Source organism: Bos grunniens, chromosome 10 (genome assembly GCF_055505025.1).
Source record: "Bos grunniens cultivar Pamir isolate PY7600 chromosome 10, Bosgru_T2T1.0, whole genome shotgun sequence".
Taxonomy (NCBI): domain Eukaryota; kingdom Metazoa; phylum Chordata; class Mammalia; order Artiodactyla; family Bovidae; genus Bos; species Bos grunniens.
The window spans coordinates 76,036,307-76,096,702 of NC_141174.1; the positions used below are offsets into that span (position 1 = coordinate 76,036,307).

The 60,396-nt window shown below is 37.7% G+C and overlaps 3 protein-coding genes and 1 pseudogene across 3 annotated transcripts; all 4 read right to left on the bottom strand.

Annotated features, from left to right (window-relative positions):
• Positions 1-23,269: 23,269 nt before the first annotated feature.
• LOC147364899 (olfactory receptor 4K1-like) lies at positions 23,270-24,197 on the bottom strand. Its single transcript, XM_086319050.1, has one exon. It carries the CDS (start codon positions 24,032-24,034, stop codon positions 23,270-23,272), a length of 765 nt encoding a protein of 254 aa, XP_086175176.1. The 5' UTR covers positions 24,035-24,197.
• A 7,621-nt stretch (positions 24,198-31,818) lies between these two features.
• LOC147364900 (olfactory receptor 4K1) lies at positions 31,819-32,754 on the bottom strand. The gene has a single exon (XM_086318862.1). It carries the CDS (start codon positions 32,752-32,754, stop codon positions 31,819-31,821), a length of 936 nt encoding a protein of 311 aa, XP_086174988.1.
• A 9,651-nt stretch (positions 32,755-42,405) lies between these two features.
• On the bottom strand, positions 42,406-43,377 carry LOC147364901 (olfactory receptor 4K5). The gene has a single exon (XM_086318863.1). It carries the CDS (start codon positions 43,375-43,377, stop codon positions 42,406-42,408), a length of 972 nt encoding a protein of 323 aa, XP_086174989.1.
• A 10,145-nt stretch (positions 43,378-53,522) lies between these two features.
• LOC147364902 (olfactory receptor 4K15-like) lies at positions 53,523-54,433 on the bottom strand (annotated as a pseudogene).
• Positions 54,434-60,396: the final 5,963 nt, after the last annotated feature.

Consider the following 60,396-nt stretch of genomic DNA (forward strand, 5'->3'; position numbering starts at 1 on the left):
CAACTAAAACACAAAACCACAGCAAAACTTAAAAATCCAGAGTTTATTGTAAGTCCTCCTAGAGCTGTGATTCATCTCTTCATGCAGTTCTATCATAAGAAAGAATATACTGTTAGTTCCTCCCAGCTATTCCCCAAAGATATTAAGCTTCTTTAAACTCAGCCATTGGTGTTAGTAATGTAGACTTATTATTGAATTATTATTGATACTTTATTTGATTTGGCAAGACTTAAAAATTATATTGCATAAGAGTAGTCAGTAAGAAATTTGTATCATAGGAAAATTCTTTTTTCTTTCCTATTCAGTTATTTTATATTCTATTTTATCAGAACTTTCTCCCTTTTATGCTATTTTAACTTTAAAAAAACTTGGAAAAGTTGTGTGATTAAATGTAATGAAGCATATGATTTTGAAGAACCTTTCTCTGGATCTAAATTAGGTCTTGGGAAAGAGTACATTTTACTGATTTCTACGCATCTGCGATTTTTTAAATTAATGTCTTCTTAGATTATAATTAAAAATTTCCTAGCATTCTTTGAGTTTCACTGGAAGGTTTACACATAAAGACAGGGTATATAATGAATAATTTCAATCCCCAGGAACCAAGTTCAGGGACTCACCTGTATATTTCAAATCTCTAATTCTCTAGAAAATCTACCAAAGAATTAATTCACATTTTATCCCAGATTATATCAAAATATATGATCCCAGGCTGTTCGAAAAGCTAACAAGTAGAGGTTGAAGTCAGAACAGGTGGCCAGTAAAACTACACATGGAAACAACTTTATACTTAAAGAGCCACCACATTCTCTTCAGTGCCATTCTCCCCTCCTTATCATTCCTCGGGAGTTTCGTATTAGCAAGTCAACTCCAGGAACCCACCTTGATGTGTCCTCCCTGGAAAACACCCTGACTCTTACACCCCTGACATGAATCCTGCACTGAACCCCTAGATAGAGGGCAGGACTTAATATCTAACAAAACCAGCAAATAAGGGTTCATATCTGCCCTATTAGAAAAAGCAAAGCACAGGGAGCCTCCAAGGGAGATCTTTTGGTGCTAGAACAGAAAGGGGCAGCAGGAGTCATTGTGAGTAGAGAAGACATTCTGGCATCTTTAGAATAAAATCTATTATGTGAGACAATCATCCTAAGAGTTACCCTCCCATTGAATCTTTTGCATACATGTATTCTTCACTGTCGTTGGCTTCTTGGGGGTTCCCAGAGAAAGAAAGGATACCGCTTTCCAGAGACAATATTGGTAAAACTGATTCAATCAACATCTGACCTTATTACACAAGATCAAAGTGGTGAGCAAAAGAAACTAAATTAATTACTCTAAGAATAAATCCTTTACTTCTAATGAAGTTCTTTCTTTTTTAGTTCATTTATTCTCTAAGCACATACTGTCCATTCTCCCCAAGGCTCTGTGCCATGAGCTGGTGATAGATCACTTAGGTTTATAACTCGCCTCCCTGAAGCTCATTTATTAATATTTATAATCCCTTTTTTCATTTAGAGAAGTTGATGAATCCTCATTTCCCTTCATTCCCTACAATATTCCTTTTTAGAGGAATTGGACTGTCTTTTTACATCAAATAAAACTACTGTACTAGTGGAAATATAAAGCTGTTGGAATAAAAACAGTTGTCGTTGGGCAGCTATATGACACTGAATATTTAGTCTTTCAGGGTTCATTATCCTCAAATATCAAATATTGAAAATGATGTTGCTCTCAAGGAGACACTGCAAATGTTTCTTAACCAATTACATCAGTGACACATCTTTAATCAATTGTAATGATTAAATATATGCAAATGTTCCGAATAATGTATTGTTTCAGACCAGAATAACTAATTATTACTATTTTCAGATTATTTTACTCGTGAAAGATGGTGTTATCTGTCTCGTTTAAGAATGAGTTCCAATTAGTAGATGTGTTCATGTAAACACCAATTTTTCATTTCTTATAATAATTAAAGATAAATTAACATGCATGTAAGATTTACTAGGTGACCCTCAGTCCCCTTCTATATGAAATTCTATCAAATAATTATTTCTCTAATACTTCTATCTCAGAACTTAATACTGGTACATGAAGTGAAATAATTGAGTATAGTTTACAGAGGCCACCAAACTCTACCAGTCAAAGATAAATCTTTTAGAAGCTTTCCAACATTTCTGCCGCCTTTACCTTCTCTGTGTAAATCCAGATCAGAGATTTAACCAACTCTGTGGAGAGAAAGCTTGTGTGTCATCTTTAAAAGGATATTGACAAAATGCTTTCATTTACCTAAGATGAAGTGAAAAGTGTGGAGAAAGCTTATAATCTATAGCCATTAATTCATGGATCAAATTTAGTTGTTACTTATACATCTTCTAAGAAAACAAACCTGGCCTTGAATAAATGAGTTATAAAGAAGTTTACTTTAAAATAAGTAGGAAATAGACTCAAGATGTCTGTAGCCAGGATGAGCTGTTTAAGGGGACATCGACCTGGATGCTGTGTCCTAATGTAGGTCTTAAGTAACTGGGGGAGTACTTGGAGCAGTCAGGAATCTAAAAGACAAAGCAATAGATAAAAAGGAAGAAATGCAAAAAAAAAAAAAAAATGCTATTTTACAATTTTTCAAAGAATTTAGCACAAATGACTTTCAAAGATCTCCAGAAATTAAAACCAATTAAATGTCAATGAGCATACATGAAGAGAAGTAGTTTTTAGTCTCCAATGAAGTTTTAAGTATAGAATTATTTACCCACATATTCTAGGAGAATGCTTTCTTTCAACTTAACCTCATCTGACAGGTCCAGAGAATAGATGAAATTTTTGAAGGATTCAAACACTGTTCTCAAGGAGAAGCTCTTAGTGAACTTAATCTACAATTTCATATAAACTTTGTTTTTAATTAGCAAGAATATTTTTAGGAAGCATCACCAATGAGAGTGATTATTATATAATTTTGGGTCTGTAAAAATATTGAAATGTCAAGAATATAGTGTCATTTATCAGAACCATGTTTAGGGAATATTTAGGCTTTTTCTTCCCCTTATCTTACTTTCCCTTGATTCAAAGTGTAGGTAACTTTTACCCTGCTTCTCAGAGATATATAATTATCAAATATTTGAATCAAACATTTTGTGCCATAATGAATTTACGATGTAATAAATTTATCATAGTAGTAGTAAAATTCTAAAATATAGTACTCATATATGACATATCTTCTTTTTCACAAGTAGGGCATATATTCAGCAGGATATTTTGATTTTCATAATTTATTTATATTGGTATTTCTTTGTCATGAATCAACAAAAGCCATCCTAAATTATAAGCTTTAAAATAACCTGAAACCCAAATCAGCAGGTGATGTCCAACGATATCATGGACTATACAAGAAGTAGCCTGAGTCACTGAAATGTATGTTCTGATTCTACCTCTCACTAAATAACTGCAATTTTAGGCAATTTACCGCTATGAAGGTACACCGTTTCTTTTCAAAAGAGGATAAGAACTCTCCTTCCTAATCTTTATGATTCTATAATTCTCTGCCTTTTGAAAGCATAATCCCCAAATTGTGCTAGTTCCATTATAAAAATTATTACAAAATGTTGTATTAAAATAAAAGCATATTCAATCAAAAAGTAAATCCATCTTGGTTTTAGCAAAGAAATACAGCTGTCTATTACTTTTCAGATATAGATATTTGGACAGCAATAATAAGCAAAATGGACATAGAATAATCCAAGATTGAAAGAGTAGAGTATGATTGCTTCTCTTTGTTTTCTTTTCTTACTGAATTAGAAGGCTGAGGAAAAACAGCACTCTTCTAGTGCCTAGCCTCTAGAGTAACCTCTATTTTGTACCTCTAGGTACAAAAATATTTGTACCTACCAGGAAAAAAACAACATTCTTCAGGATCCACTGGATGGGGGCAAATGCACTGAACCCATGTCTTTATGGACTTCAGTCTTCACCATTTACACTTTCAAGTATCATTGTCCTCAACACAGATATAAGAAAAACCATCACAAGTGTGAGAAGCTAATTAGTGATTTGACGTCACTAGATTGTACTGACCAGGAGACAGAGACTTGTAAATAACAGAAATTACCTTCATTAGGGCTGACTGCATGAGAGCTCGTTTGCTCACAAGGATTACAGTACATCACCTTGAGGATTCACAAATGGACAAAGCAGGAGGACTCATGGAAATGCTTTGTCCTTTGGAGAAAATGCAACAAGGTGGAAAGAAGAGCAATGAATAGTTTTGTTAGCTAGTCCTTTCTGCTTCAGGAGAGTTTTAGAACAGGGCCATTGGGGGTGTCAAAAATTGATGAGGAGCCATTTTTTGCCTCTGTGTACTACACAACAGTGGTATGTTAATAGCTGTAGGAGGCACCATCTTGGTATGTTAACAGCTCTAGAAGAGCCATGTGCTTGGTTTCAAGGAAACCAAGGTAGGGGAAGGTAGGTTAGGTAGGGGAAGATCTTTTGTAATGGAAACACTGTATCATGCTGAATAGATTTTAGTAAAGAAACTTTAAGTAATTTCCAGAAATTTAAACTTTTTAGTTCAAGTTTTTAGGGAAACCAAAGCTAAGTGAAGCTATGATGTTCTCCTCCCCAGGGAAAAAGGACAAAATATAAAATGATGAAGAAAGGAATTCCTTATTATAACATAGAATTTTGAAATTAGTGTGGACACTAAAGTCAACTAGTCCAACATCTTAAATTTATACATTGGTTGAAAGAGCTCTCAAAGTATTATTGTTTGATACAGTTGATACTGACCAATACCACTTTCTAACCCCTGGCCTAATGTCCTTTCTTCTCTACCATGATGTCTATTCCACAGTTTGGAACATGTTGATTTCATGATTAGAGCTAAACTGATTCTTCATCTCTTCCCAGACACATGCATCCAAAGCACGCCTAAACGTTTTGTTGACAAGTACTTCCTAGGACCCTTGATATCTATCCTTTCTACTATCCTTGTCCTGTAGATAATCTCCCAAAGTCTGTCATTTGGAATCATTTTCTCCTTAGGGTCTCCTGCTGGGTGATTAATACATTTAAGTAACCTTACACCTTTATAAGAAAGAGCCTTAAGTACACACCTCTAAAGTTCCAAAAGGTATCACAAGACACCTCTGAACCACAAATTTATCATCTCCAAAATGTCCAACTCTTTGTGACTCCATGGACTATACAGTCCATGGAATTCTCCAGGCCAGAATACTGGAGTGGGTAGCCTTTCCCTTCTCCAGGGGATCTTCCCAACCCAGGAACTGAATCCAGGTCTTCATTATTGCAGGCAGATTCTTTACCAGCTGAGCCACCGGGGAAGCCCAAGAATACTGGAGAGGGTAGCCTATCCCTTCTCCAGCAGACCTTCCCCGCCCAGGAATCAAACCAGAGTCTGCTGCATTGCAGATGGATTCTTTACCATCTGAGCTAAAAGGGAAACCCCCCAAATTAACATGTTTTCCCTAAATATACCTTTACTATAATAACAATACTGCTAATATTATCCTTATCATTCTAGGAAACATTCAGGCTCAAATCATCAATATGGGTGATATCTACTTCTCTAATATTCCAATATTTAATTCCTAAATATCATTTATTTTGATGGATGGGATCACCCTGTTTAAATAGCTTTTTTGGACAGGGAGGCCTGGCGTGCTGCAATTCATGGGGTCGCAAAGAGTCAGACACGACTGAGCGACTGATCTGATCTGATCTGAATGTTCTCTAAACATGACTCATGAACCTTTCCCCTGGTTGTTATATGTAATTTTCAAACTTCATTTTTAGTAGATGCATCCTCCTCCAATTTGTAGATTTAATAAATTAATTATTCCCACATTGTAGAAAATTTAAAGTCTTTTTCTTAACTGAATGTGTGATTTAAAATAAATTTAGAATAAATGGGAGCACTCTCTGTCCCCTCTCTGATGTCTTTGTCAGATCCTTTCTCTGTCCCTTTTCTTACTTTAATAAAACTCTGCTACACAAAAGCTCTTGAGTGAGCAAGCCTGGTCCCTGGGCCCGATGTTAAATCTTCTTTGGAGATCACGAATCTGACATCGTTCACAGTAAGCTAGCATCTTGGCAATTTGTCCGGGATCTTCAGGACAAAGTAAGAACACTCAGAGCTCTAGTCTCTCTGCTTTCTCAGTCTGCACGTTTTCTGCTTTACTTTATTAACTCTATGGTGTGCTTGTGTGAATGAATGTCATACCCTCATCACACGTTAAGCAAGTGATGAGCCCTGTTCTGTGGTTTTGTGGTGCCTTGTAATGACTGAAAGCAGTCCCGAAAAGGGGAACCTTGTCGGGGATTTATACCAACCTATCAGTACCAAGACACAGCCAATGTCCCTGCGAGGGGAGCAGCCAGAAACGGGCAAGGCATGTGTACCGAACTTCCCTTTCTCTGTCAACTTTTCCTGGTCTCTTTGACCATTTCGTAATTGCATGGGGAATTAGAACTACTAACCTAATATGTCAGATCATAGACTTTCAAGGGACTTGTGATCCATGCTGTTACTATGTACTTTTACTTAGACCCCAAGTATGGAAGCGCCTAGCTTCGTTAGGAGCCGAAAGTTACTAGGAGCACGTATGGACTGAGGTGGAAGTCTAGCTCCAGAAACGTCTCTCAGGCTAAAGATTACTCTCTTGGCTGCCTGCCTCAGGGGCCAGCAGCCTGAACGTGAGTCTTTGTGATGGCTGTGCCTCCTATCTATGTGGATAGAAGCACTGCTGGTGACCATGAGGTTTTTGAGGACAGAGATCGGGAATTGCAGGATCTGTTCAGATTGGATCAGATCTGTTCAGAAGTACAGTGGGCTTCTTCCTTTGGTAGTGCTAGCTCTTAGTGGACCAGAGGAGGCTCTCAGGTGGTTTTTGTCTCAACTCCTTAGATATTCTTTTGTGGAATCTGTGGGAATGAACTGGAAGGATTGGCCCTAATAGTTTGAGGACAAAAATCACTTTTTCCTCTCTGGCCAACCCTCCACCACCTCTTTTGCTATCACATACACTGGAATGATGACACTCGGAAGGGACATCTTGGTTGTTGTTCATCCCTTTATGACTCACCATTTCTACTGTGGTTAGGACTGTACTCAGGCACAGGTAAGACAGATGCTTCCCCTAGTAGCCCTAGCTTGGGAAACATTCCAAAAAGCTACTCTGCTCCACCCCTGGTAGCATCAGAGAAAAGGGCAAATCAAACAAAGGTCTTGGTGGCATGGAACTAAATCAATCTGGGATACCATCAGGTCTACCCCTGGTGCATCTCCACCCTACCTCGGTGGTAGAACCAGGTAAGAACTGGTAAGAATAAGATGCCTGCATCGGTAAGGGACAGATTAAGTCTGACCAGGGAAGGGACGCTTTGGTGGAAGGTCTGTCTACACCCCCATCTAGAGCAGGGAGGGAACGTCTTCGGTGGAAAGAAGCCATGGCTGTGGATGCCTCTTTTTTCTCTCTTACAGATGGGAGCTAGCAGTTCCAGAACCATTCCTTTAAAGTGTATTTTAAAAAACAAGCTGGGACAAGTTTGATCCCCAGAATTTAAAAAGACATGTCTGATCTTTTTCTGTGATACTGAATGGCCACAGTATCCTTTGGAAGATGGGGAATGCTGACCTGTTGAAGGATCTCAATTATTACTGTTTTACAACTAGACCCGTTCTGTAGAAAATAAGGGAAATCGGTAGAAGTGACATATGTGTTGCTCTTCATCTCTCTGAGAGACATGTCAGACTTATGTCTTAAGGGTGCAGATCTTAAGGGTGCAGATTTGCATGTGAAACCTTCAGCTTCCTCCTGTTGTCTTACTTATCCCCTTTATCTGGGGCTCCCAACTGAACAGGCTGAGAATCAAGGCACCCTTCTAGGAAAGGATGCCTCAGTCTCAGTAGAATTTCAAACAGTCACAATTGCGGTTGAGACTATTTAGAGGATCCAAAAAGTACATAGAAGTCTTTACAGGACTAACTTTACTTTATGACCTTACTTGGAGAGATGTAATGTATGTCTTGGGATAGACACTGACTCCTGACTCATTGATTTGAAGGATGCTTTCTAGAGTTAAACCTATATTAGATTATCCTCTACCTATGACTTTAAGACAATTGAGAGGATTCTTGGGTATTACAGGCTATGGCCACATGTGGATTCCAGGTTATGGGGAACTTGCCTGGCCTTTATATAAACTTATAACTGAGACTCAGCAGGCTCAAACTGACAAGATGGTTTGGTCTCTAGTTACTTCAAATTGCTGTCTTGCAGGCCCCCACTTTGAGCTTGCCCACAGGATCAGAGTTTAGTTTGTTTGTTACTGAAAATAAAGGCTATGGCCACATTATTTAAGGGTAATTCTTGCTATTGTTTTACTAATTCCTAAAGCTCGTAAGTTTACTAATGGGCAAAATCTTACTGTACTGACTTCTCATGATGTAAATGGGATCTCAAACTCTTAAGTTCAGAGCAACAATGTTAGACCTTTAAAGCTGCTATAATTCAAAGGGTGTCGAAAGCTCTAGAAATAGAATATCACTTACACTGTTCCTAGAGACCCCAATCTTCAGAAAAAGTTGAAAAGGCTAATGACACTATTAAGAGGCATCTGTGTAAGCTAACTCAGGAAACACAAGACAATTGGTTTAAAGTTCTATCCATAGCTTTAATGAGGACTTGAATGGCCACTAAGAAGAAGGTACTATCTCTATGACAGACTGTTTTAATGTACAAATATTGTCATAGATCTTGAGGCATTAAAATTAACTATGTGACTCAGCTTTTAGCTTTTCAATAGACATTACCAGGAGGTTAACTTCTGACCCAGGCTTTGAGTCAAATTAGCCACAATTTGAGGCAGGAACCAAGATGGGCCTGAGAATCTATGTAGTCTTGCTTCTGCTGACTCCAAAAGTCCTGAGTCTGCAGTTTGACCTTCAAGACAATGACTTCCTGTCCTGGGCTCATTCCTACGCTGCATTCCACAATTCACATAATTGCTGGGTCTGCTGAGCACTCCTCTCCTCATCAATTGAAGGCTTCCCATGATGGGTTTCTCCGCTTCAAGGAAAGGACTTTCTTCAACTCTACGATGACATCTAACAATCCTAAGATGGACTGGTATAACATACTGTACCTTAACTATGGGCATAATGCGACTTTCAACTTTGACTATACATTATCTTGGTTTAATGACTATTTTGCTTCACTTAAGAAGGTAAATGGGTCTAGATCTGGTGGTTTTCTATCTGATGTTTATCAAATATGGGATGAGGTCATATAGCTAACTCCTAAAAAGGGATACCTACTATCTAATGCTCCCATATGCTGGGAACAAATAGAGCCATCCCCAGAAGTTAGCTGACAAATTAATTATAATGATTAGAAACAATTGGGATTTTTGCCTCAAGAAATAAGCAATGTAATCATTCCTGTGTTTTCTAATCCCAGCTCAATTCCTCTTTTTGCCTGGCCAGGCACTGATTGGGGCTGGATCCCTCAGTCACACTGGCTTGCATCAAATGGGACCTACTGGATATGCGGCTCTTACCTATGGGCGTGGCTTCCCCCTGGCTGGATAGGCAGATGCACCCTAGGTCTAGCTTTTACCCTTGTCTTCATATTTTCAGAGCTTCCAGAGAAGGCTACTTATCTGCCACAACTTAAAATTCATTGGGCAAGATATGTATTTCACTGGCATGATTATCTGGCTGCAATATTTGTTCCCTCTCTGGAAACTACAGATCAGATGTTATGCCATGAGTTGATGCTCTGACTAACTTTCAGCCCTTAATGCTGAACAAATACAAATTAGAAAGGCAGTTTTACAAAACAGATTGGCCTTAGATATTCTAAGGGCTGCACAAGGAGGAACTTGTGCCATTATTCATATCTAATATGAGTACTAATGTTACTCATTTTACTAAATGCATGAACAAGATGATTCAGGCTATGGATTCTCCTGAAGCCTCAATCACCTCACTTTGGGAAACATTAAGTAGCTCCCTGTAGTGGAAAACTATCTTAATTGTAATAAGTCTAATTGTTCTGTCTTTACTGTTTGCTGCCTGCATCTGTAACTGTGTAACTGGATTTACTTTTAACCATTTGAAAGCTCTTAAGTTACAAATGGTTGGTTGTTCAGACTCCTAGGAGTGCTACAGACTCCTCCAACTTGGGCTCTCTTGATCAGAAACCCTCAATATGAGGGTTAGGAGAATGTATTGCCTCAACAAATTAGGGAAAGCACCCCATCACAGCAGGAAGTAGTTATGGAATGAAAATGATGCTTCTTTCCCTTGACAACATAATTCTCCTAAAAGAAAAGAGGGGAATGAAAGAGTCAATTCCTAGGCAGGTTGATAATAACTCCAGGGTTCCACGAGGAGGAGAAAGGGGTCTGGGTCTCTTGAAGCAGAGATGGTGGTCTGGAATTCTCAAGGAGGAAGAAATGACAAACATCTTTTTTTTTCTCTACATTCCTTAGTCACATAAAACGTTTTTTTCTTTAAGGACTGATGCTTACACAACAAACAACTCAATTTGAACTCTGTCTTAAGGATTATATAACAACAATGTATCCTGCTTGAGGACAGTTTCTCCTTCCTGAAAACCTTCTTGCCCTTAAGTGTCCAGAAGTCTCAGGGTCGGTGATGTCCTGCTGCAGGCTTGGGGGCACTGCATGCAGCAGTGCGTGCATGGGCCTTTTTGAAGGAGGTCACAATTATCTTCATTACCTCCACCATAGTTTGGCCTCAGGTCAAATAACAGGCAAGCCACTCCAGTATTCTTCCTGGAGAATCCCAGGGACAGAGGAGTCTGTTGGGTGCCGTCTATGGGGTCACACAGAGTCGGACACAACTGATCCGACTTAGCAGCAGCAGCAGCAGCAAATAACAGGGAGGGAACACAGCCTAATCTCTTCAAGAAAATTAGAGATACCAAGGGAACATTTCATGCAAAGATGGGCTCAATAAAGGACAGAAATGGTATGGACCTAACAAACACAGAAGATATTAAGAAGAGGTGGCAAGAATACACATAAGAACTATACAAAAAAGATCTTCACAACCCTTATAATCACAATGGTGTGATCATTCACCTAGAGCCAGACATCCTGGAATGCAAACTCAAGTGGGCCTTGGAATTCCAGCTGAGCTATTTTAAGTCCTAAAAGATGATTCTGTGAAAGTGCTGCACTCAATATGCCAGCAAATTTGGAAAACTCAGCAGTGGCCATAGGACTGGAAAAGGTCAGTTTTCATTCCAACCACAAAGAAAGGCAATGCCAAAGAATGCTCAAACTACCATACAATTGCACTCATCTCACATGCTAGCAAAGTAATGCTCAAAATTCTCTAAGCCAGGCTTCTATAGTATGTGAACTGTGAACTTCGGATGTTCGAGCTGAATTTAGAAAAGGCAAAGAATCAGAGGTCAAATTGCCAACATCTTCTGGATTATCAAAAAAGCAAGAGAGTTCCAGAAAAACATCTACTTCTGCTTTATTGACTATGCCAAAATCTTTGACTGTATGGATCACAATAAACTGTGGAAAATTCTTCAAGAGATGGGAATACCAGATCACCTGACCTGTCTCTTGAGAAATATGTATGCAGGACAGGAAGCATCAGTTAGAACTTGACATGGAACAACAGATTGGTTCCAAATTGGGAAAGGAGTATATCAAGACTGTATATTGTCACTCTGCTTATTTCATTTATATGCCAAGTACATCATGACAAATGCTGGACTGGATTAAGCATAAGCTAGAATCAAGATTTCAAGGAAAACTATCAACAGCCTCAGATATGCAGATGATACCACCCTTATAGCAGAAAGTGAAGAGGAACTAAAGAGCTTCTTTATGTGGGTGAAAGAGGAGAGTGAAAAAGTTGGCTTAAAGCTCAACATTCAGAAACCTAAGATCATGGCATCCGGCCCCATCACTTCATGGCAAATAGATGTGGAACACTGGAAACAGTGAGATATTTTATTTTGGGGGCTCCAATATCACTGCTGATGGTGACTGAAGCCATTAAATTAAAAGACGTTTGCTCCTTGGAAGAAAAGCTACGACCAACAAAGACAGCATATTAAAAAGCAGAGACATTACTTTACCAACAAAGGTCCATCTAGTCAAGGCTATGATTTTTCCAGTAGTCATGTATGGATGTGAGAGTTGGACTATAAATAAAGCTGAGCATGGAAGAATTGATGCTTTTGAACTGTGGTGTTGGAGAAGACTCTTGAGAGTCTTTTGGACTGCAAGGAGATCCAACCAGTCCACCCTGAAGGAAATCAGTCCTGTATGTTCATTGGAAAGACTGATGCTGAAGTTGAATCTCCACTACTTTGGCCACCTGACGTGAAGAACTGGCTCATTTGAAAAGACCCTGATGCTGAAATGATTGAAGGCGGGAGGAGAAGGGGACAACAGAGGATGAGATGGTTGGCATCACCGACTCAGTGGATACGAGTTTGAGTAAGCTTCTGGAGTTGGTGATGGACAGGGAGGCCTGGCATGCTGTAGTCTATGGGGTCATAGAGTCAGAAAGGCCTGAGGGACTGAATTGAATGGAAAACCTTCAGGCTAATCCTGTTATCTTAAAATGTAAACTATGGGAGTGAATCTAGTAAGATCTTTGCAACCTTGAGACATTCTTTTGACTTATTGTAATAGCTAATTTTAAAAATATATAACTCCCATGCTAGCACTAGCAAGGGGGCATTCTCTGCCCCCCTCATTATGTATTTGTCAGAAGCTTTCTCTGTCCCTTTTCTTTCTTTGATAAAACTCTGCTACACAAAAACAAACAAATAAATAAATGAATTTAGAAGAAATGTTTGGCTCAGTATATTGATTGAGAGCTCATCAATCAGGTGCAAGCAGATTAGGATCATTACGCCTTCTTGTTGGATTAAGCTCTTTACTATTACAGCATGTCTCTCTTTATTCTCAGTAATATTCCTTGTTCTGAAGTCTTCAGAGTCAGATATTGATGGGATTTCTTTGGTTCCCTTATAATTAGTTTGCATTGTATGTCTTTTCTCCATCCTTTTATTTTAAGCGGTCTATGTCTTTATATTTAAAATTGATTCCTTATACACAGCAAATAGCTGGTTCTTGCTTGTGGTTCATCTTGACAGAATCTGTCTCTTAGTGAAGTCCTTAGACCATTCACATGTAATTACTTTAATGACTCTATATCTACTATCTTTCTATTTATTTTCTATTTATTTTCTCTTTACCACCCCAAGAATTCTCCTGGCCAGAATATTGGAGGGGGTAACCTTTCCCTTCTTCAAGGGATCTTCCCAACCCAGGGATCAAACCCAGGTCTCCCGCATTGCAGGTGGATTCTTTACCAGCTGAGCCACAAGGGAGGTCCTTTATTTTATCTATATCTGCTCATTTTTCCTACTCTTTCTGTCCTCCATTGGATTTTTTTTTTTTTTTTTAGTTTTCTATTTCTTCTGTTGGTTGTATTTTACCTTTTAATTGATCTATAACTTTTATCTTCCACTTTATTAAATGATATTGTAAAATCTTATCATATAAGTATACTTCTTTTTTTATTTTATTTTTTTATAATAAAGCAATTTTACTATGTACTAGATATTAGATGATATTAAGAATATTTTCCTAATTCTATCATCCTATTGTGAAATGATGTCCCTTTTCTTTTTTTTTTAATTTTATTTTATTTTTAAACTTTACATAATTGTATTAGTTTTGCCAAATGTCAAAATGAATCCGTCACAGGTATACATGTGTTCCCCATCCTGAACCCTCCTCCCTCCTCCCTCCCCATACCATCCCTCTGGGTCATCCCAGTGCACTAGCCCCAAGCATCCAGTATCCTGCGTCAAACCTGGACTGGCAACTCGTTTCATACATGATAGTTTACATGTTTCAATGCCATTCTTCCAAATCTTTCCACCCTCTCCCTCTCCCACAGAGTCCATAAGACTGTTCAATACGTCATTGTCTCTTTTTCTGTCTCATACACAGGGTTATTGTTACCATCTTTCTAAATTTCATATATATGCGTTAGTATACTGTATTGGTGTTTTTCTTTCTGGCTTACTTCACTCTGTATAATAGGCTCCAGTTTCATCCACCTCATTAGAACTGATTCAAATGCATTCTTTTTAATGGCTGAGTAATACTCCATTGTGTATATGTACCACAGCTTTCTTATCCATTCATCTGCTGGTGGACATCTAGGTTGCTTCCATGTCCTGGCTATTATAAACAGTGCTGCGATGAACATTGGGGTACACGTGTCTCTTTCCCTTCTGGTTTCCTCAGTGTGTATGCCCAGCAGTGGGATTGCTGGGTCATAAGGCAGTTCTATTTCCAGATTTTTAAGGAATCTCCACACTGTTCTCCATAGTGGCTGTACTAGTTTGCATTCCCACCAACAGTGTAAGAGGGTTCCCTTTTCTCCACACCCTCTCCAGCGTTTGTTATTTGTAGATTTTTGGATCGCAGCCATTCTGACTGGCATGAAATGGTACCTCATAGTGGTTTTGATTTGCATTTCTCTGATAATGAGTGATGTTGAGCATCTTTTCATATGTTTGTTAGCCATCTGTATGTCTTCTTTGGAGACATGTCTATTTAGTTCTTTGGCCCATTTTTTGATTGGGTCATTTATTTTTCTGGAGTTGAGCTGTAGAAGTTGCTTGTATATTTTTGAGATTAGTTGTTTGTCAGTTGCTTCATTTGCTATTATTTTCTCCCATTCTGAAGGCTGTCTTTTCACCTTGCGTATAGTTTCCTTTGATGTGCAGAAGCTTTTAAGGTTAATTAGGTCCCATTTGTTTATTTGTGCTTTTATTTCCAATATTCTGGGAGGTGGGTCATAGAGGATCCTGCTGTGATGTATGTCAGAGAGTGTTTTGCCTATGTTCTCCTCTAGGAGTTTTATAGTTTCTGGTCTTATGTTTAGATCTTTAATCCATTTTGAGTTTATTTTTGTGTATGGTGTTAGAAAGTGTTCTAGTTTCATTCTTTTACAAGTGGTTGACCAGTTTTCCCAGCACCACTTGTTAAAGAGATTGTCTTTAATCCATTGTATATTCTTGCCTCCTTTGTCAAAGATAAGGTGTCCATATGTGTGTGGATTTATCTCTGGGCTTTCTATTTTGTTCCATTGATCTATATTTCTGTCTTTGTGCCAGTACCATACTGTCTTGATAACTGTGGCTTTGTAGTAGAGCCTGAAGTCAGGTAGGTTGATTCCTCCAGTTCCATTCTTCTTTCTCAAGATTGCTTTGGCTATTCGAGGTTTTTTGTATTTCCATACAAATTGTGAAATTATTTGTTCTAGCTCTGTGAAGAATACTGTTGGTAGCTTGATAGGGATTGCATTGAATCTATAAATTGCTTTGGGTAGTATACTCATTTTCACTATATTGATTCTTCCAATCCATGAACATGGTATATTTCTCCATCTATTAGTGTCCTCTTTGATTTCTTTCACCAGTGTTTTATAGTTTTCTATATATAGGTCTTTAGTTTCTTTAAGTAGATATATTCCTAAGTATTTTATTCTTTTCATTGCAATGGTGAATGGAATTATTTCCTTCATTTCTCTTTCTGTTTTCTCATTTTTAGTGTATAGGATTGCAAGGGATTTCTTTTTTTTTTTTTGCAAGGGATTTCTGTGTGTTGATTTTATATCCTGCAACTTTACTATAGCCATTGATTAGTTCTAGTAATTTTCTGGTGGAGTCTTTAGGGTTTTCTATGTAGAGGATCATGTCTTCTGCAAATAGTGAGAGTTTTACTTCTTCTTTTCCAATTTGGATTCCTTTTATTTCTTTTTCTGCTCTGATTGCTGTGGCCAAAACTTCCAAAACTATGTTGAATAGTAATGGTTAAAGTGGGCACCCTTGTCTTGTTCCTGACTTTAGAGGAAATGCTTTCAATTTTTCACCATTGAGGATAATGTTTGCTGTGGGTTTGTCACATATAGCTTTTATTATGTTGAGGTATGTTCCTTCTATTCCTGCTTTCTGGAGAGTTTTTATCATAAATGGATGTTGAATTTTGTTAAAGGTTTTCTCTGCATCTGTTGAGATAATCATATGGTTTTTATTTTTCAGTTTGTTAATATGGTGTATTACATTGGTTGATTTGCGGATATTGAAGAATCCTTGCATCCCTGGGATAAAGCCCACTTGGTCATGGTGTATGATCTTTTTAATGTGTTGTTGGTTTCTGATTGCTAGAATTTTGTTAAGGATTTTTGCATCTATGTTCATCAGTGATATTGGCCTGTAGTTTTCTTTTTTTGTGGGATCTTTGTCAGGTTTTGGTATTAGGGTGATGGTGGCCTCATAGAATGAGTTTGGCAGTTTACCTTCCTCTGCAATTTTCTGGAAGAGTTTGAGCAGGATAGGTGTAAGCTCTTCTCTAAATTTTTGGTAGAATTCAGCTGTGAAGCCGTCTGGACCTGGGCTTTTGTTTGCTGGAAGATTTTTGATTACAGTTTCAATTTCCGTGCTTGTGATGGGTCTGCTTTTTTATATCTAATGTTTTTATTTTAAAAATTCACTACATGTTATATCATTTACTTTGTCATGTTTTAATTTTTTGTTAGATGTGGAGCTTTAATCTTTTAGGAAACATTTTATTGATATATGCTGCTGCTGCTAAGTCGCTTTAGTCGTATCTGACTCTGTGCAACCCCATAGATGGTAGCCCACTAGGCCCCGCCATCCCTGGGGTTCTCCAGGCCAGAACACTGCAGTGGGTATGACTGACATATAAAAATTGTACATTTTTAATTTATACAATTTCCTGAGTCTGAAGATAGCACTCATCTCACACGCTAGCAAAGTAATGCTCAAAATTCTCCAAGCCAGGCTTCAGCAATACATGAACCGTGAACTTCCAGATGGTCAAGTTGGTTTTAGAAAAGGCAGAGGAACCAGAGATCAAATTGCCAACATCTGCTGGATCATCAAAAAAGCAAAAGAGTTCCAGAAAAACATCTATTTCTGCTTTATTGACTATGCCAAAGCCTTTGACTGTGTGGATCACAATAAACTGTGGGAAATTCTAAAAGAGATGGGAATACCAGACCACCTGACCTGCCTCTTGAGAAACCTATATGCAGGTCAGGAAGCAACAGTTAGAACTTGACATGGAACAACAGACTGGTTCCAAATAGGAAAAGGAGTACGTCAGGGCTGTATATTGTCACCCTGATTGTTTAACTTATATGCAGAGTACATCATGAGAAATGCTGGGCTGGAAGAAGCACAAGCTGGAATCAAGATTGCTGGGAGAAATATCAATAACCTCAGATATGCAGATGACACCACCCTTATGGCAGAAAGTGAAGAGGAACTAAAACGCCTCTTGATGAAAGTGAAAGAGGAGAGTGAAAAAGTTGGCTTAAAGCTCAACATTCAGAAAACTAAGATCATGGCATCTGGTCCCATCACTTCTTGGGAAATAGAAGGGGAAACAGTGGAAAGAGTGTCAGACTTTATTTTTGGGGGGCTCCAAAATCACTGCAGATGGTGATTGCAGCCATGAAATTAAAAGACACTTACTCCTTGGAAGGAAAGTTATGACCAACCTATAGAATATTCAAAATGCTAACAAAGGTCCATCTAGTCAAGGCTATGGTTTTTCCTGTGGTCATGTACGGATGTGAGAGTTGGACTGTGAAGAAAACTGAGCGCTGAAGAATTGATGCTTTTGAACTGTGGTGTTAGAGAAGACTCTTGAGTCCCTTGGACTGCAAAGATATCCAACCAGTCCATCCTAAAGGACATCAGTCCTGGGTGTTCTTTGGAAGGACTGATGCTGAAGCTGAAACTTCAATACTTTGGCCACCTCATGTGGGGAGTTGACTCATTGGAAAAGACCGTGATGCTGGGAGGGATTGGGGGCAGGAGGAGAAGGGGACGTCAGAGGATGAGATGGCTGGATGGCATCACTGACTCAATGGACGTGAGTCTGAGTGAAGTCCGGGAGTTGGTGGTGGACAGGGAGGCCTGGAGTGCTGCGATTCATAGGGTCACAAAGAGTCAGACATGACTGAGCGACTGAACTGAACTGAAGATAATTATACGCTTGTGAGATTCTCACCACAATGTGTGTCACAAACATATCTGCTACCTCTAAAAGTTTCTTTTTTATTGTATTGCTTCTTTTGTAATAACATTCAACATAAGATATACTCTCTAAACAAATTTCAAGTGTAAAATACAGTATTGTTTACTATCGTCACCTTGATGAATATTAGAACTCCAGAGCTTTTTATCTTATAATAGAAACTACTTTGTCTAAACTAGTATCTCCTTGCTTTTCTCTGCCTCAGGCAACTGCTACTCTCTGCTTCTATGAGATTTTCTATGATTTTGACTATTTTAGATTTCTTGTATAAGTGATACCACATAATATTTATTCTTCTGTGTCTGGTTTATTGCACATAGTGTAAAGTTCTCCAGGTTGCAGTTTCTAAATGTTTTAGGGTGATTTTTTTGTTAACTACTCACTTAGTTAACCTCTAAAGTTTATCTGAATTCAAATTGCTGTGAATCCCACCTCCTTCTACTTCCTGTTTATAAAATTTTTTTAATTTTGTTGACATTGTTTTGTTTTCTGAACTAGCATTTCAGTTTAGTAGATAACAATGCTATTTATAGGTACTATCATGTTCTTTGTGCCTCATGTTGAAGTTTTCAGCCATAGATATTTTTTCTTAGTTAATGAAAGTTTTGTTTTTCAACAATGACTGTTATTAAAGACTTTTCCCATGTATTGAGATAATCATATGTTTATTTTCTTGTATTTTGTTAGTACAGTGAATTACATTGAATGATAGTCAAATTTCAAACCATATTATATTTCTGGATATCTTAACTAGATCATCACTTTTGCTACCTGTTTTTATATATTCTTGAATTTGTATTGCTATTTTTAAAGGAAATTTTTATACTTGTTTTTAAGTGAAATTGGCTTAAAATATTCCCTTATAATGATGCTTGTCAAATTTTAGAATGAAGTTTATTCTGGTTCCATTGGGTGGAGGAATATTCTTCCAGAAAGAGGAATAAATATCAATCTCTGTCTTCAATGGCATTCTTGCATGAAAGGAGTCAAAATTTGTTTTTTCTTTATGACTAGCTTTCTTAATGGGGACTCTATTTTCTAGAGTCCATAATGTATAATGTTTATAAATATTTAATTTTGTGCTTGAGAATTGGAAGTTTAATTACTCAAGATAGAAGATGCCTAGATAAATTTATTAAGTTATGAATATAGACATATTTTGATAAATATACCAGATTGCTTTCTAAAAATTTATCAGTAATGTTTCACTAAATAGAACTTCCACATTTCCAAATTTTAAGAACATAACACTTCTCTCTTGTTTTAAAATATATTTTTACTACCTAATAGATTGACTGTTTTTCTGTTTGTGTTTATCATTTACATAGCTTTTCATGAAATTTGCTGCCTATGATATATGACTCATGAGTGTTTAGAAATAGGAAAATATGGTTGTCATTTGAGAATTAGGTTTTATAAGCATACATAATGGATATAACATATGTCAATTCTCTTCAATTCAATTACAGTGACTCTTAGGCCAGAAAATTTTGATTTTAATCTGGTGAGAGGTATTAACACACCCTGAAAAAGACTATATGCAGCCCTGAATGTATTGGAAAATAAGAGAGGGAGTCACCAAGGCAAATCAGAACACTGCCCACCCCAACATTGTTCAGGTGGTGTTTCCCTGTCGGGTTATCAGGGTATGATGATCTTATGTCAATCAAGTAACCAATATAGGTTCACCAAAAGTGAAAGCGAAGTCACTCAGTCGTGTCCGACTCTTTGCAACCCCATGGACTTTAGCCTACCAGGCTTCTCTGTCCATGGGTTTCTCCAGGCAAGAGTACTGGAGTGGGTTACCATTTCCTTCTCCGGGGGATCTTCCCGACCCAGGGATCGAACCCGGGTCTCCTGCATTGGAGGCAGACGCTTTAACCTCTGAGCCACCAGGGAAGCCCCAGGTTCACCAAAAGTACTAATAATTTGATATCTATTCTAATCACAATGCTGTGACTATCTGATTTCAGTGGAACTTGACAAATTCCCCCAAGTTTCTTGCAATTATCAACAAATTGGCATTTCTGGGTCTGTAAGTCTGTGGGCCAAAACTTTCACTGCTACTGCTACTGCTAAGTCACTTCAGTCGTGTCCGACTCTGTGTGACCCCATGGACTGCAGCCCACCAGGCTCCCCCGTCCCTGGGACTCTCCAGGCAAGAACACTGGAGTGGGTTGCCATTTCCTCCTCCAATGCGTGAAAAGTGAAAGTGAAGTCGCTCAGTCGTGTCCGACTCTTAGGGACCCCATGGACTGCAGTCCACCAGGCTCCTCCATACATGGGACCCTCCAGGCAAGAGTACTGGAGTGGGGTGCCATTGACTTCTCCGAAAACTTGCACTAGGGCAATTCATTAAATTGGTATCAATTATGAGGTTTTCTGATGGTTGGCCAGCAAAATGTGCTCTGCTGGTCATGAAGTGAAGTCACTCAGTCGTGCTCGACTCTTTGCGACCCCATGGACCTACGGAGCCCTCTGCCCATGGGATTCTCCAGGCAAGAGTACTGGAGTGGATTGCCATTTCCTTCTCCAGGGGATCTTCCCAACCCTGGGATCGAACCCAGATCTCCCACATTGCAGGCAGACGCTTTAACCTCTGAGCCACCAGGGAAGCCCTTCTGTAATTCGAATACAGAGTAAGTTCTGTGAGTCTTTATTTCCTTAATATTCAGTCATTTATATGAGGCCAGAGTTCTTTCTTAGTCTCCTCTGCCCACAACATCTGCATAAATTAAGTTAAAAAATGCTGAAAAGTATTGAGCTGCATTGAATTGAACAAAGCTGAACATTAGCACACTGAGATTATTAACACTGCATATGTTTATAACATACCATTTTAAACATATGTTTATAATGTCTATTATATCCTTTACTTGCCTTTATTATCTAGTAATGAACTTTTTAATAGATATCTTGACTTCATTTGAAATCTTTTACTGACCATGGAACTATGGCTTTGCCTCTTTTGTAAAACCTGTCATCTCTCATTTGAATAATATTCATACAGCATGTTTTTAATAAATTTAAATTTATTAACGTGATATCCAATGAAATAAACTCACACTCTCACATGTGGACAACAAATATGATAAAGAGATCAGATTGCGGCACGGTACAATGTATCAAAGATATGACTGAGGTAAGAACAATCTAGTTTTCCACTACCTTCCAATTTCATCACTCAAATGCCTCATGTGTATCAAACAACAATATAACTTACCTGAAAATCACTGTTTTGAATATTATATCCTTCTTATGGCACTTACTGAATGTGCTTGCATGTTAAACTTTTTGTATACTGATAAATATGGTAATAGACAGAAAAGTAATTGTCTTACAATCTAAGTAATAAAAACAAATACACAATTACATCTTCAGTTAAAAAATGACATTTGGATTTAAAGCTAACACAAACAGAATAGGGCTTCCCTGGTGGCTCAGAGGTTAAAGCGTCTGCCTGCAATGTGGGAGATCTGGGTTCGATCCCAGGGTTGGGAAGATCCCCTGGAGAAGGAAATGGCAATCCACTCCAGTACTCTTGCCTGGAGAGCCCCACGGACAGAGGAAGCCTGGTAGGCTACAAGCCACGGGGTCGCAAAGAGTCGGACACGACTGAGTGACTTCACTTTCACTTTCAAACAGAATAAACACCTCCTGGCATGAATCAGTGGTGTGGCTGGCGTGAATCAGTGATGTGGTGATAACAGTGATAGATCTGTGACTAATAAGGGGCTGAATCAATTGTGCTCACCTTCTTTATCCTAGTCATTCCCTGATCTGGTGAGATGTTTCTGAAATTTCACTTAAATTTTTTTTTAAAGTATGAGATAAATTTCATAATTACTAATATGTGAATGGCACCCCACTCCAGTAATTTTGCCTGGAAAATCCCATGGACAGAGGAGCCTGGTAGGCTGCAGTCCATGGGGTCGCTAAGAGTTGGACGTGACTGAGCGACTTCACTTTCACTTTTCACTTTCATGCATTGGAGAAGGAAGTGGCAACCCACTCCAGTGTTCTTGCCTGGAGAATCCCACGGACGGGAAGCCTGATGGGCTGCCGTCTATGGGGTTGCACAGAGTCAGACACGACTGAAGCGACTTAGCAGCAGCAGCAGCGCTTTCTGTGACCACTTTGAAATTTAAACTCTCACATTAATTAAACATCACTGTCTATTTAGATATCCTATAATCATTTTTAGCTGGTAGGTTTATTATCAATGATATAAATAAAATCTGTAAAGTGCTATGACTGTTGTCCCAGAAAGCATAAGACTACTCTTATAGTTTGAATTATGGCCTTGGTGATGCTCTTGATATGTTATTTGTTTCAAAATCAGAGTGTCAAAACTCAGTCCTATCATTGATACTATAGTATTTGGGGTATTTAAAATTTAACATAAGTAATAAATATAATTTAAAATTTATGAACTGTATTGCCTTATTTATGAATGTCGAATATTTGCAACTACTTATAGGAATCAAGTTATTAGCTGAAATAATTATGAACTATAACTTATGAAAGTAGTTTTCATTTAGCCTGTAATGTCAAAGCAGTTTCTGTTTTTAGCACTAAATTGCTTTCTATGCTACTCCAGTCAAGTTAGATGTGTGCAAGATTTTTTAACAAGACCTATATAAGGGAAATTATAAATTTTAATACATGTAATTACTATTTTGGGACTTCCCTCGTGGCTCAGACAGTAAAGAATCTGCCTGCAATGTGGGAGACCTGAGTTCAATACCTGGGCTGGGAAGATCCCCTGAAGAAGGGCATGACAACCCACTCCAGTATTCTGGCCTGGAGAACCAGAGAAGCCTGGCAGGCTACAGTCTATGGGGTCACAAAGAGTCAGATACGATTGAGCAACTAAGCACAGCACAGCACAGTTACTATTTCAGGGAAGATGAAGTAAGCCACAGAATATTAAAACTGGTAACATAATATGAGGTTCTGCATTGCATTTGCCAACTTTAGAGTGACCAATTCAGGTCCTATAACCGGAAAGACTAATTATGATAGAGACACAATAATAACAACTATACATGGGCATTACAAAGAAAAGAAAGGACTTGTGTTGCTTCATCACAGTTGTCTAACAGGCTTCCTTGGAACCCACATGTTGGTTCCTTAGTTTCTTCATGGCTTCCTTTACATCTTTATTCCTTAGAGTGTAAATCATAGGGTTAAGAAGAGGAGTGAATACAGTAAAAAACACAGAGATAAATTTATCAATTGTGAAGCTTTCAAAGGGCCAAATATAGATGAAGATTAATGGGCCAAAGAACAGAACTACAACAGTAATGTGGGCAGAGAGAGTGGAAAGTGCCCTGGATGTCCCACCAGAGGCTTGGCGATGGACAGTAGCAAGGATGATAGTGTAAGAAATGAGCAAAAGGAGAAAACAGATAAGTGACAACAGGCCACTATTTGTGAGCACCAGGATCTCTAAAACATAGGTGTCCAAGCAGGCAAGTTTAATCACGAGGGGGAGATCACAAAAGAAATTGTCTACCTTGTTGGGTCCACAGAAAGGAAGATCTATTGTGAATACCAGGTGACTGGCTGAATGCAAGATGCCAACGGCCCAGGAGACCCCCACCAGGACAGTGCACGCTCTTCGGCTCATGATGGTCATGTAATGCAGAGGTTTGCATATAGCGATATACCTATCATAGGCCATGGCAACAAGAAGTACCATTTCACTGCCCCCAAAAACATGCAAGAAAAAAATCTGTGACATGCATCCCTTGAAAGTGATGGTCTTGTGTTCACTGAGGAAATCCGAAATCATCTTGGGAGTGGCAAATGTAGCCTGACACACATCAATGAAGGAGAGATTGCTAAGAAGAAAGTACATCGGAGAATGCAATCGAGAGTCTGTAATTACTGTGAGAATGATAAGACTGTTTCCCAACACTGCAGCACCATAAAACACAGAGAAGATAAAGAAAAGGAACAGCTGGAGTTCCCGAGAGCTAGACAGGCCCAACAAAATGAATTCAGTAACCACTGACTTATTGCTCCATCCATTAAATGAATCTGGGCTGCTCAAGTTAGCTAAGGGGAAGAAAAATAATTATTTATTAATTTATTAATTATTTAATAATAAGCATATCATATTATTTCTAGGAATTTATATTTTCCTTGTGTTATGTAACTATACAAATTGTCATTTACTTTTGCATTTATGGATTGGCTAGATAAAAGATGGACAGAGATAATAGATTTATCTAATAGATAAGTCAATATGGAAGGAAGGGAAAATTTGATTTGATATTATATACGAATACACTTTTTATAGAAGTGTGCAAGATCTCAATAGCACTTTGAAAGTCCCATGTACCATACTTACACATTCAGATTACAAATTCAAAAGATTAATCTGATGCCTTTTACAGAATCTTGGAGGGACAAGAAATTTAGGCCAAGTGCAAAGAGATGAAAATCAGACCAGTTACTTTAGCAATGACATTGGAGAAATAAGTGAGATGTGTCCATGCATTTGAGAAAATCTGCAGTGATAATAAGAGAGAGAAGTTAATTTGTAGCAAGTTAAACTACTATGAGTGACAAATTACTTTCACTTTTCTATATTAAAACAATTTGAGTTTTACATGATTTAGTAGTCAAAATATCTTCCTAGAATTCAGAAGCATATGTTCTTTTCAATCACTTTCTCTCCATATGATCTCCTCTTCACAGCAGTTGAATATAATATTATTTAATCAGACCTTCAAAGCACTTCAAAGATGGAACTGAATGTAATTTAATTACTATGATATGTTTGTTATTTAAACATATTTGTACCACTTATCTTTGCTGGTCATTTTTTAATCTCTTCTTTCTCTGATGAGTTTATCACAATAACAAAAGTGTTTTTCCAAAGTCAACTGAAAACATAATTTATATATTAATTAACTCAACAAATAATACAAATTGTCTGCTCTGCAGCATACAACCTTATGGGCTCTGGAGGCAAAGCAATGGGAAAAAAGGAGGGGGGGCGGAATATGCCCCATCTTCATTTGGTTATATCCTAAAGAAATGATGGGACTGACACAGGAAATGGAGATAAAATATATATTATGTCATTTAGTAATAAGTGTTCCAGAGAAAATAAAACAGGGCAAAGGAATATGGACTAACCAAGTGGTCATAAAAGCCTCACTGGGCAGGTTACATTTCAGCAGCAACTAAAGAAAATGAAGAGCAAGCCTTGAGGAAATCTACTTCAGACAAAAGGAACAGCAAACATATGCAACAAATTGTTTATGTGAAATAAGCATTCTCTTGAAAAACATCAGTATAATTTGGGCTGGTTTATTAGAAATTAAATAATGGAAACTTAGCTTTTAACCTTACTATGAAATTGGCATAATCGACTTTTTTGAACAATATTCTGCCTCATAGGCTTAAACAATTTTAGAAAGCTGTAAATTCAGTCTTAAAATATGGACACACACTAAAAACCTAGTCTTTTTTGTTTGATATAAAATTGCATTCCAAATTCTATACATATACTTCTATATACAGAATTTGAAAAGCAATTTATATTTTTATATAAATGCATGGTGATAATTGTGTCATTCAAAATAAAATTGAAATGATCTGTGATTTCTTGTAAGAACCCTTGAAATGAAGCTTCTGGCCAGATCTCAGAATCTGGGAAAATGTTTCTGTGTCTGTCGTCACAGTCAATGACAGCTACATGAGATACACTGTAGTATCTATTCAAGGTAAGACATCCACATATTGAGAGCATTTTAAAATATAAAAATTACTAAGTACTTTTTTGTATTATTCATAGAATCTTATGCTTTTTAAAACATCTTCCTATAGTGTATCAATGTATATACAAGGCTTGACAAGAGTTTTCAAAGTGATAAATGCAAAATCTATTGGGTTATTAAAATGACAACTTTTTGCCCCATTCTATTCTCTATCACCATATCTATTTTTTCAAAATAATTTAGCAATATGCTTACCTTCACCTGGGTGCTTTAGTCCATCAACATGTTAGCAGTGACAATAATCAGATAAGTCTAATGTTTTATTTCAGATTTTAGAATCTCATATACAAACTCCAAGTTATTTTTTTAATTTAACTCTTTTATATTGGAGTATAGTTGACTTACAATATTGTGTTAGTTTCAGGTGTATAGCAAAGTGATTCAATTCTACATATACATATATCCATTCTTTTTCAGATTCTTGTCCAATATAGGCTATTACAGAATCTTGTCATCTCAATTCTATAATTACTTTAGCCCAGAATCCCTTTAACTCTGAATGTTAATATCTATATTTAATTTTTTGCTTCATGTGATTAAATTCTGCGTGCCAGTTTTGAGAGAAATCACAAGGGAGCAATAATAGGTTGAAGAAAAGAAACCTCCAAAACCTATTGGCTTTTTAAAAAAAACATTGAGTCACAAGAGCCCATATACTACATGCCCCCAAATCTCAGATAACCAATCCCATGGACTGCAATAGCCCATTAAAAAAACTTCCTTTATTAAGTGAGGTCATCTTGCTGTGGGAATTAACACACTTTGAGTTGTTTTTCTCAAAAATGAGATGATAAAAACATGTAAGTTATTTGTCTATAATTGAAAGCAAAGTACATATCACAAGAGGGAAATGTAGTGACCTAGGAGTTTGCAACACCGGTTACTCTTGTTTAACAAGCTGTCTCCCTCCATGTGCCTTTTTTCCTTTTGTTTAAAGTGACTAAGGCGGTAAACACTAGCCCAAATGCCCAGAGCAGGAATATGTATTATAAGAAATATAAATCAGGCAATGGGCCTAAGAGAATTAGAATCTTTTCTTTAATCCTTTGCTTTTTTCTTTTTATGGAAATATCTATGATGAAGTTTTTCAAACTCCATACCTTATAATAAGCTACCCCTCAAAATCCAATATTTTAATTGTCTTTGCTCATTACTTAACCATACACTAGAATCAGAAAGTTCATTTGGGCATACAGTGGGTGAAACTGCTTAGATATGCATGTAGTTTGCTTTTGGATTTTGTGGAAAGAGATCTCAGAGCAGTGAAAGGACTGACATCCACAGAGAAGAGCAGGTGACAGCTAGAAAGGGAAACTTGGTGAGCTAATAAAGAAGCCCAGGTTTCTCTGAATTCTCTACTGATAGACCAGCTTCCTTCTTGATATCTTTCTCTTTAATACTTCACAGATATTTCAGTTCTTCTGTTTGCAAACCTATTCCCCCTTCACTCTGCCCCATCCCCAGCTAATGGCATTTCTTTTGTCCCAGCATTTCAGCCAGAAACTTAGTTCCTTCTTTTTCCTTAGTTTTTTTCCTACATACTACTTTGTATTCTTCCAAAATATTCCCAGTTTACTAAATTATATTCATTTTAACTCCCCTGTCTAAACCATTATCATTTTTCTCCTCAAAAGTTTCAAGATCTGATGATGATCTCAACTTTTACCATTTTTTTTAGTTTTCTGTTTTTATTTTATTTTATTTTATTTTTAAACTTTACAATATTGTATTAGTTTCACCAAATATCGAAATGAATCTGCCACAGGTATACATTTGTTCCCCATCCTGACTTTTTCCAATTGATTCCTCCAGTTTAATCTTTTTTTTTTCTTTTTTTTTTAAATTTTATTTTATTTTTAAACTTTATTTTTTTTTTTTTATGGTTTGAAAGTTTATTCCTAACATTCATCAATGTTAACTTATTGCAATTTTCTTCTTCAATACAAAGATGATAGATAGCCACATAAGAAATCAATATAAGCAATATCTCATTTTTAGAATAAACTTTACATAATTGTATTAATTTTGCCAAATATCAAAATGAATCCGCCACAGGTATACCTGTGTTCCCCATCCTGAACCCTCCTCCCTCCTCCCTCCCCATACCATCCCTCTGGGTCATCCCAGTGCACTAGCCCCAAGCATCCAGTATCGTGCATCGAACCTGGACTGGCAACTCGTTTCTTACATGATATTTTACATGTTTCAATGTCATTCTCCCAAATCTTCCCACCCTCTCCCTCTCCCATAGAGTCCATAAGACTGTTCTATACATCAGTGTCTCTTTTGCTGTCTTGTACACAGGGTTATTGTTACCATCTTTCTAAATTCCATATATATGCGTTAGTATACTGTATTGGTGTTTTTCTTTCTGGCTTACTTCACTCTGTAAAATAGGCTCCAGTTTCATCCACCTCATTAGAACTGATTCAAATGTATTCTTTTTAATGGCTGAGTTTAATCTTTAAAAATAAAATAAAACCATAAGTCATGCCAACCTTTAACATAAAGCAGGCAGTTACCTTAACCAGAAAAATGATTTTATTCAGGAATAGCAGACATATTGCAACTGCAAGCTATGGCAAAAATTCATGTCCATTGAGCCAGTGATGCCATGCAAATATCTCATCCTCTGTCATCCCCTTCTCCTCTTGCCTTCGGTCTTTCCCAGCATCAGGGTCTTTTCAAATGAGTCAGTTCTTCGAATCAGGTGGTCAAAGTACTGGAGCTTTAGCTTCAGCCTCAGTCCTTCCAATGAATATTTAAGACTGATTTCCTTTAGGATGGACTCGTTGGATCTCCTTGCAGTCCAAAGGACTCTCAAGAGTCTTCTCCAACACTACAGTTCAAAAGCATCAATTCTTCATCACTCAGCTTTCTTTATAGTCCCACTCTCATATCCATACATGACTACTGGAAAAACCATAGGTTTGACTAGATGGACCTTTGTTGGTAAAGTAATATCTCTGCTTTCTAATATACTGTCTATGTTTGTCATAGCTTTTCTTCCAAGGAGCAAGCGTCTTTAAATTTCATGACTGTAGTCACCATCTGCAGTAATTTTGGAGTCCAAAAAAATGAAGTCTCTCACTGTTTCCATTGTTTCCCCCTTTATTTGCCATGAAGTGATGGGACTGGATGCCATGGGTACTTGCTTACTGACTTATAAAACCTCTTTACAAATTAAAGATATTACCCCTGTGGATAATACTGCTTGTCACCTAATTTTTATTTTGACTTTATTTGTGATAGAATTTTTAAAAAAGAAAAAAAAAGAAACTAAAACTTTTGTGGAAATTAATGTAGTCATATTTGCCAACTTTTTTTTTTTTTAACTTTTTGACTTTTGAGTTTTTTTTATCAAACTCAATGTGATAGGTTGTGCCCAATCACTAAAGTCCCAAGTAGACCCAACAATGATTAGAAAATGGAAGAATGTGTCTCTGGTAGTACAAGGAACTGGCCAAATCAAATGGCCACTCACAAATTCTAATTTCCCTCTTTCTCCTACTGTTCTCCCTCACCTCCATTTTCCCTTGTGTCACCTACCCCTCCTCTACCTCAATATTTGATTACTGAGGATCAGAGCAGCTAAATGAGAGGTTTTCAAGGGTACTATTGTCAACTCTCCATTTTCACTTGCAAGTCAGAGTTAAAAGGCAAAAAAATACTACCAACAATATCATGAATGCATTAATGTTTATTACATATTTTAAATGTTTTGGCACTATATAAAATTTGTTTTAAAAAAAGTCATGTTAAAGGAACATTACCATGTTTGATGTTGTACAAATGAATTTGACCTGAAGTCTAAAGTTCCAAAAATCCTTAGCTAATAATAAGTATCATGGTTCTAAAAGACTATATCTAAGACTCAGCTGGCTCTGATTTATCATGCAGAGTTAATATCTAAATACATAGTCACTAAGTTATGTCTTAAAATTTAATTAAAATACTGAACCCAAGGTGATGACAATTGCAGGCTTTCTATTTTCTGTTAAGTGACTCTTTTTTCTTTGTAGAATACATTTAGTCTTTTTGTTATAAGGCCTTTTTCATAAGGCAAAGGAAGAAGTACATAAGAAATCTTTGGCCAGAGAATGAAACAATAATTTGTTGTTCAGTCGCTAAGTCGCATCTGACTACTTGGGACCACATAGACTACAGCATGCCAAGCTCCCCTGTCCTTCACTATCTCCCAGAGTTAGCTCAAACTCGTGTCCATTGAGTCGGTGATGCCATCCAATCATCTCATCCTCTGTCGTCCTCTTCTCCTCTTGCCCTCAATCTTGCCCAGCAGCAGGGTCTTTTTCAAATGAGGTGGTGCTTCACATCAGGTGGCCAAAGTATTGGAGCTTCAGCTTCAGCATCAGTCCTTCCAATGAATATTCAGGACTGATTTCCTTTAGGATTGACTGGTTTGATCTCCTTGCTGTCCAAGGACTCTCAAGAGTCTTCTCCAGCACAGATTTTAAAACCATTATTACCAAGTGGTGCTAGTGGTAAAGAACCTAATTGCCAGTGCAGGAGATAATAAGAGATCTGGGTTCAATCGCTGGGTCAGAAAGATTCCCTGGAGAAGGGCATGGCAGCCCACTCCAATATTCTTGTCTGGAGAATCCCATGGACAGAGGAGCCTGGCAAGCCACAGTCCAGAGTGTCACAAAAAGTCAGACATGACTGAAGCGGCTTAGGATGCATGCGAAACATTATTACAAGTACAAGAATTTTACTTTCTCTCTTCTGTTTTCCAAGAAATATGAAAGAAGAGATCTCAGACTTGATCCTCAATTTCAAAAAAATTTTGTCATTTTTGTGCATTTGTATGTTTTAGGTACATATGGAATTGACTTTTTCTGCGGATTTAAATATTCTATATCTGATGTATTTGCAGACAATTTCAAAGATATTTGCAATTTTTTATGACTAATGTAGAACTCATTATAACTACTTAAAAATAAATAAGCTAGGGAAATAGATATGTATGCTGCTGATAGCACCAAATATTTAGAAAAGGTTTTGTAATGAATAGAAATGTATATCAATAATCTAGAAAAAACAGAAAATTTTTATTGGGACATAGCAGGAGGAGCCTGGTAGGCTGCAGTCCATGGGGTCACTAGGAGTCGGACACGACTGAGCGACTTCACTTTCACTTTTCACTTTCATGCATTGGAGGAGGAAATGGCAACCCACTCCAGTGTTCTTGCCTGGAGAATCCCAGGGATGGAGGAGCCTGTTGGGCTGCTGTCTCTGGGGTCACACAGAGTCAGACACGACTGAAGCAACTTAGCAGCAGCAGCAGATAGGAAAAACTATAAATAACCAAAAATTTTCAATACATGAGGAAAAGATAAGCTAAAAAACATGAAACAAATGTATACAAGTGAGGTGAAATCTAAGTTTTAAAACAATATTTTTCCACCATGTCAATTTATAGAAAAAAATATTATGAATAAGTTGATAGAGCCTAACAGAAACATAATTTACTTGTATGTTTTGATTGCAAGGCATAAAAATTACACAAGTTCAATTGAAGAGAATCACAAATTTGGTAACATGAATAGCTGTTTTTGTAGATTAGAATCTCTAAATTATTTATAAAATATTTTGAAAGGTTACTAAATATTTTCAAGAGAATTAGTACTTTAGAATTACAAACTATGAAAAACTGGTTAAAATTAAATAGCAAACCAGGAACTGGTTTTATGTAATTCCTTTGCAGTTGGGAAAAAAATCTAATTCTGTAATTCAATAACCCCTGTCATTAGCAAAAATAATTGGCTTGATGCTGTGATCCAGTAGGGGCTCTTCATTTCCATTGCATATTTATGTTCCTTCATGGTGTTCCCTAGTTTTTCGAGAAGCTCACATGACGGTTTCTCAATTTTCTCATGGCTGATTTAACATCTTCATTTCTCAGAGAGTAGATGATGGGATTCAACAGGGGTGTACAAACAGTGTAGAACACAGAAAGGAACTTATCCAGAGAAAGTCTGCTAAAAGGCCATATATAAAAATAAATGCAAGGCCCGAAGAAAAGAATCACCACAGTGATATGGGCAGTTACTGTAGAAAGTGCCTTGGATGATCCACTGGAGGAACGGTGATGGACAGTGATCAGAATGACAGTGTAGGAAATGACTAAAGCCAGAAAACAGCTCAGTGATATCAGGCCACTGTTAGTTAGGGTCATAATTTCCATCTCGTAAGTATCCATGCAAGCCAACTCTATCACCAGGGGAAGGTCACAAAAGAAGCTGTCTACCTCATTGGGGCCACAGAATGGCAGATCCACAGTAAAAGCCAAGTGGCTCACAGAATGAAGAATACCCACAGCCCAGGAAATAAACACAAAAATTATGCATAGTCTTCGATTCAAAATTGTGCTATAGTGTAGAGGCTTACAAATGGCTATAAATCTGTCGTATGCCATAGCTACAAGCAACATCATCTCACTCCCAACGAAACTGTGAAGAAGGAATATTTGGGCCATGCAACCCTCAAAGGAGATAGTTTTGTGTTCCACAAAGAAGTCCACAAGCATCTTGGGGGTGGCAAAGTTAGATTGGCAGATATCAATGAAAGAAAGGTTACTGAGCAAGAAGTACATAGGAGAGTTCAAATGGGAGTCAGAGGAAACAATAACAATAATCATGATATTGCCCAGAACTGATGTCATATACACTACTGAGAAGATGGCAAAAAAGAAAAGCTGAAGTTCCCAAGAATTGGAGAGTCCCAGAAGCACAAACTCAGATACCATTGATTCATTTGTGTGAGCCATGTATCCAATCCACTGTTACCTAAGTAAAAGAAAATCAGGAAAATGTCACAATGATTGACACTGTATCTAGTATATATACAAAAGAAATATGATAAGTTTTCAATTAAAAGTTAATTTAATGAGACTATGTAAATAGTCAGTGAACTAGTATTTAACACCTATGACTGCTGTGGAAAGTAGAAGTGAGAAATAAAGATAATTAGATATGGATCCTATCATAGAGAGATAAGATATTCATATTAAAAATAAGAATATAAAATCAGAAACAAGCAAACAATAACAGATAAAATAATACCATAGATACTAGCAAAATGAAATAAACTATGCCAAAGTGGTAAGGTAACATATCATGGGATATGTATCATTTTAGCTAAAACTATTTAAAAGCTTGTGATTTGCTAGCCAAAACTGAAGGAACCGGCTATTTTAAGCATGGGAAATAGCAGGACTAAAGCTAAAAAGGTGAAAACATTAAAGGCATACTCAGAGAGTCATGAGTTCAGTGGCTTGGCTGGAGAAGGGTGTGCTAAGGAACAGTCAAAATGAAGTTGGGAATGGTAGGTTAGGAGCAAATCATGGATGCAAGTAGCCTTGAATATAATGCCAGTGGATTACACTAATGTTCTCAAAACTGAGAATCACAAAGTGTTTGACAGTGCTTTAGGAAGCTTAATGGAAGCAATTTGTGACAATGTGGAAAGAAGAGGCAATGGTAATACTCTGAAAGTTTCTGTGAAAATCAAGAACATTCCTTTCATCCTTTGAACAATAATCAGAGTTCACCTTCTGTTACATAAAGACCAAAGGTGAATGAGTCACCTATGTGTCTTCAATCTCTTCCAACTCCGCCTTTTGTCTCTTCCCAAACATGCCTGACACACCTGGATTTGTCAAAATCTGTCTGTCCTTTTGGAAATATTTTATATGACTATATGTGGTGCATTTTGAACACATAATAGATTTTCAAAAGAGAAAATTTAAGTAATGTGTAAATTGCCTCTAAATTTTTTGACATTTTGCTTTAATACATTGGGCACCATGTGGCCACTTGATCCCAGAAGAAAACCCTGCACAACTTCTTGTGGATCAGGAGACATTTTTGGCTTTAGCCCTGTGTACCCAGCGCAACACAATAGGTATTAATTTGTCACTATACTGATTGAAGTTCTACACCCTGTATTCTTCAGTGAAAGATATAACTAATACAACAGATATTTAAAAGCTTAAAAGCAAGTCTGAACAGTAACCATAAATTAACCAATTAAAAATACTTAAACTGTTAGAAGCTTTAATTTATGTGATGATAACCTGATTTTTGAGGCACTAAATTCTACCCTTTCAAGGACTTTACTTGGTGCATTTAAGTTACAATCTCGAGTTTTCAGGGGAATCAGAAACTTAAGTTACTCAACAATAGAAATGGATTAAAAAGGCATGAACTGACCTCATTACAAACTTCCATTATGTGATTCTCATCTCCGTGTGGAAGATTTGTGCCAGTGTTGGCTTTTCTGATCACGTATTTACATGAAAAATACAGAGAAGGAGACAAACATACATGGGAAAGGAAAGAAATTCCATTTCTAAAACTAAAAATGATCCTACAAAGCTATAGTTATTAATTTTAAACATATAAAATTTGTGGCCATGAGGGACTTCATATAACTTTCAGTCTCCTAGATAAAACCTGACAAATATCATGATAATTTAGTGGAATAACATTAAAGAGAGAGGGAGGGAGAAAGGGAGAGAGAGAGGTGAAGATAAGAAGAAAATAATTCGGAGTAAGAGGAGAAAAGGGGGGCAGAAGAGGAGAAGGAGGAAAGTAGAAGGAAGAGGAGGAAGGGAAAGCAGAATGGTTAATAACCTGTAGTTAGTGGTATTTATTCAATTTTTAAAGATCGTCTCATCTTTTAAAAAAGTTTTTCTGAAAATATCCAAATTTTCTACAAAGTATCTAATAGATGATAAGATTTGTCATTTCATTTTTCAAACTACAGGAAACAACTACAAAATCTTCTCCACCCTAGTTTCCTATGATTTCTTAATCCAAGTAGAACAGACTAGGGTCAATGTTATATCTCATTTTCTTCTTAATATTTAAGGTAGAACCCATTAGTAAAAAAGGAACAACTAACTTTTGTCACTTTCCAGCTGCGTGGTTGACAGCAAAGCAAAACCAGTAAAGGTTACCCTTACTGGCCATTATATAGTTACCCCTTCTTCATTCTAGGCAAATTGTGATAGTAAATAATTGTTTTAACAAATGGCCTATTATCTTCTGAATAGAAAGCATAAAAAATGGCATATAAGGGACAGATAATGGTTATATCATACTTCCTTTTATTTATCAAATATTAATCCTATTATTATCAACTTGGCTGCCCATCATATTAAAAATATTTGCAATATACTCTTGACTTGATGCATTTAAACTTGTCCCTGAACTAAGCTGTGCAAAAGCATACCCCTCAGTTCTTGTCCTGAAGTAGTGAAGGCTCTGCTCCTCTTGTCCTGGACTATACAATTATAATATCTAAGGTAATGCAATATAAAGCTTTCCATCCTCAATCCAGGAAACTGATTTCTTTGGGGAAGTGAGAAATCACCCTTTAGAGATCTGATGTCATCCAACAGTGGGAGTAATTATGTTTTCCAAAATAATTTTTCCAGGAATGGAAAAGAAAGGGAAAAAGTTTATTACCAACTAGTTGGTATGAAAGCAAAAGATTATTTATCACTGATTCCTAGTCAGCAAAGTAATTTTTCAATTCCTAACTTTCTGTCAGTAAAACAGTCAAGTTCAGTTCAGTCACTCAGTCATGTCTGACTCTTTGTGACCCCGTGGACTGCAGCACGCCTGGCTTCCCTGTCCATCACAAACTCCTGGAGCCTGTTCAAACTCAGGTCCATCAAGTCGGTGATGCCATCCAACCATCTCATCCTCTCTTGTCCCCTTCTCTTCCTGCCCTCAGTCTTTCCCAGCATCAGGGATCATGATCTTTTTCCAGTGAGTCAGTTCTTCACATCAGGTGGCCAAAGTATTGGAGTTTCAGCTTCAGCATCAGCACGGATTTCCTTTAGCATTGACTGGTTTGATCTCTTTGCTGTCCAAGAAACTCTAAAGAGTCTTCTCCAACATCACAGTTCAAAAGCATCAATTCTTTGGCACTCAGCTTTCTTTATAGTGCAACTATCACATCTATACATGACTACTGGGAAAACCATAGCTTTGGCTATACGGACCTTTGTCAGCAAAGTAATGTCTCTGCTTCTTAATATGTTGTCTAGGTTGGTCATAACTTTTCTTCCAAGGAGCAAGTGTCTTTTAATTTCATGGCTGCAGTCACCATCTGCACTGATTTTGGAGCCCAAGAAAACAATCATACTGTCCTATAAATGATCACCCAGCCTCTGAGTAGTTTCCTCCAATCACAAGGAGCCTACTATTTCACAGGACAGCTTAGTCTATTGTTAGAGTGCTTAACTGGTTCTACCATCTGTAGTTTAATAAAGAAAACCTGCTCCCACTTAAACATAATGTCTCTTCAAATATTTTAAGGCACCCTCATATCTTCTACATGAAAATCTATTTCTCCCCCAAAATATTTCAACTGTCTGTGAAATGAAAATACCTCCTGCCATATCAATAAACAAGAAATGTTGAGTCATCGGCGATTTCTGGCCTCCAAATGTGGATGAGGTCCCCCAAAACAGAGCAGAATGCCTGTGATCCAGCAGATGCCACCAGCCTACCCCCCATGGCAATTGCTGAAGACCTGGGGGGATGCAAGAAATAGGCATCTGCCACACCTGCCACTCCATATGGTGAACAAGGAATTAAGGATGTAAACAATCTAGAAACAGGATTTGGCCCTAGATAGCTGAGATGCATATGAAAGGAATGAATTCAGTGAGCCTGAGCCTTGAATCTCCCCATGATGGTTTTCCTTACTACTTAACAATAGTCTTTGATGTTCAGACTGCTTACCCACTTTGTCCCAAACTTGTATATAGCCTGATTCCCTCTCCTGCCTCTTTGGAGAAGTTATCTCAGAGCTACTGAGATGCTGTCTCCCAGGCTTGGAGTTCTAAACATTCCCACCAAATAAAATAATTCTCTACTTTCAATTTGTGACTATATTTTTTAGTGGACAAGTCTTTTCAACTATATTTCATATAATATTTCATATTCAGTTCAGTTCAGTTCAATCGCTCAGTCATGTCTGACTCTTTGCGACCCTATGAATCGCAGCATGCCAGGCCTCCCTGTCCATCACCAACTCCCGGAGTTCACCCAGACTAACGTCCATCGAGTCAGTGACGCCATCCAGCCATCTTATCCTCTGTCGTCCCCTTCTCCTCCTGCCCCCAATCCCTCCCAGCATCAGAGTCTTTTCCAATGAGTCAACTCGTCTCATGAGGTGGCCAAAGTACTGGAGTTTCAGCTTTAGCATCTTTCCTTCCAAAGAAATCCCAGGATTGATCTCCTTCAGAATGGACTGGTTGGGTCTTCTTGCAGTCCAAGGGACTCTCAAGAGTCTCCTCCAACACCACAGTTCAAAGGCATCAATTCTTCAGCGCTCAGCCTTCTTCACAGTCCAACTCTCACATCCATACATGACCACAGGGAAAATCTGTAGCATTGACTAGACAAACCTTTGTTGGCAAAGTAATGTCTCTGCTTTTCAATATGCTATCTAGGTTGGCCATAACTTTCCTTCCAAGGAGTAAGCGTCTTTTAATTTCATGGCTGCAGTCACCATCTGCAGTGATTTTGGAGCCCCAAAAAATGAAGTCTGACACTGTTTCCACTGTTTCCCCATCTATTTCCCATGAAGTGATGGGACCAGATGCCATGATCTTCGTTTTCTTAATGTTGAGGTTTAAGCCAACTTTTTCACTCTCCACTTCACTTTCATCAAGAGGCTTTTGAGTTCCTCTTCACTTTCTGCCATAAGGGTGGTGTCATCTGCATATCTGAGGTTATTGATATTTCTTCTGGCAATCTTGATTCCAGCTTGTGCTTCTTCCAGTCCAGCATTTCTCATGATGTACTCTGCATATAAGTTAAATAAGCAGGGTGACAGTATACAGCCTTGACATACTCCTTTTCTTATTTGGAACCAGTCTGTTGTTCCATGTCCAGTTCTAACTGTTGCTTCCTGACCTGCATACAAATTTCTCAAGAGGCAGATCAGGTGGTCTGGTATTCCCATCTCTTTCATATTTCCAAAGGTTGTGATGTAGATGTAAGTTTTAAATGGCCATCTTTAAAGAACGAGATTGAAATAGATTTCTCCTATCACTTTGCATGTGTATATGCTAAGTGTGTGTGTGTAATCACACTCGAGTAAAATGTGCACATACCTAAGGACACAAGAACAATGGCATGTATTGCAGCATAGATTCAAAGAGATCGATACTGGAAACAACCCAAAAATCCATAAATTTGAGAGTAAAGAAATATAATATTTTAGTGTGGTGGAATATATTCAATGATTAAATTATTATGTTATTTTTATAGATGAATAAGTATAAGATTAAAAACCTGACAGGAAAAATATAAGATTGGTAAAATTATCATGTGCACATTTCTACAAACCAAACATATATATGGCCACACATTGACTAATAGTAAAATGCACAACATAGATACTGTGAGTTAAATTTTATTCAGAGACATAACTGAAGACTATAGCCCAGGAGTGCTTTGCTTAGTTGCTCAGTAATGTCCAGCTCTTTGCAACTCCATGGACTGTAGTCCACCAGGCTCCTCTGTCCATGGGGATTCTCCAGGGAAGAATACTGGAGTGGGTTGCATGCACTGCTCCAGGGGATCTTCCCAACCCAGGAATCGAACCACAAGCTCCGGCATTGCAGGCTGATTCTTTACCATCAGAGCCACCAGAAAAGCCTGGAGAACAGCCCAGGAGACAGTCTCTCAAAAGAACTCTGAAGAACTGTTTGAAGAGGTGAGGGAGGAGCCAGAATACAAATTTTTTGCTGAGAAAAACATGTAGTCAAACAAAATAGCAGATTACTGCTAATTCCAAAGGAACAGACAGTTGATCAAATTAATGCTTTTCTATGTATGGAAATTAGTGCTTTTCTATGTATGGAAAAATACAAGAATCTGAGGTCATTGAAAAATTGTCCTTCAAACGGCATATGAACTATCTAGAGGCAGGCATCCAAAGCATAGAGTGCTACCAGTTTTTCTCCATTCTGAGTTCCTCTTGGGTGCACTGTCAGTAGGTGACTGCAGTGGTTAAGGGTTTGATCCTTTTAGAGCTGATACAAAAAGCAACATTTTTTTTCCTTTATACTAATTTCTTATGATAGTAACTTTGTGCTTTGAATGGTCAGAAATAGTTTCTTTTGCTTGCAGGAAAAGAAAAAGAGATTATCATTAAAATAGCTGTAGGGAAGCACAATTTGCTACCCCAAAATATTTCTTTGGCATGAGAATTATTTTGAAATGAAGACAAGTAAGATGCAAAGACTCAGGAAGAAACTTTGACTTTCCCTTTAACTGCCTAAAGAATGTAGACAGGATCTGTTTTAGGAAGGGAGGTATTACCTTGATGGGCTTCCCTGCTGCTGCTGCTGCTGCTAAGTCGCCTCAGTCGTGTCTGACTCTGTGTGACCCCATAGAAGGCAGCCCACCAGGCTTCCCTGTCCCTGGGATTCTCCAGGCATGAACACTGGAGTGGGTTTCCATTTCCTTCTCCAATGCATGAAAGTGAAAAGTGAAAGTGAAGTCGCTCAGTTGTGTCTGACTCTTAGTGACCCCATGGACTTCAGCCCACCAGGCTCCTCCGTCAATGGGATTTTCCAGGCACGAGTACTGGAGTGGGGTGCCATTGCCTTCTCCGTGATGGGCTTTCCAGCTGGTGGTAAATAACCCGCCTGCCAATGCAGGAGACAAGTTTCCATCCCTGGGTTGGGAAGAATGGGTTCCATTCCTGGGTTGGGAAGATCCCCTGGAGAAGGGCACAGCAACCCTCTCCAGTGTTCTTGCCTGGAAAATCTCATGGACAGAGGAGCCTGGTGGGCTAGAGTCCATAGGGTTGCAAAGTCAGACACGACTGAAGTGGTGTCTCCTTAATAACTATAATATGAACTAGGTGTATAGCAGGGAGGAATACAGCAAAGCCTGTTAAGATTCTTCTCAGTGTCCCATTGTCTCTGCACAGCTCCGCAAATATTCATTTACCAAACATTTGCTTTTGTATTTCCATGTAAGTTGCCTTCCTCTCACCATACCTCTATCCCCAACATCCTCTTTTTTCTTTAGCTGCAGGCAGTATATAGGTGAAGGTTGTAGCCATTTTGGTGAGTTACCCAGTTTTCCTGGTCTCTCACATGTATGTATGTTACTAAATTTTGTTTGATTTTCTCCTGCTAAACTGTTAACTGATATAGTTTCCTTGTCAAGAAATGGACAAAGGAGGGACTTCCTGGCATTTTTAAAAACTTTAAAAATGGTTCACATCAAAAATACATATTTTTTTTAAAAAAAAAGGAAATGCACTAAGGAAAAAATATGTATGCTAAGTCATTCCAGTAGTGTCCAACTCTCTGCAACCCTATGGACTGTAGCCCACCAAGCTCCTCTGTCCATGGGATTCTCCAGGAAAGAATACTGGAGTGGGTTTCCATGCCCTCCTTCAGGGAGGAAAAATATACTTTTTATTAAAGGAATACTTGTAATTTTCTTCTAACCTTTCTTATTACCTTTTTTGATGAAAGGAAACACCAGACATAATTGTGACCATTGCTCTTTTTCTTGGCACACATTGGCTGGAAATCCTTCTAACTTATCTGAAATTGTATCTACTGCTAAGAAAGTTGTCAACTTCATCAACATTTAAAGGTAGGACCTTGAATATGCAGCTCGTAAAGAGATTACATAAAGAATTAAGAACAAAATGTGTTTTTCTCTACTACAAGAAAAATTGCTGGCTTTCCAGACATTCTTTGCAAAAACTTAGTTGAGATATAGGTAGCACTTTATATCTCCTTGAGAGAGACCTTGTAAAGATACTTTGTTCATTTGTATACAATGTAAGTGAGGCCATGTGGAAAAATTCAAAATTTGGAGTCCTCTGACACGAACATTTCTTCTTCTGTGAAATTAACTCTGGGAATTCAGGCTGTTTCTTAATATTTAGCATTTTATTTCAAGAAGTCCATTAAAATACAAATTTAAGATTAATTCAATATTATATATGGCATATAGATTTCAATGTCAAAAATTACCTACCAAATCAACTTACCCAAACTAAAAACCAACTGCCTTCACATTACAGTGTATAACTGAACAATAAAGTGCAACAATAAATAAAAAAGGCAAACAATAAAGTGCAAAATTAGAGTTTTCATTCTTAGAATAAAAGAGAGACTAATATTTACATAATCTATTTGCCTTGTATGAATTGAGAGATTTTGGAAAGTAAACTTAGAACGTCTAATCAACAGTAATAATTTCCCTAACTGTCCCCAGAGTCCAGGGTAGAGATCCGTTTGTGGGGTCCTGATTGCTAACCAGGATGTATGTTTAACATTGATCATTATAACAAAGAACTCTGTATTTGGCCCACATACAAAGAGTGCTGCACAGCTCTTTATAGAACAGACTGAAAAGTCAGTGTTGAATTGGTCAGCTTTAAAGATTCTCCTCTACAACTCGTAATTTCAGAGGAAACTGGCATTTCCTTAACTGATCAGAGAAAGCCCACTATATATTTGAAAAGTAAACTTCCAATTATATTTATTTCCATATTTTAAAGCACTGTTAATTATTGGAAAATAATATGGGATAGGCATAATTGATATTGGAGGAGAAATTTCATAACTGAAGAATCTTCACTTAATTTTATGCACTTATCTTAAATCAGTGAAGCTGCTATCCTGGGATACTGGGAAAATAGTATACCCTGCTATTATGGGAAAATTCAGTTTCAAATTCTTGAATACTATTTGCCTATATTGATTCTTAGGCATGTAAATTAGGAAACATAAGATTTTTTTAAGTGTCTAAAGTTATCCCCGCCAAAGAATCAGCTACTCATTCTTTTTTCCCATCCTACTTATATTTACCTATAACTAAAACATCTATATTGGAGAAGGAAATGGCAACCCACTCCAGTGTTCTTGCCTGGAGAATCCCAAGGACGGGGGAGCCTGGTGCTCTGCCGTCTATGGGGTCGCACAGAGTCAGACACGACTGAAGCTACTCAGCAGCAGCAGCAGCAAAGCATCTATGCTATCTATACACAGCCATCCCGTAACTTATCTCCAGAACCAGTAGTCATGATATTTTTTTTCACATTCTTGGATATGTAACTTTTGCTAAGATGATATCTGCGAAAAAACTTAATATCCACTAAATATTCTCTAAATCATCTTCTTCATTACTTTCACCAGAGTTAAGATGTACCACGCAGCATGTTGAAAATATTTATAAACAGACTATTGATTTGTGGAATTTGAATGAATTTAGTCTTAATAATGGAGAAGGAAATGACAGCCCACTCCAGTTTTCTTGCCTGGAGAGTCCCAGGGACAGGGGAGCCTGGTGGGCTGCCGTCTTTGGGATTGCACAGAGTCGTACACGACTGAAGCGACTTAGCAGCAGCAGCAGTCTTAATAAAGGGAATTCCTCACTATTATTGGCCTTTCAGAAATTTTCTTGGCCCTTGAATAATGGATCATAATTTTCCTGAAGGCAATCTTTATATCTCTGTTCCTTAATGTATAAATAATGGGGTTTAGAATGGGAGTGAAAATGGTATAAAATATGGCAAGAACTTTATCCACAGGGTAGCTGGTAAAGGGCCACACGTAGATGAATATGCAAGGTCCAAAAAATAATATTACTACAGTAATATGGGCAGCCAGAGTAGAAAATGCTTTGGCCATTGCAGCAGAAGACTTAAACCAGACAGTGATGAGAATAATGATATAAGAGCTGACCAAGAGTGAGAAAGTGCTTAAGGAAAGGATTCCGCTATTGACTACAATTAGTATTTCAGTGATGTAAGAGTCCAGGCAGGCAAGTTTGGTCACTCGAGGGAGGTCACAGAAAAAGCTGTCTACTACATTGGGCCCACAAAAAGGCAGATTCACAGTAAATGACAACTGGCTTAGTGTGTGCACCAAGCCCACAGCCCAGGAGATCATTACCAGAACAGTGCACGTCCTTCGTCTCATGATGATGACATAGTGCAGGGGTTTGCATATGGCTACGTATCTGTCATAGGCCATGGAGACAAGTAGCATCATCTCCCCTCCAGTGAAAAGGTGAATGAAGAAAATCTGAGCTATGCAGCCACTGAAGGAGATGGTCTTGTGTTCACTCAGAAAATCAGCAATCATCTTAGGAGTAGCAAAGGAAGCCTGACAGATGTCCACAAAGGAAAGGTTTCCCAAGAGAAAGTACATGGGAGAGTGCAGGCTGCTGTCAGAAGTCACTGTGAGGATAATGAGAAGATTTCCCAGCACAATGACCATATACAACACAGAGAAGAACACGAAAAAGAAGAGCTGGAGCTCCTGAGAACTAGAGAGTCCCAGTAATACAAACTCAGACACCACTGATGAATTGACCTTATCCATGGATCCAGGCTGCAGACTTGCTCTGAAACAATCCTGAAGAAGGGGAATCGGAGGAATCAGAATTACAAACTATAACACTTTTAATGTAAAGGATTCTGAGATACCAGATATAATGCATATTTGCTGAATGAAAAATTTTGAAGAGACCATGATAATGTATCTGAAGAGTCAGAAGGATCTTATGAGAATGTCCAGATAATTTTACCAGTCTCATTAGAACCTCTTGAGTTTTGGGATAGTCTTAATAATCTTTCACACAGTAGTAAACAAGCTCATTCATGACCTGACTTATCGTGATCACAATGTATACAAAACTTTACTACTATTGCAGGAATAATAACAATTTAAACAGTTCCTACAAGGAGATACTGTTGACTATATGTTTTCCAGGTCTATAGTTGCAACCCAGACTGTCAATTACTCTTCTGTATAATTTCTTAAAATGCATATTATAACTTTATTTTAATTATCTAAAACTCATCTTTGCTTAATAATTTAAAAACAGAACCTAAATTTTTTCATTATGTTTGCCTATCAAAATTAGATTTAGAATAATTTATGATCCTCTTGCTTAGTGTTCTCCATGAGATTATTAAGACATCTTCATAATTAAACACTAGTTGTTTCAGCATAGAGAAATAAAAATAATTGAGTTATAAATGTCCCATGTTCCTTTAAATATATTTTATTTGGAATCAGAATAATCCTGAGAATTATTTCAAACTTGCATCTCATTTCTTCCCTGTAATAATATAGCCCTGCTATATAAATCCAATCCCATTGAACTGGGAAAAAAAAAAAAAACTTTCAGGAAGCTGTATTTATAGCTCTATTTGTTCTTACAATTAACCATTGAACACAGTTATAGTAATGAACCTTAGAGTGAGAAGTGATCTTACCCCCATGTAAGAACATATATGTGTTCAACTGCCTATTTCATACAAGAAGCTAAAGTCTCACTCTGTCCCTGGAATACCGTCCTAGACTCTCAACCCCACCCTCTCTAGCTTTATTGAGTAATAACTGATGAGTAAAAAATATTTAAGGTATACAGTGTGATATTTTGGTATGTGTATACACTGAAATTATTACCACAATCAAGCTAATATTAACATATCCATTATCCCACATAGTTATCTTTTCATTTGTGAAACAATTAAAATCTAGTCTCAGCAAATTTTAAATATATAATACATTACTACTAACTATAGTCACCATGCTGTACGTTAGATCTCCAGAATTTATTCATCCTACATATCTGAAACTCTATACTTTTTTATCAATGCTCATTTAGATCCAGATATAATCACAATCCACACAGGGAAGCCCTCAAGTAGAAAATCATTTCCTATATTTTTATTGGAAGAATGTTCAAAGAAATGTTTCAACTTATCCACGTTTTATATATACATTATTGTAGACTTCTGGAGTCGAACTATTAAGAGAATCCATCTTAAAAAAATTAAAAATTAAATGAATGTATTAGTAACAATACATAACTGACAGTATTCTGAAATACACCATACATTATTTTATTACCTTTTCCATGTGGACTCACTTTCTTTCTGTTTCCCCATCTCTAAAGTTGTTCTTGCTCAAGTTTATAAACTTATTACATAAAATGATGAACTGTACCTAGTGAAAATGTTTATTGTGTGAATACAATGCGTATAAAGTGGTTCCCAGGTGGTGCTAGTGGTAAAGAACCTGCCTGCCAATGCATGAGACATGAGACAGGGGTTTGATTCTGGGTCAGGAAGATCTCCTGGAGGACTAAGTAATATTCCATTATATGGGCGTCCCTGGTGGCTACTGGTAAAGAACCCGCCTGCCAGAGCAGGAGATGTAGGCTCAGTCCCTGGGTTGGGAAGATACCCTGGAGAAGGAAATCACAACCCAGTCCAATATTCTTGCCTGGGAAATCCCATGGACAGAGGAGCGTGGCGGCCTATGATCCATAGGGTCACAAAGAGTTGGACTTGACTGAGCAACTGAGCACACAGCACAATGGGTATAAATTAAGAGAATGAGGTACATTTCTGGCTCACAACTTTTCTCCTCAATTCAACTGTTTTTCCCTTTCAGGATTTTTCATTGTGTAACTGGCACTATTATTCTTCCAGGTTGTAAACCTTACTTTTTCCTCACTCTTCCACTTGTAACATCTCATTACTCCTTAAAGTCAAAAAATAAATAAATTTTAAATTCTTTACCTTGACAACCAAGTATACATGGTCTGATCTGGTTTTATCCACACTGTTCTCCAGCAAAGACACACTCAGTCATTTATTAAGCTGGTAAACACTACCTATTCATTTTTTCCTATCTTTCTCAAATAGATGGTCTATTCCAATGCAAGTGTCATCTCCTCAATAAGTCTTCACAGAGCTTAAGCTGAAATTTCTCACCTCCTAATTTTGTTGAGGTGCTTTACTTACATGTATATTATGTTCTCTTTTAAGGTAAGAGTCTGTGGGTAGCTAACGTTTCCCTACCACATGGAGAGATGCTTGAATACTTGTGCATCTTATATACAACTCACAGGATATAGTACAGATATTTTGCATGGAATAGATTTTCCATAAATGCACTTAGTGCTGCTGCTGCTGCTGCTAAGTCGATTCAGTCATGTCCGACTCTGTGCTACCCGATAGACAGCAGCCCACCAGGCTCCCCTGTCCCTGGGATTCTCCAGGCAAGAACACTGGAGTGGGTTGCCATTTCCTTCTCCAATGCATGAAAGTGAAGAGTGAAAGTAAAGTCGCTCAGTCGTGTCCAACTCTTTGTGACCCCATGGACTGCAGCCCACCAGGCTCCTCCGTCCATGGGACTTTCCAGGCAAGAGTACTGGAGTGGGGCGCCATCGCCTTGCTAACTGAAATATATTTCACCTCATATCTATCATTTTACTTAGTATTTCTATCTTCTAATCTCCCTGTGCACAGAGGCCTTCCCAGTAAATTGTCTACAAACCATAAACTGCCTACATAAACTTCATCTCCACATGGAACAAAAATATTTCATCTCATTAATAATACAAGCTCATACTTGAGTCATTAAAACCAGTGCCCATAATCAAACCAACAAATTCAAAGAGAATAAGATAATCCCTTTGAATTGCAGCATAGAGAAAATACTTATTTTTTTGTATTGAAAATAAACAACAGTCTGTTTACCAGGCTTTTAAAAAGTGATAAAAAATAATGAGAATCTTAACAAGAAATTTGCACTGTATTTCTATAGGTTTAAATAAATCTTGTCTGATCCACTTTTACAGAGTATAAAGTAAATCATTGATGCAAAGATATACAACTACAAAACTATAAGCTGAATTTGGTATTAACATTTCCATGATTTTTTTTTATAGTTTTACTTCATAGGCCTGTATCCACAAAGAAATATATAGCCTTGATTTTCATGTTTATTTATTCAGATGCTAGGTAAGCAGCGTGCTGTGATTCATGGGGTCGCAAAGAGTCGGACACGACTGAGCGACTGAACTGAACTGAACTGAATGGATTTTTTTAAGTACAATTGGAGTTTGTCATGATCTGCCCAAGAATACTTCACCTTCTTACATAATTTCTCACAAATTCTTCCAAATCTGCTAAAACACACGAACATTCTCATCTTGACTCATTTTCTTTTACTTCTAACACATTTTGCTCCCATCTGTGCATTCTCTTTGAGGCACAATGTAATGATGCAATACATACCTGGACACAATCTATTCTTAATGTACATTTTTGTTAGATATAACCTACCTGATACAAGACATATCAGAGATGTAAGTTGAACTCTTCAGTTTTCTATTGTGGGATTAACTTTTTCCACCTAGTTATACTTACAGATGCCTTTTTCTCCTGTCAAACTGGAATAGTGCATGGTTTTATCTAAGTGACCAACTGAAGCTTTGGAGCTTTAGCAATAGATAGCAAAGGTTCATCTTCCAATGGGTATTATTAATACTTTCCACTACATATTCCCTTTGGAACAAAGTAAATAGCATCCCACATTGTTGACAATTACAATGAGGGCCATAGAATCATAAGAGAAAGAGGGAGGGTCTTTCAGCCCTTGGGCAGTACACAGAGGAAAGGACAAAGAATAAGAACTTAAAGGAGGTAGATTCTTGTTCCCAACTCTATTAATAACTAAGAATAAGTTATTAGGTAAATCATTTAACTCTGAGCCTCAGTTTACCCTTCTGTAAAACTACTTTAACATTTCAAGTATACTCAAAGAGAACTGTTAAATGTCTTTGTATAGTGTTCAATTTTGTCATATTTTAATGTTTTGCTATATTTCTTTCATCTTTATTAATAATAAAGCACTGTGAAAGGTAGCAAAATATGCCATCCTGAAATATGCCACTTTGGCTTAAGAATCATTTTAATCTCAGGACAATTGAGAAGAAGCAGATACAAGCAAAGCTCTCTGCCCTCCCTATCTGCCTAAAACCAGGACATACATTTGTATGGGTGTTCCCTTCTCCTTTCCACCAGGAAGGTCAGAAGTTAATCAGAGACAACTCTAGATCCTTACCAGCTGAGATGACACCAGGGAATCTACATAACAAACCTCACTAACCTTATTTAAACTGGTCTGCTTAGCTCGCTTCTTTATAAATTGCTTTGACAGGTACCTGTTATACATTCCATTTGAGCAAAGACTTGAAGGAATTGGAATCATAAATATGTATATTCCTTGTTGGATGGGTTTCCACATATTTTCCACAAATCTAGCCTCTGTTTATCCTTAGCTTAAAGGGAGACCAGTCTTCTCTTTATTTTGCACCCTCACTGTACTTGGCTTTTAACTCTTCAGAGAACCCAACCTCACTAGCTGCCTACATGCCTGGAGAGAGATTTGAACTTAGGGGCTAACCAGCCATATTCTTTTAGGTAAAACACAATTCCTGAATCTCAGTTTCTCCATTTGTATGTGAAAATGATGGTGAATCACTGGGCCTCATTCTCTACCTAAAAGCTAGTGCCCATTTCTTCTAAGGTTAGTAAAATAAAAGCACAATAAAAATTATATGATGAGCATGACATCTTTGATGATAAAAGAGACACAACCCACATTTTTTTTTTGGCAGGGAGAAAAAAAAAAATGAAGACAGGGGAACAATGCTTTCTCAGGACCAGTGGGGGTAGAAGTCTGGTTTCTCAACACCCAAAGATAAGTGAGGAACTTCTAGTCATTGCTGGGTTGGAGAGAGTTCTGGCTCCTCCCGAGGCCTCCTTCAATACTACCTGGCTGGGAGGGATTGAAGGCTGATGCTGCTCCCCACTTACACCAAGGGAGGAGGATGATTATAGTCTGACAAAGATGAGAGCTCTGGCTCCCTACATGCCCTCCTCTGACACCATCTCAGGAGGTGGGGGCATTTGGGTATATTTTTACAGTTTGGCCAGGGATAGGAGTCTAAGCTATCCATTGGCCTTTGCTAGTGTGAAGTAGGATGAAAGATTTTTTGGTATGGTGTTTGCCTGGAGTAGAGAAATTATTCTGGAAGTTTTCTATCTTGCCAGCTGCCTTCTTCTTGGTTCTTCAGCTTGAGAGAACAAGATTTTGTTAAGATTTTTTTTTTTTTTTTGTCTTTTCTCATTAGAGTTTCTGAGTTGTTGGCTTTTTAAGTTATATTATGTCATTCCTTGGGTCCCTATCTAGTCTCTCTTCTTATAATGTTTGTTTTATAGATTATGTCCACTATTATAATTATATTTACCAGGAGGAATATGGAAAATTATGTCTACTCTTTTTACCCTAGGCAGAAGTCACCTGCTTTTACTTTATGACGGTAATATTTTCTCCTTTTTATTTGCTATATGTATTTAGTCATTTTGAACATATTTCTTATATATCTAATAGATTTACTACTGATTGAGGAGGAAACAGGAGGTTAATCTATTTTGTCATGAACCGCAGCATGCCAGGCCTCCCTGTCCATCACCAACTCCCGGAGTCCACCCAAACTCATGTCCATTGAGTCTGTGATGCCATCCAACCATCTCATCCTCTGCCGTCCCCTTCTCCTCCTGCTCTCAACCTTTCCCGATATCAGGATCTTTTCCAATGAGTCAGCTCTTCTCATGAGGTGGCCAAAGTATTGGAGTTTCAGCTTCAATATCAGTCCTTCCAATGAACACCTAGGACTGATCTCCCTAAGGATGGACAGGTTGGATCTCCTTGCAGTCCAAGGGACTCTCAAGAGTCTTCTCCGACACCACAGTTCAAAAGCATCAATTCTTCTGTGCTCAGCAGCAGGACTTCATGTGTCTAAATCCATGTGATCCTTCAGAGACGTTTTTGTTTTTGCTTTTCCAAAGGCCACCCAAAATTCATTGTCCCTTTGAGTTCTCAATACTAAGTACTGTGCTGTGCTCAGTTGTGTCCGACTTTTTGCCACCCCATGAACAGTAGCCCTCCAGGCTCCTCTGTCCATGGGATTCTTCAGGAAGAATACTGGAGGAGGTTGCCACTTCCTCCTCCAGGGGATCTTCCTGACCCAGGGATTGAACTCATGTCTCCTGCATGTCCTGCATTGGCAGGCAGATTCTTTACCACTGCCCACCATGGAAGCCCCTGAGTTCTCAATATCATATGTGATTTTATCAGGTAATTGTGTTAAAAATATACACAGCATATAAATTCAAACTCTAAACTTATATGTGGGTAATCCCACTATTGTAATTTCCAACAGGAAGCATTTTTATATCCATAAGTTCGGAGTGAAGACAGATATTTTGGTCTTTTCCTTGTGCTACTTAGTTTTCTCTGCTAGTCCATACTTTCATGAAGTTCCCAGACCCAAACAGTCCTGCACAAACAAAATTTACCCCTGATAGCCAAGCACCGCCCGTCATTTTCATGACCTACAGTCACTTTCCATCAACTTTCCCCTCCTCAAACTTCCACTATTTCAGATATCATGATGTCCTTCATTTCTGTTAAATAATACCAAAAACTCATAAGTATTTTTATTATTTTTTTAAGTTTCAATAGTGTTGCCAATAGAGGTATAAGCTTGGTTTTCTAATCCATAGATATTTTGCAAGGATGGAATGAGATGATATAAAAAACACAACTTATAAACTTTATGTGATCATTGAATATGTGTTTTGCTTTATCATTTCCATTATTGTATGACTCAGTCCTATATTAGGTTATTATCTTTTAAGTCTATGTTTCACAGAAGAATCAACAGAACCATACAGAATGGTAAAGTTATGGAGAAAAAAATGAGTCTCAAACTGTTTAAAATATAATTGGCATTAAATCCTATTCCATAAAACTATTTCTTCTATATATGCTATATCAAAAGCATAACTTGCCTTTGGGCATGGACTTTCTTTCAAAGACTAGAAGTCAGAAGTTAAAGTTACTTGACTCATTTCTTCTTCTTGCCAATTATGAGTGTGTTCAACTAAATTAATTTGTATGACACTCTCAGTTTTCTAATTGGTGAAAGAAGGTTACACTATGAATAAGAATTGAACATTAAATTTAAGTTTTAAAAAGTTAAAATTTTTGAAAATTCAAAATAATGATTTTATACTTTGAAAGAGCCTTAAAATACTATGTTTTATTGGTCAACATAAATTGGAGGGCATGGCATGGAGATAGGAAGGAGAATACACAGAGCAAAGTCACACATTTAACACTATTAGAAACAATCCTCTCCTTTTATATGGAAAGATGTCTATTTTTGTATGTACTCTTTGAATAGCCAAATTTAAGTCTCATTTCTTAACTTTGATTTAATACACTGAAATATGTAAACATTGCTTGAGAAGTCATGTTTTAGTATTTGTAACATTGTTTAAGTATGCAAATCTATTTGGTTTCTGAGTTCAGATGAGTTCTGCAACATAACCTATGTGCTCTTTGATCTCTAAAGTTGGTTAGTTTGCAATGAGACTTTAGATTGCAAGAAATAATCTGCCAATATACAAAAAATTATCTCAGTGTAGTTCCTGACTTCAGATAAAAATAGCTTGAATAGCAAGGAATACAGTTGTTTGTGTTTATATACATATATGAAGAAAGAAGAGACAGGGAATGAGGTCTACAATCAGAAGGACTTATTCTGTCAACTAAAATGATGAGAACTGTGCCAAGTTTTCCTCATCTGTAAAATTTATGACAATAATGATACCAGATAAGATGATGGCTGGAACATAATTGTAAATTAATTACTATCCTAAAACTTGAAAATATGATTTACATATTATACATAATTTTAGTATTTTGTACACCTCCATATTTACCAAGTAGATTAGAAGAAGCATTAATTTGATCACCTTTTTTTAAGGAAAATATGACTTTTATTGACATATAGTTGATTCACAATATTATATTAGTTTCAGGAGTACAGCATATTGATTCAGTATTTTTACAGTTTACATTCCATTAGAAGTTATTACAAGAAAATGGCTATAATACTCTGTGCTATACAATGTATCCCTGTTGCATATCTATTTTATACACAGTCATTTGTGTATTTTTGGCTTCCCTGGTGGCTCAGACAGTAAAATGTCTGCCTGCAATGCCAGAGACCTGGATTCAATCCCTGGGTTGGGAAGATACCCTGGAGAAGGAAATGGAAACCCACTCCAGTACTCTTTTCTGGAAAATTTCATGGATGGAGGAGCCTGGTAGGCTACAGTCCATGGGGTCACAAACAGTTGGACACAACTGAGCAACTTCACTTTCAATTTCACATAGTCATTTGTATCTCTTAATTCCAGACCCCTAACAGGCCCCTCTCCCATTTCTTCTCCCCACTGGTAATCACTAGTTTGCTTTCTATATCTGTGAATGTGTTTCTGTTTTACTGTATGCCTTCATTTGTATTACTTTTTAAATAATGCACATAAGTGATATCATAGTGTATTTGTTTTTCTCTAACTTATTTTACTAAATGTAATATTCTCTAGGTCCATCCACATTGCTGCAAACGGCAGAATTTCATTCCTTTATATGGTTGAGTAATATTCCATTGTTATATATATATATATATATATATATATATCACAACTTTTTAATCCATTTATCTGATGATGAACACTTGTGTTACTTCTGATAATGGCTATTGTAAACAGGGCTACTATGAATATCAAGGTGTGTATATCTTTTTGAATTAGTGCTTTCATTTTTTCCAGATGTGTGTGTGTGTGTGATATATATATATATACACTTAGATGTGGAATTGCTAAATCATATAGCAGTTCTATTTTTAGTTTTCTTAACACTGTTTTTTACTGCACCAATTTACGTTTCCACCAATAATCTACAAGAAAAAAAAGACTTAGAAAAAGAGGACTTTTAATATTATTGTTGGTGTCCATAGTAAGTTGCCTCGAAATGTGCCTCAATGGCATACTGATTATTAAAGTTACTATATTGATTCTTAAAGTTACTTAAGAAATGACCAGTGCAAGAAGGACACCCTGACTGACCCGCATTTCTGTCTGCTGAAAGTAGAAAATCTCTTATATGAGGGGTTGCACCCTCTGTATCTGGAGGTAGAAGGATACCCTTATCACCAAAGACAGAAGTGGATCAAGAAGCCTACAGAAACAAACCTTGTTACTTCTTTAATTTACTACCCCAAGTGCAAACTCTGTTTAGATTCTTCATTAATTGGGCACCCAAATCCTAAGTTTCTTTGTCCTGTCAATTCCTCACAAATTTATTGTTTTTTGTTTGTTTGTTTTTTGTCTAAAATGTATGAAATCTGCCTGCTTTGGCCTCTTATTAGGTTTCATTTCTATGAGAGTTTCATGTGGATGAATTAAAATGTGTTTCTTTTTCTCCTGTTAATTTGCTTTGTGTCACTTTTATTACTAGTTTATCCACAAGACCTCAAAGGGGATAAAAGGGAAAATACAGCCTTTCCCAACACTATAAATAATTTTGCCATGAAATTAAAAAAAATTATTTCACAAGCAAAAGACAGGGTGTCCTATTCTTCTATTATCTAAGATGGCTAGTTTGCTGTTCTGTAAGCAAAAGATATGAAAAGGAAGAAAATGTGTCCTATGGTATTTGAGACATAACTAATTCACAGAAGAAGGTACACTAACCTGGCTATTATTATGGGCTGCTGTTTGCCACAAAGGAGAACTGGAAGACCATTAGGAACTCACCTGTTGGTGCCTTAGTTTTGGCATTGCTGATATTACCTCCTTATTTCTCAAGGTATAGATCAAGGGGTTTAAAAGAGGAGTAAAAACTGTATAAAATATTGAGAGAAACTTATACACTGGGAGACTGCTAAAAGGCCAGGCATAAATGAAGATGCAGGGCCCAAAGAAGAGGGTTACTACGGCTATGTGGGCAGTCAGGGTGGCCCTTGCCTTGGCCATGCCCGCTGAGGAACGCCGCCGCACACTGACCAGGATGACCGTGTAGGAGACCAGTAAGAGCACAAAGGAGCACATGGCCATTAGACCGCTATCTGAAAGCATCAGAACCTCAAGAGTGAAGGTGTCTGTGTAGGCAAGTTTGATAACCAGGGGAAGGTCACAGAAAAAACTGTCCACTCTGTTGGGGCCGCAGAATGGGAGGTATACTGTGAAGACCAACTGACTTACTGAGTGCAGAACCCCAGTGTGCCAGGAGCCCACCACAAGGCTTATGCACTTGTGCATATTCATGATGGTGGCATAATGCAGGAGGGACATATGGCCACATATCTATCATATGCCATGGCCACAAGAAGCATCATCTCACCACCGGCAAAGATGTGCAGGAAGAATATCTGGGCCATGCAGCCTTCAAAGGAGATGGTCTTGTGCTCCACAAGGAAGTCAACAATCATTTTGGGGGTAGCAAAGGTGGACAGACACACATCAATGAAGGAGAGGTTACTGAGTAGAAAGTACATGGGTGTGTGTAGGGAAGGTTCAGAGAAGACTGTGAGCACTACGAGGAGGTTCCCCAGCACAATAGATAAATAGAAGAGTGTAAAAAATGAAAAACAGAAAGAACCTGGAAGACTGTGCAATACAAATTCAGTCACTCCTGAATTATTTTCTTGGTCCATGGTTTCAAATTTCTGAAATTGGATTGGAAATGTTCCTGTAAAGTGAAATAGAAATATATCATATGATTGGAAGAGAAAATGAGCAAGGCCAAGCTTGGTGTCAAATCCCTCTCAACATACTTACTTCCTTATTAGCACATAAAATACATGTTGTATACAATCATTTATTTTTTAATGACTGGATAACTCGGCTTTTGTCTCTGCATTGGAGCATGATAGTTTTATTCTTAAAAATAGAAGTTTACCAATCATCACAATTCCTGAAACAGGAAAGAAACTCTAAACTCATACTGACAGCTTTCAAAAAATTGTCTTGTAATTTCTAGCAATATGACCTTGGGTATATTAATTAAACTCTGGGCTTTCAACTGTAAACTGGAGAAAATGATAATATATGACTCATAGGATTTTTGTAAAGATTAAAAGAATTACAAGTGTCCCTGCTTATTCAAAGTTTGCTTTACAGAAAAAGACATATTATTGCCTGTTTTGCTAACTTAAATTCAAAGAAGACTTTTGCTTTTATAAAAAAAGGAGAAAAGCTAAAATAGTGTTTGGCATTTGTTTTACAGTGAATTGTTATAGAGGCTTCAGGATCCTTGAATAGCAAGAAGTGGCACTGCCAAGCTTCTTCCCAGGACTGCACTTAGGTTCTTAGCATCTGGCTACCATACCTGTGAACTGTATCTGAGCATCTGTGTTTTATCTCAGGTCATTTGTTCATCCATTAGCAAGTTATGTCTTCCGGTAATTACCGCTTCACTTTATGCCATTTTTGCTTGCAAATGTTTCACTGATATGCCCTATTTTTGGATTGTAGGGAATATCTATAATATAATATTAATAGATAAAACACTTAATGTCAGCCCAAGTTCATGCACCTGACACACAGAGAGGTCAAACAAACCAAAATATCAGAGTTTGTAGCAGAGAAAGCTTTATAGAAGGGCCATGAAAGGAGACTGGTGACTCAAGCCCAAAAATACAGGCATTTTTAAAAGCCAGATGAGGGACAAGGGCTGCAAGGTTTTTGATCATCCATCTCATGCACAGTCCTCTGGTTGGCTGACGGCAAGGTAACAGGGCAGTGTCATAAGGGTTAACAGCATCAATCTTTAGGCTCCAGGAGGCCTGGTGCTACGTGCTCCTGGGCATCAAGTACTTAACATCTTCCACTGGATAAAACAACTCAGGAAATGTGCATCAAATACTATTATCTAGGTACTTCAGAGAGTAGCTAAAGCAGAGGCTGTGGGGGAAGGCCTGTTGGGGAAGGCCTCATAAGGTCCACCTTTGTTAAACTTATAACAATACTTGGCCCATAAAAGATATTCAGTAGTTGTTAGGTACAATGCCTTTGTTCCATCTATGATAAAATATTTGCATGTGTTAATTAATGTAGTACTTAAGTATCAAAGTGTGATATTTGATATCATCCCACTTAAGAGAATGGTTATTCCATGCACTTTAGTGGCACCTCTTTACACAGAGCCTATTTTTCACCTTAGGCAAAATAATCAAAATAGTAAATAAAGTCTATCTTTGGAGAACTCCAGGGACAGAGGAGCCTGGTGGGCTATAGTCCCTGTAGTCACAAAGAGTCAGACACAACTGAGCGACTATCACTACCCTTCACTTAGTTCCTCTCTCTACTTTCCTTTGTCCACCAACTCAGTGGATCTTTCCCCTTTTGACTGCTCCAACTTAAGAATTCAAGGTCATCCTTTACACAGATAGCTAGTAAAACCTGCAGTCAGATAAAGTAGTACTCTTAACTGTCCAAACCTCTGTTTCTTGATCTGAAATTAAGGAAACTTTTTAGAGCAGTCTGAGACCCATGTACTAAAATCATCTGTATACAAAACTCTTGCTAGTGTTATATACACAGAAAGCTTATAAAGGTCTACCCTAAAGTGTTAACGGTGGTTATCTCTGAGTGAAAGAATGCAATAAATTTATCCCTTATATATTTCTATGTTTGCTGAAGTTTTTGTTGTTGTTGTTGTTGCTCTGCAATGAGTATATATTATCTTTCCAATCAGAAAAAAAAAGTAAACCACTTTTTAATTAATGATTCTATTTTTTAATTTAGAAAAGTCAAATAAGAAATAAGAATAAAAATTATCTGTAATGAGAACACAGAGATAACTGTATATATAAAGGGTATACCATTATATACACAGTACATATTATTTTAAACCTACCACTTAACATTATATAATAAATATCTCCCAGGTCAATATAATAATTTTATACAACTTTTAAAATATATTTGTTGTATTTTATTATACAGACATTTTTAATTTTCTGTATTATTAATGTATAATAACCTTGCTTTTTTTCTTTTCTTTTCTTTTCTTTTTTAACTTTACAATACTGTATTGGTTTTGCCATATATCAACATGAATCTGCCACAGGTATACACGTGTTCCCCATCCTGAACCCTCCTCCCTCCTCCCTCCCTGTATCTTGCTTTTATTTAGCTATAACTGAAGAGAAAACATTAAAATTTTACATAACCTCCTGCTTCTTCTGCCTCTGTAACTCAGCTTCCTCCTTGCAAAGTCTGGATCACGTAGGTCTCAGAAAGTGGGGACTCACAATACTAGGAACTGGAGCTTATCTCACTTACCCTTGTCCTGTTCTTTGCAATCACCCAGCCCCTGCGAACCGGCAAACCCACTTAATCATGCCTGTCCATGTATAAAAGCTCTGTAACCCCTTTGTTCAGGGCTCAGAGCTTAGCGTGTTAACTCCTCTGGGCCCACCAGCGTAATAAACCTGAGTTCTCCAACTCTCCAAGTGTGGTGTTTGGTTTCTCAAGGACTGGTTTCTGCAACATAATTTTATGATTATATACATTATTTATTTAGGATACATCATTATAATTATGCACGTCAGAGTTTTTAAATTAACTATACCAAAATTTATCTCACTAAAATGATATATCAGAATGCCCATTCTTCACCTCCCATTCTCTTGACAAGACAGTGTATTATAGTTTGGTTTTTTAATTTTGCTAATTTGCTACATGAAAAATGCATCTTGGGAATTCCCTGGCAGTCCGGTGGTTAGGACTCCATGCTTTCAGTGCTGTGGGCCTGGGTTCAATCCCTGGTCAGGAAACTAAGATGCTACAAGCCACACAACACAGCTCCCCAAAGAAAAGAAAACGCATCTCACTGATATATGGATGTATTTAATGATTATTAGCGGAGTTAACCACTAATCCCTGAATTGTCCATTTGTATTTTTTTCACTCCACAATTGCTTTTCCATGTCTTTTGCCCATTTTCTAATGGGCTCTTCATCTTTTTAATATGTATTTATGAAGACACATATTAATGCATGTCTTTTTTACAAATACCTTTTAAATATCACTGAAAGGGTGAGGGAAGGTCAGGAATGAGATTTTTCAGCAAACCTCTGAGATAACTCTATGAAATTTCTATTTCATCTAGTTAGTCTAATACCAACTACTGCTGCTGCTGCTAAATTGCTTCAGTCGTGTCCGACTCTGTGCGACCCTGTAGACGGCAGCCCACCAGGCTTCCCCATCCCTGGGATTCTCCAGGCAAGAACACTGGAGTGGGTTGCCATTTCCTTCTCCAATGTGTGAAAGTGAAAAGTGAAAGTGAAGTCACTAAGTCGTGTGTGACTCCTAGCGACCCCAAGGACTGCAGCCTACCAGGTTCCTCAGTCCATGGGATTTTCCAGGCAAAAGTACTGGAGTGGGTTGCCATTGCCTTCTCTGAATACCAGACTAAGGACACCTTATAAATAAGCTAATCTCTTTTGCATGTTCCTTGTAATAGGAGATATCTTATCCCTCACTTTAACTCCTTAAAATAAGCAAGCCTCACTATAAGGACTTTCCAGAGAAAGATAAAAATACCAGAGCTTCCATTGATCAGAAGATAGTCTAAGATACATTTTTTTATTACCTAAGGTGGACCTACTTTTTCATTCCAGTTCCCTATAATGAAAAGGACATCTTTTGGGGATGTTAGTTCTAAAAGGTCTTGTAGGTCTTCATAGAACCGTTCAACTTCAGCTTCTTCAGTGTTACTGGTCAGAGCATAGACTTGGATTACCGTGATATTGAATGGTTTGCCTTGGAAACGAACAGAGATCATTCTGTCATTTTTGAGATTGCATCCAAGTACTGTATTTTGGACTCTTGTTGACCATGATGGCTACTTCATTCTTCTAAGGGATTCCTGCCCACAGTAGTAGATATAATGGTCATCTGAGTTAAATTCACCCATTCCAGTCCATTTTAGTTCACTGATTCCTAGAATGTCAGCATTCACTCTTGCCATGTCCTGTTTGACCACTTCCAATTTGCCTTGATACATGGACCTAACATTCCAGGTTCCTATGCAATATTGCTCTTTACAGCATCGGACCTTGCTTCCATCACCAGTCACATCCACAACTGGGTGTTGTTTTTGCTGTGGCTCCGTCTCTTCATTCTTTCTGGAGTTACTTCTCCACTGATCTCCAGTAGCATATTGAGCACCTACTGACCTGAGGAGTTCATCTTTTGGTGTCCTATCTTTTTGCCTTTTCATACTGTTCATGGGGTTCTCAAGACAAGACTGCTGAAGTGGTTTGCCTTTGCCTTCTCCAGTGGACCACGTTTTGTCAGAATTCTCCACGATGACCCATCCATCTTGGGTGGCCCTACATGGCATGGCTTAGTTTCACTGAGCTATTTCACATCCTAAAAGATAATGCTGTGAAAGTGCTGCACTCAACATGCCAGCAAATTTGGAAAACTCAGCAGTGGCCACAGGACTGGGAAAGGTCAGTTTTCATTCCAATCCCAAAGAAAGACAATGCCAAAGAATACTCAAACTACCATACAATTGCACTCATCTCACACGCTAGCAAAGTAATGCTCAAAATTCTCCAACCCAGGCTTTAGCAATATGTGAACTGTGAATTTCCAGATGTTCAAGCTGGTTTTAGCAAGGCAGAGGACCCAGAAATCAAGTTGCCAACATCCACAGGATCATCAAAAAAGTAAGAGAGTTCCAGAAAAACATTTCTGCTTTATTGACTATACCAAAGCCTTTGACTGTGTGGATCACAATAAACTGGAAAATTCTGAAAGAGATGGGAATATCAGACCACCTGACCTGTCTCTTGAGAAACCTGCATGCAGATCAGGAAGCAACAGTTAGAACTGGACATGGAACAACAGACTGGTTCCAAATAGGAAAAGGAGTATGTCAAGGCTGTATATTGTCACCCTGCTTATTTAACTTATATGCAGAGTACATCATGAGAAATGCTGGGCTGGAGGAAGCACAAGTTGGATTCAAGATTGCTGGGAGAAATATCAACAACCTCAGATATGCAGATGACACCACCTTTATGGCAGAAAACAAAGAAGAACTAAAGAGCCTCTTTATGTGGGTGAAAGAGGAGAGTGAAAAAGTTGGCTTAAAACTCAACATTCAGAAAGCAAAGATCATAGCATCCAGTCCCATCACTTCATGGCAAATAGATGGAGAAATAGTGAAAACAGTGACAGACTTTAATTTTTTGGGCTCCGAAATCAGTGCAGACTGTGATTGCAGCCATGAAATAAAAAAACGCTTACTCCTTGGAAGAAAAGTTATGACCAACCTAGATAGCATGTTAAAAAGCAGAGACATTACTTTGCCAACAAAGGTCTGTATAGTCAAGGCTATGGTTTTTCAAGTAGTCATGTATGGATGTGAGAGTTGGACTATAAAGAAAGCTGAACACCAAAGAATTGATGCTTTTGAACTGTGGTGTTGGAGAAGACTCTTGAGAGTCCCTTGGACTGCAAGGAGATCCAACCAGTCCATTCTGAAGGAGATCAGCCCTGGGATTTCTTTGGAAGGAATGATGCTAAAGCTGAAACTCCAGTACTTTGGCCACCTCATGCAAAGAGTTGACTCTTTGGAAAAGACTCTGCTGCTGGGAGG

What these genes read in the sequence shown, in the direction of transcription:
- LOC147364899 (XM_086319050.1), bottom strand. Translation starts at nt 24,034, where the DNA reads ATGTACTTTCTTCTTAGCAATCTCTCCTTCATTGATGTGTGTCAGGCT.
- LOC147364900 (XM_086318862.1), bottom strand. Translation starts at nt 32,754, where the DNA reads ATGGCTCACACAAATGAATCAATGGTATCTGAGTTTGTGCTTCTGGGA.
- LOC147364901 (XM_086318863.1), bottom strand. Translation starts at nt 43,377, where the DNA reads ATGGATAAGGTCAATTCATCAGTGGTGTCTGAGTTTGTATTACTGGGA.